The 69,936-nt window shown below is 47.9% G+C and overlaps 2 protein-coding genes and 4 long non-coding RNA genes across 7 annotated transcripts in view; 4 read left to right on the plus strand and 2 right to left on the minus strand.

Moving 5' to 3' along the window:
* Window positions 1-1,420: 1,420 nt before the first annotated feature.
* Window positions 1,421-33,033, plus strand: LOC135966228 (uncharacterized). Its single transcript, XR_010579390.2, has 3 exons — window positions 1,421-1,538; window positions 1,787-1,867; window positions 32,915-33,033. It is a non-coding gene; the product is annotated as an uncharacterized lncRNA (long non-coding RNA).
* Window positions 33,034-37,189: 4,156 nt separating this feature from the next.
* On the minus strand, window positions 37,190-41,414 carry LOC141408055 (uncharacterized). The gene is made up of 2 exons (XR_012420215.1): window positions 41,248-41,414; window positions 37,190-38,854 (listed from the first exon to the last, which is right to left on the minus strand). It is a non-coding gene; the product is annotated as an uncharacterized lncRNA (long non-coding RNA).
* Window positions 41,415-41,613: 199 nt separating this feature from the next.
* LOC102128802 (tubulin alpha-1C chain) lies at window positions 41,614-49,596 on the plus strand. Its single transcript, XM_005570758.4, has 4 exons — window positions 41,614-41,712; window positions 46,092-46,314; window positions 46,445-46,593; window positions 48,515-49,596. Exons 1-4 carry the CDS (start codon window positions 41,710-41,712, stop codon window positions 49,487-49,489), a joined length of 1,350 nt encoding a protein of 449 aa, XP_005570815.1. The 5' UTR covers window positions 41,614-41,709; the 3' UTR covers window positions 49,490-49,596.
* A 12,809-nt stretch (window positions 49,597-62,405) lies between these two features.
* LOC135966231 (uncharacterized) lies at window positions 62,406-67,117 on the minus strand. The gene is made up of 2 exons (XR_010579393.2): window positions 66,815-67,117; window positions 62,406-62,888 (listed from the first exon to the last, which is right to left on the minus strand). It is a non-coding gene; the product is annotated as an uncharacterized lncRNA (long non-coding RNA).
* On the plus strand, window positions 65,828-67,830 carry LOC141408056 (uncharacterized). Its single transcript, XR_012420216.1, has 3 exons — window positions 65,828-65,968; window positions 67,407-67,501; window positions 67,676-67,830. It is a non-coding gene; the product is annotated as an uncharacterized lncRNA (long non-coding RNA).
* A 1,261-nt stretch (window positions 67,831-69,091) lies between these two features.
* Window positions 69,092-69,936, plus strand: part of PRPH (peripherin) — a 3,547-nt gene continuing 2,702 nt past the window's right edge. For both annotated transcript variants that reach the window (XM_045366499.2, XM_045366500.2), the window contains exon 1: window positions 69,092-69,690. In XM_045366499.2, coding sequence (XP_045222434.1) covers window positions 69,146-69,690 — 545 coding nt within the window. In that variant the 5' untranslated portion in view covers window positions 69,092-69,145. The remainder of the gene's footprint in view (window positions 69,691-69,936) is intronic.

Genomic DNA, 69,936 nt, shown 5'->3' on the forward strand with positions numbered 1-69,936 from the left:
GCCACTCCTGTGTAAGAGCAGGGCCCAGGCGTCCAGCCTGTTGAGGTCCATCCTGTGCTTCTATGACAGTTGTGTGGCATTTGGTGACTCAGGTTCTAGTACAAGGCCACTGAGTTCTCAGTAAACTCAGTAAATTCAGGGAAGCATTTCTAAACATATGGTCCTTTGGCTGGGCATGGGGGCTCACACCTGTAATCCCCACTTTGGGAGGCTGAGGTGAGCAGATCACCTTAGGTTAGGAGTTCAAGACCAGCCTGGTCAACATGATGAAACCCTGTCTCTACTAAAAATACAAAAATTAGCCAGGTATGGTGGTGGGCACTTGAAGTCCCAGCTACCCAGGAGGTTGAGGCAGGAGAATCGCTTGAACCTAGGAGGTGGAGGTTGCAGTGAGCTGAGATGGAGCCACTGCACTCCAGCCTGGGCAACAGAGTGAGACTCTACCTCAAAAAAATAAGAAAAATAAAAATAAAAATACAGTCCTTGGATGAGGAAAATTCTTTCCTCAGAGAAAGAGAGTCCTTTCCTGGCCAATATAGTTAATTATCAAGCATAGGATAAATTAGAGAAAGGCAGGTTTGTGACAAAACTGATCAGAAGCCGTTTGCATAGTGCTAGGTGTTAAACATCTATTAGCTAATTTCATGACACTGTCATGTGACTTCTCACTTTTCATCTGTGTTTTCTAATCTTCCAAGAAAAGTAATCAGACTAGATGATCTCTAAGATCACTTCCCATTCTATCATTTCATTGTCTGGTTCTTACCTAATACCAATATAATGTGTGTTTGAGATGGTGAAGGTTCAGGAGTTCTTGGCGACATTTCACAGACAGGAAACAGGGCAGTGGGGCACGGGGTTTGCTTCAGATCCGTGGATCCTTGCTGAGCTCTGCTTCATTAAGTGATCAATATTTCCTGGCTCCTGGGTGGAACTGCAGTTACATTTCCCCTTGGAAAAGCTGGTCTGTTTTTCCCAATAGGCCTGCAGAAAAAAACCAAGGCTGGCCGGGTGCGGTGGCTCATGCCTGTAATCCTAGCACTTTGGAAGGCCAAGGCAGGCGGATGACCTGAGGTCAGGAGTTCGAGACCAGTTGTCAACATGGTGAAACCCCGTCTCTACTAAAAATACAAAAAATTAGCTGGGCGTGGTGGCACACGCCTGTAATCCCAGCTACTCAGGGGGCTCAGGCAGGAGAATCGCTTGAACCCGGGATGTGGAGGTTGCAATGAGCCGAGATCTTGCCATGGTGCTCCAGCCTGGGCAACAGAGCAAGACTCTGTCTCAAAAAGAAAAAAACCAGGGTCAGAGTATTGTTATGAAAAATACAACAGCACCACTTATTCTACTCCCACCGCCTACCTAGGCTTTGAAGCTCATAGTATTGAGAGTAAGAAAACTCAGAGGTGCTAAGACTGCCAGTCTTAGGCTGGAGGAGAAGAGGAATAGATGTGAAGCTGCTAAGGAGCAATTTCAGTGATCTGTGGACTAGGATGGAGGAGGGGGCAGGGACCTGATCCCAAGGGCACAATGACAAGGTCAGCCTCATCTCTTCTCTCTGTTCTTGGCAACAGCCAGTCTAGCCAGAAAGAGCAATCTGTCAAATCTAATTAGAGTAGAAGAAAGTGAACAATGGGCGCCCAGCTCTAAAATGACAGCCTGTTCAATGGGGTGGAGGAGCTCGGGAGGGATGAGTGCTTTGTGTGCTTGGAATTAGATCCTTCAAATGGATCCTTTCTGAACTCCAACTGCACATCTCTAACTGGATTCTTATTTACTTCACCAGGACTCTTCAGCTCCCTAACACACGCCTTTTAACACATGCACATTCAGCCAAAGCAGAGGAGAACCTGGCTGTGATTCAAAGGTAAGGCTGGAATAGTAATGTAATGTAAATAGTTTCACCATGCATGGCTTGGACATGGTACTGTGTGCATGCAACTGATATTTATGAATTTTTTCCTATTTCTTGTTTCATGTTTAATTATATTGGTGGCATTAGTGTTTATCTTATTATTTCTGCAATTCTTTTCATTATAAGGCTTATTATTGGAATCTTGAAATTTCAGAGCAGCCTGAAGTTTTATTAGGACCACAGATAAGCATATTTTAAGATGCAATACACATTAATTATATTTTTATCTTATACTTTAAATGGCCTCTCTGATTTGGATATTTTAGTTTTTGAATCAAAAGTGGGTTGCACAGGGAAGAGGCATATTTTATAAATGGAATCAAATGAGCATATCCCTTAAAATAAATGCATGAATACAGGCTATTGAAGCTTAAAAACCATGCATCTGCAGAATCTGAAGTCTCAAATTACAGAGGCCTATCTATTATCAGCAAATATTATACTAAAGACTAACGGTTTACTAATTTTACTCTACTTCAGTGTGGGATACTCAGACATCTTAAAGGTGTGAGGAAAAACAATTCTGTGAAGTGGGATGCAGAGAATGGGAAGAGAGTAGGCGCTAACACAATCTGCAGTTTACAAGTCTCTGTCCCCCAGGTTTGGATGGTCTTTCCTATGCATTATCTCATTTAATCCTCAGGGCACCCTGTGAAGTGTGTTACTATCCTCTCCACTCTGCAGATGAGGAAACTAAGGCCCTGAGAAACTAGTCCAAGGTTACAGAGAAAGGCAGTCGGGCCTTGAACCCAGGTGGTCTGCTTCCAAGTCTATTGAACTTCTCAGGAATCTATTTCTGGTAGACACAGGAGACATTAAATTTTAAAAAATCATTAAAGTATTAATAATGTCAACACGAGGACACTCCTCTAATCTATTGGCCTTCCCTGGACATGAAGGAGGCGGTGGATTTCAGCTTGGTGTATTTGTATCACTTTCCCCACTTTACTGCATGTTGCGAACCTTTATCTTTTTTTTTTTTTTTTTTTTTTTTGACACAGAGTCTTGCCCTGTTGCCCAGACTGGAGTGCAGTGGCATAATCTCAGCTCACTGCAACCTCTGCCTCACGGGTTCAAGCAATTCTCTGCCTCAGCCTCCCAAGTAGCTGGGATTACAGCTGTGCACCACCATGCCCGGCTAATTTTTGTATTTTTAGTAGAGACAGGGTTTCACCATCTTGGCCAGGCTGATCTTGAACTCTGACCTCAGGTCATCCGCCCTCCTCAGGCTCCCAAACTGCTGGGATTACAGGTGTGAGCCACTGGACCCGGTATATTTTCTAACATCATCATTTGTTTCTTTTCTGTCCTTTTTTTCTTTACATACCCATTATATGAATAAATTATCTTGTAAAAAGACAAAGGAAAAGTCTGCCAGTACTGCTCGCTTCACCCCAAACCCAGTCTTCTCCCCAGAGAAACACCTGTTAACAATTTGGGGTGTAACCAACTATTTCCTACCTGTTTGCATAGAGGTGTGTGTGTGTGTGCACATTACATTGTTTTGTGTGACTTTTTAGAATAAATTGTGCCATGTTGTGTTTTCTATTCTTAACTTGCTTTTTTTATTTCTTTCTTTATTTTATTTTTTGAGATGGAGTCTTGCTCTCTCGCCTAGACTGCAATGGCACAGTATAGGCTCACTGCAACCTCTGCTGCCTGGGTTCAAGCGATTCTCCTGCCTCAGCCTCCCTAGTAGCGGGGACTATAGGCACGTGCCACCATACCCTGCTAACTTTTGTATTTTTAGTAGAGACAGGGTTTCACCATGTTGGCCAGGCTGGTCTCAAACTCCTGACCTCGTGATCTGCCTGCCTTGGCCTCCCAAAGTGTTGGGATTAAAGGCGTGAGCCACCATGCCTGGCCTTTTATTTTATTTTATTTTATTTTTATTTATTTTATTTTTTAGAACAGTCTATGCCTTGTGGAAATCTTTACCTGGCAGTATGCTAAAATCTAATTCATTCTATTTAACTCTTACATAGCATTTCACGAATCATGACTTGTACTGCTTTCTCTCTACCTCGTCTGTGCTTTTGAAATGGTTTAGTGGCATACAAGTCGACATTTAACCCTATTTGTACTTATGGGGCAGGTAGAGACAGGTGCAAGCTTTCTGGCTGGCTGGAGTGTTACTAACAACATAGGAGAAGAAGGAAAGGTGAGACATGCCCACACCAGCACTGTGAGCCTAAGTGAGAGGCCTGGGGCAGGTACAGTGTTATCAGTAGATTCGTTCCCTCTCTGCCTCTGAATATTTGAGCGTTTACCTTTTTCTTGAACCCAGCTGTTCTGCAGACATTTATTCCTTATACATGAGATAACAATAACATACTCCACAGGGTGCCATGGGGATTAAACTAGAAAATGTGCAGGAGAAGACATCAAGCCCAGGCATATTGCAACATGTTCCATTATGAATTGTGCCTGTGCTGACCCTTTTCCCTCTCCCTCTCAAATCATGTATTGCTTTTTAAATTTTATTTGAGCTCATTTGCTCTGAAGGACTATCCCTCTCACTTCAGATATTAGGTTGCAAGGCTCAAAGCAGGGTGGTTAATAAATGGAGCTATGGAAGTCATCTTGAGATGTTCTGGTGCAGGACTGTGCCTGAAAGCATTGGAAACTGAGTGAGAGCTGGACTCAAGTCCTGATGTGGATACTTAACTACCGGTGTGACTTGGGTAATGTTTTGTCAACTGGAAAATAAGGGTAATCCTAATAGTAATACTTAAGTCTATGGGGTGTGGTCAGGTGTAAATGAGATAATGTATGAAAAGAACTTAGTATAGTTTCTAGTATAGAGGAAGGTCAGCTTCTGTCATTATTATTTAGAAAAGTTGCACCATCCCCACTTTCATTTTCTGGCTATAAAGTATCACTGTCTAGTTTCCTCAGAAGTGACAATAAAAACAGGCTTAATCTCAGAGCACAGCTGTTTGTTGTTCCATTAGTCCATAATTATTTTTTAATTGTTATTTTTTATAGGCAGGGTCTCACTCTGTTGCCCAGCCTGGAGTGCAGTGGTGCAATTATAGCTCACTGCAGCCTCAAACTCCTGGGCGCAAGTGATCCTCCTGTCTCACCCTCCCAAGGAGCTGGGACTAACTACAGGCATGCACCACCACTCCCAGCTAATTTTTAATAATTTTTTGTAGACGTAGGATCTTGTGTTGCCCAAACTGGTCTCCAACTCCTGAGCTCAAGCAATCCTTCTGCCTCAGCCTCCCAAAGTGCTGGGATTACAGGTGTGAGCCAGCACTAATTTCTTTTTTAAGTAAGTATTCCCTGAGTGACCACTGCATGTGTAATACCTTGCTGGGCACTGTAAGAAATATAAAGGAAGTGCGAAACAGGGCTCTTGCCCTCAAAGTGCTTACAAATTTTAAATGTAATCCCCTTAACACTGGAGAGAACACAGTGTAGTACTGTGAACATACGTGCCATGGCTATTTTTCTTTAAATTTCTGCTACATTAAATATAGATAGATAGATATAGATATAGATATAGATATAGACATATAGATGGAGTCTTGCTATGTTGACTAGGCTGGTCTTGAACTCCTGGCCTCAATTGATCCTCCCATCTCAGCCTCCTGAAGGGCTACGATTACAGGCGTGCACCACTGCGCCTGGCCTTCTGTTACTTTCAGAGGCATCTATAATTCTTGGACACCTGCTCATATGTTCTGTGTCTAGCTTCAGAATTATTGTAGAAGCTTGCCTGAAGGTCACCTATAGAACCTGAGCCATTAGATCATCTGTCCCTAAACGCTAATGCTAGGCTGGTTTCCTGGCTGGGGGTGGCTCTCACTTCCTCCTGAGAGCCTAAGAGAAAGAGGACAAGAACTGATTGGGAGGAGCTGCCCTCTGGGCTACCCAACGCTTGCTTCCACAGTAACGTGCAGACAGTCCCTTGTTCTGGACACAACAGGAGCGGATATTTAGAAGGCAGATTAAATCCAAAGAGTAGAAACTCTCTGAAAGGGCCTGAGGAAGCTGTGAAGGGAATGAAACAACCTTATTTTTGTGGATAAATTCCCAGGAAATGAACCTATAGTATTTACAAAATGTCCACCTAGTCCTTCTCAGCACAGTAAGCTTTCTCTGACCCACAGAACCCATTTTCTGTTTGGACGTGAACTCACTGCAGCCTGCCCAACATGAAATTCCAACTGGACATAAAAGGCCACTTCAGCTGTCAAGCCACGTGTGGATTTCGGTTTAAGAATCAGCCCAGGCAGCAGATGCTCCGAGTGCTTGGGGAGTGGCACGCCTATTCCTGATGCAGAAGTCGGGCACCCTTTGTCTTGATCCCCCACTTAAATCAGGGATAGGCAATTCTGAATTTTTTAAAAGGAGCTATGTTAAATCCTTCTTATGAGAAAAAAATATCGCTTATAATGTGCAAAGTTGAGGTTTCTCAGAGAGCTCTCCCTTTTACTGCTGAACGGGCTTCTTAGCAGGCAAAGATATCTGCTCAGTAAATTATACCCCTGTGAAGAAGCGATTCCTAAGTGTAATGTGTATGACTTGCCGTTTTTGGGTTAAGTACAATTTCAAACACTCTGTCTCCACCACCTTTTTTTCTGGAGGTGTTCTTTTTATTTTATTTTATTCTTTCAAAGTGGGGCACATTTCTGAAATTTTTGCTGCGAAACTCAGAATACGAACTTAATCTAAAAATAGTTTGACCCTGCATTTCAGAGAGTTCAGGGCTTCAAAACTATGCTGTCCAAACACGATTGGTGATTAATTTATTTTGACCCCCTACAAGAAGTGAAAGCAGCTGGTTTACGAGACTTGAGAGACAGCCCATTTTCCAAGGGAGAACAAAGAGAAAGTGGCCACCCCTCCCCCCGGGAGCGCGCTTTGCTTTGTCTGAGCGGACTCCCTCCAGGGACTGCCGCAAGGGAGGCTCAAAGCTGTGTCCTTGCGATTAATTTGGTACACTTGGTTCAGCAGCCCGGGGAATGTGCCTGCACAGTATCAATGTTATCAGCTGCCCTGTTCATGTCGCCTCTCCCTGAAGGACACTTTCATGACACAGTAACACTTAGGAGGACGTTCCCCTCCTTTACTTCTGTTTCTCTGCTGATAAACAAATGTCAGGCATCTTCCTGGATCCGGTCCCTGATTCACTAAGTTACTGTACATCCATTGCCCTTTTCTGTCCTCCAAACACTGAGCTCTCAGTGCTCTTCTGGCTGGATCCAGATTGTGAAGGTTACAGCCCCACTGGTCCCTTTCAGGACCTGGGGGCCCAACCTTCCATCTCCAGGGCCTCAAGGAGCCTTCCATTCCTGATGGATTCCCAATTACCGTGTTTCTGGTGCTGCCAGACAAAAGAGAAGGCCCTGTTTTGACCCAGAGCCCCATAGCTGTGGCCTGATGGGAGATGGGAATTTTGATGTCTGACAACAGGAACCTGATCAACAGGGTGACTCCTAGACCGAGTGAACCGTGGTCCGTCCACGAGCCTTCATCACTAGAGGAAAAACGGAGATGAATGATTATGACGCTTGAAGCAGTGAACCTCTGCAAATGGGAGGGTCCGGAAGGTTATTCCGGAGTCACTGGGCAAGGTGAAAGGCAGGGCTGCGTAAGAGAAAGGGTCTGCTCAGTGCAGGGCAGCATAAACTCTGCAACATAAAAAGAGGGAAGCTGCGCTCTGACATCATCTTGCGGGTTGCAGTTCCCGGTAACAGGGCTGGCTCCAGAGCAGAAGCGCAACCCGTCATCTTCTTGCGGGCCGCAGCCATAGGTGGAGAAAGGTGGTACCACAAGGCTTTCCCAGTGGATGACGGTGACGCGCAATAAGCAGACGATTGCAGAGGCTCCTGTCAAATGGGTGCAGAGAAAAGGGAAGTAGGGAGAGGAGGAGGGACTTAGAAATGGCACTGCAACGATCCTGGAATAAAAACGAGGGGCCACAGTCAGAAATGACAAACGCCTCCACCTTGAAATACAACCCCTAGCCCATTTATCCAATTCGCCTCTGATAACTGCTTTTAATATGTTGTAAATCCCATTAAAGCAGGATAGAATAAATGAAAGCAGTCTCCTACCAGGTTCTAATTTTCATTCTCCTTTAGGATTGTCTTAAATAACAAGGACACCCTAAAAATCAAGTCCACCCTGTTTAGCTGTGGCAAGCGTTAAAAACCGTTAAGCTCGTTGAAACACTGCTCTCCAAAACAAAGCAGGCCTCCAGGTATCTCTGCAGAGCAGAAAGGAGGCTGTGGTTGTGTCCATGACTTTGCTTCCTTGGTTAGGGCGGTGACGTGCAGCGCCAGGTCCTGGGCCTGGGCTCCCACCCGCGTGGCACCGCAGCCCTGGCGAGCCCCGAGGGCTCTGTCCCCGGTGACCAGCAGGCGGCGTTGTCTTTCGGCCGTGGCCGACGCCCAGCCCGCCACGAAGGCCACTTCCGCCGCGGCCCAGCGAGCGCGTCCCCGCCACGCCCTGCTGTTTAGAAGCGACGTTTCTTCACACGGCTCTTCCCGCGAAAGTTTCTGAACTCTTGTGCTCTTGTGACAATTAATGCTGTTTGAAAACCTCCCTCTTGGGTGGACATCCAAAAAAAAAATTTTTTTTGGAGACGGAGTTTTGCTTTTGTTGTCCAGGCTGGAGTGCAGTGGCGCGATCTCGGCTCACTGCAACCTCCGCCTCCCAGGTTCAAGCGATTCTCCTGCCTTGGGATTACAAGCGCCCGCCACCACGCCCAGCTAATTTTTGTATTTTTAGGAGAAACGGGGTTTCACCATTTTGGCCAGGCTGGTCTCGAATTCCTGTCCTCGTAATCCGCCCGCCTCGGCGTCCCGAAGTGCTGGGATTACAGGGATGAGCCACCGCGCCCGGCCAAAAAAAAAAAAAAAAAAAAAAAAAAAAAATTAATTTGGGATTGCGTAATCAAAAAGTTTTTTAGACATCTGAAATGCATTTCAACTTATTCGAATAAAAAGGGCCCCTGACAAGACAAAAAGGCAGTATAGGTTGAAAATTAGGATGCTGGGGGAAAAAAAAGAATCCCCTTCCTGTTTATTCCAGATTTTTCTACAGGCTTGGAGGACAGCTCGCGAAAATTCAGCTGGGGCGCCATCTGCTGGACGTGCCGCGCCGCTGCAAGACCCTTTCCGGGAAGGTCTCAGGGTTGCAGGTGACGGCCCCATTTTTTGTCCAGGAGAGACTCTTCGGCCCCAAGGTAGCATTCATATGCTACCTTGGCTGGACCAAGCTGGGCGCAGTGGCTCACGCCTGTAATCCCAGCACTTTGGGAGGCCGAGGCAGGTGGATCACCGGAGGTCAGGAGTTTGAGACCAGCCTGACCAACATGGTGAAACCCCGTCTCTAATAAAAATACAAAAATTAGCTGGGCGTGGTGGTGTGCGCCTGTAATCCCAGCTACTCAGGAGGCTGAGGCAAGAGAATTGCTTGAACCTGGGAGGCGAAAGTTGCACTCCAGCCTGAGTGACAGAGTGAGACTCTGTCTCGAAGAAGAAGAAGAAGAAGGAGAAGGAGAAGGAGAAGGAGAAGGAGAAGGAGAAGGAGAAGGAGAAGGAGAAGGAGAAGGAGAAGGAGAAGGAGAAGGAGAAGAAGAAGAAACCAGCCTGACTCTGCAAGAAAGTGGCCTGTGTTGAGGAGCCCTGGGGCTTCAGTGAGTCGTTATTTGCTACATTGGTGGTCTCTGAGGAAAACCTGAGGCTCAACTCATTTCATTTCCTCCACCAGCCCAGGGGCACAGGACTACAAACTAAAACTATGCTTTCCATCAGTGCACACAGCGGGTTTCAGGGACAGAAATCACAGTGTACTTATTCTGAATGCTTCTGATTTTGCTGAATGGGAGGAGTTTCCAAGGTGAAGAGGGTGACAGAAATGAAATTAATCTGGGAGTAGGGAGATGTTAAAATGTGGCCTTGCCATGGTTTGATATAAGATCACGAAGCCCTGCCAACATTTTCCAAACTCCTCAGTCAGTTCTGATTCAGTTGAAGACTTTTCTATTTAGAAGACTTTGGGTCCTTTCCACATGAGGGTCTAAACCCATTAGCAAACACATTTATACACATACTTCAGCATGAGCCTGCATTCCCCAGTACTGCACTTTGTTAAAGCCCATAATCAGAAAACATCTGGAAAACTGGTAGAAAGCAGAATTTTAGAGCAGATTGCAGTTGGCCCACCCGCCTGGAAAAATATAGTATGAGGGATAGAAAGCATTTGTAATGGAAACGTTATCAAGCATAGTTCTGACCCGGCAAAGCTTAATAGTTACTTTCCAACAAAACTGAATGTTGTATTCAGAGATGAATTATGATGGTTTTCCTGAAAGAGATGAAGTAGCTTTATCAGCAGTGTAGCCTACTGGAGCCTCACTGATTATGTAGTCCTTGAGGTCCATGTCCTGTGACTGCCCCGTAAGTCATGTGTCATTTAATGACTGATACTTTCTGAGAAATGCATCCTTAGGCAATTTCATCACTGTGCAAACATCATAGAGTGCACATACACAAACCTAAATGGTAGTGTCTTCTACACTCCTAGGCTATATAACATAGCCTATTACTCCTAGGCTTCAAAACTATATAGCATGTGACTGTACTGAATACTGTAGGCAATTGTAACACCATGATAAGTATTCGTGTATCTAAACATAGCTGAACAGAAAAGGTACAGTATTTGATACAGTACAGATTATGATATTATAATCTTATGGAACCACCATCATTAATGAGGTCCATGATTGACTGAAACATCATTATGCAAAGCATGACTGTATAGTCAATATTTTATGAGGACATCCTTTGGTACTTCAATAACTAAGCCCTCGTGAATGAGACCCGCTGATTCTACCATGATGCTGATCATAGAGAAAATGTTAACTTTCTATATGGGTGCTTGAAGAAGATAGACAACTAACAAAACGAGATGAAAAATAAGACAAAAATCCGGGCCAGGCGTTGTGGCTCACACCAGTAATCCCAGCACTTTGGGAGGCCGAGGCGGGTGGATTACTTGAGGCCAGGAGTTTAATATCAGCCTAACCAACACGGAGAAACTCCATCTCTACTGAAAATACAAAATTAGCCGGGAGTGGGGGCGAGTGCCTGTTATCCCAGCTACTCGGGAGGCTGAGGCGGAAGAATTGCTTGAACCTGGGAGCGGAGGTTGTGGTGAGTCGAGATCGCGCCATTGCCCTCCAGCCTGGGGAACAAGCAAAACTCCATCGAAAGAAGGGGAGGGGAGGGGAGGGGAGGGGAGGGGAGGGGAGGGGGGAGGGGAGGGGGGAGGGGGAGGGGGGAGGGGGAGGGGAGGGATGGGTGGGAGATGAGGGGGAGGGGAACGGGAAGGGGAAGGGGAAGGGATCCAACCTGGGCTGGGTGTGGTGGCTCACACCTGGAAAGAAAGAGGAGAGAAAGAGAGAGGCAGAGAGAGAGAGCGAGAGAGAGAGAGACAGAGAGAGAGACAGAGAGAGAGATAGAGAGAGGAGGGAGAGAGAGAGAGAGAGAGAAAGAGAAAGAAAAGAAGAAAGAAAAATAAGATAAAAATCCAGGCCGGGCGCGGTGGCTCAAGCCTGTAATCCCAGCACTTTGGGAGGCTGAGACGGGCGGATCACGAGGTCAGGAGATCGAGACCATCCTGGCTAACACGGTGAAACCCCGTCTCTACTAAAAAATACAAAAAACTAGCCGGGCAAGGTGGCGGGCGCCTGTAGTCCCAGCTACTCGGGAGGCTGAGGCAGGAGAATGGCGTAAACCCGGGAGGTGGGGCTTGCGGTGAGCTGAGATCCGGTCACTGTACTCCAGCCTGGGCGACACAGCGAGACTCCGTCTCAAAAAAAAAAAAAAAAAAATCCAACCTGGGCTGGATGTGGTGGCTCACACCTATAATCCCAGCATTTTGGGAGGCTGAAGCATGTGGATTACTTGAGGTCAGGAGTTTGAGACCAGCCTGGCCAACTTTGTGAAAACTGGTCTCTACTAAAAATCCAAAAATTAGCTGGGCATGGTGGTGGGCACCTGTAATCCCAGCTACTCAGGAGGCTGAGGCGGGAGAATAGCTTGAGCCTGGGAGGCAGAGGTTGCAGTAAGCCGAGATTATGCCACTGCACTCCAGCCTGGGTGACAGAGCGAGATTCCTTCTCAAAAAAGAAAAAAAAAAAAATTCACTCTGGCAATTCATGAGTGGATTGTATCAGAAAACTAGTAAGATGAAGTTATTGGGTACCGAATTGTGACTAGTATAGGAAATACTGATGGCTAGTGTAACATCTATTATATCCCACAATTCTGCTAATGTGAGAATATATAAGAAAAAACTAATTTAGTTTCTCCTGTACTGTCACTCAACAATCAACACAGAATGCTTCTGTGACCTCTGGTCACCAAAATGTGTGTGGGAATTTTTCCCCACCAACAATCAATCAATCAGTTCTTTTCTGCAATGGATAGTAGCTGGGTGTTCTCTAATTCAATTCTCACACTACCTGGAGAGCCTCCGATCCCAGTCCCACAAGACTGAGCCCCACTTAGGATGCTGATTGCAACCCCCAGGTGGTTTTTACCGGCTATAAATGAGGGTTCCCACAACCTCCTCTTTGGGATCAATTAGTTTGCTAGAATGGCTCACACAACTCAAGGAAGCACTTATTTATGTTTACCGGTTTATTACAAAGGATATTCATTTTTAATTTTTTTTCTTATTTTTATATTTTAAAAAATTTGTTTACAGACAAGGTCTCACTGTGTTACCCAGGCTGGTATTGAACTCCTGGGCTCAAGCATGAGCCACCACACCTGGCTACAAAGGCTATTTTCAAGGATGCAAATAAACAAGCAGATAGAGGCATAGGGCAAGGTACGGAGGAAGGGGCACCAAGCGTCCATGCCGTCCCTGGGCACACCACTCTCCAGGAACCTCTACATGTTCAGCCATCCAGAAGCTCTCTGAACCCTGCCCTTTTGTTTTTTTACTGAGGCTTCATTACATAGGAATGATTGATTAAACCGTTGTCCATTTGATGATCAGCTTAACCTTCAGCCCCTCTCCCCTCCCTGGAAGTTTCAGCCCTCTGGGAGTGTGGCTGGTTCCCCTGCCAGATCCCCATCCTGTAGCCATCCTGATTTTCACCTCATTAACGTAAACTCAGGTGTCTCGAAGAGTTTGGTAAAAATAACAAAAGATTGTCTGTCTTCCACCTTTATTACTCAAGCTTTTCCTGAACTGCTTCAAGACTCAGGACAAAAGGCCTTTAATAAAAGATATTGCTCTAGTCACTTAGGAAATGACAAGGCTTACAGAAGCTGAAAGCCAGGAATAGTGGAGGAAAACCAAAATATATACATCATAATGTCACATAATGTATTAATATTTGTAGAGTCAGCCACATGCGGTGGCTCATGCCTGTAATCCCAGCACTTTGGGAGGCCGAAGTGGGCGGATCACCTGAGGTCAGGAGTTTGAGACCAGCCTGGCCAACATGGTGAAACCCCATCTCTACTAAAAATACAAAAATTAGCCAGGTGTGGTGGCACATGCCTGTAATCCCAGCTACTCAGGAGGCTGAGGCAGGAGAATCACTTGAACCCGGGAGGCGAGGTTGCAGTGAACTGAGATTGCACCACTGCACTCCATCCTGGGCGACAGAGTGAGACTGTGTCTCAAAAAGAAAAAAAAAGAAATAAATCACCTCAAGCTGGATGCAGCTGCGTACTCCTGTAGTCCCAGCTACTCGGGAGGCTGAGTCAGGAGGATTGGGCGAGCCCAGGAGCTGGGAGTCCAGCCCTGGCAACATAGAGAGACGGTATGTCTAAATAAATAAATAAATAGTTTGATAACAAATCAGCACTGAATATTGGCATTAAGTAGAGACTCGAGCGTCTCTCAGCAAAGGTTTTTTCAGGGCCTCTGGCTTGAGACAGGACCAGGATGGGAAGTGGAGCAGTGGGATCTTCCACTTGTGTGGCACAAGGCAGTTCCTTGAAGCTGTTTTCTCTTGTTGTTCTGCTTATTTCAGTTACTTGTTTGCTAGGAGGGTGCCTCCACCCTCAGAGCACAGCCACACACACACACACACACACACACTACCTGCCTTTTTCCTCACAGACATCCCAAGAGCATTCTCTGAGCACTATTTTTGGTGAAGCCAATATAAAAAGGCTGCCCACTCCCCTGGCAGTTGAGCTCAGGATTCAAATATTTATGTTTGGCAAAAAGCAAGGGGAAAATTTTTCTGGAGATGACCTCTCCCTTGACTTTCAGCTTGTTCTATAATTGGGCTTTTGAGAATATGTGACCATTCTTTGAAAAAAAAAAAAAAAAAAAAAGCAAGAAACATTAAATTCAGTAGTTTCTATCTGGACCCTAGAGTTAAGTGTGTTCCTCACGTTGAAATCCTGATTCCACAGAGGAACTGCCTTAAAAATATCAATTTGGCTGGGTGCAGTGGCTCACACCTGTAATCCCAGCACTTTGGGAGGCTGAGGCAGGTGGATCACAAGGTCAAGAAATCGAGACCATCCTGGCTAACACAGTGAGACCCCATCTCTACTAAATATACAAAAAAAATTAGCCGGGCGTGGTGGCGGGCGCCTGTAGTTCCAGCTACTAGGGAGTCTGAGGCAGGAGAATGGCGTGAACCCGGGAGACGGAGCTTGCAGTGAGCCGAGATCGCGCCACTGCACTCCAGCCTAGGCGACAAAGCGAGACTCCGTCTCAAAAAATAAAATAAAATAAAATAAAAAATATATATCAATTCAATTGATTTTTGTTCTTTCAGTATAGATCAGTCCTCTTCTCTCCTCTCTCCACAAAATGTCAGGCTCATCAGAGGGTCGTGGCTTTCTGGCCACTTCCTGGACCCCCACAGGGTGCCGCTGCTGTGAGTTGGCAGCACCCATTGTGGCTCTTTTTTTTTTTTTTGAGACGGAGTCTTGCTCTGTAGCCCGGGCTGGAGTGCAGTGGCCGGATCTCAGCTCACTGCAAGCTCCGCCTCCCGGGTTTGCGCCATTCTCCTGCCTCAGCCTCCTGAGTAGCTGGGACTACAGGCACCCGCCACCTCGCCCGGCTAGTTTTTTGTATTTTTAGTAGAGACGGGGTTTCACCGTGTTAGCCAGGATGGTCTCGATCTCCTGACCTCGTGATCCGCCCGTCTCGGCCTCCCAAAGTGCTGGGATTACAGGCTTGAGCCACCGCGCCCGGCCATTGTGGCTCTTTTATCTACTTATTTATTTTTGAGACAGGGTCTCTCTCTGTCACCCATGCTTGAGTGCAGTGGTGCGAACACTGCTCACTGCAACTTCCACCTCCCGGGATCAAGTGATCCTTCTACCTCAGCCTTCTCAGTAGCTGGGACTACAGGTGTGCACCACCACACTGGACTAATTTTTTAAATTATTTTTTTGTAGAGATGGACTCTCACCATGTTGTCCAGGCTGGTCTTAAACTCCTGGGTTCAAGCGGTCCTCCCACCTCAGCCTCACAAAGTGTTGAGATTACAGGCATTAGCCACTGCACGCAGCCCATCATAGCTCTTTTTTTCTTTTTGAGATGGAGTCTCACTCTGTCACCCAGGCTGGAGGGCAGTGGTGAGATCTCAGCTTACTGCAACCTCTGCCTCCCAGGTTCAAGCGATTCTCCCACCTCAGCCTCCCAAGTAGCTAGGACTATAGGCATGCACCACCACCCCAGCAAATTTTTGTGTTTTTAGTAGAGACAGGGCTTCATCATGTTGGCCAGGCTGTCTTGAACTCCTGACCTCGGGTGAACTGCCCGCCTCGGCCTCCCAAAGTGCTAGGATTACAGGCGTGAGCCACCGTGCCTGGCCCCATCATAGCTCTTATAATACCATATATAATATGATTTATCTGTGTCTTCCATACCAGACACTTAAATTTTATGAGAATGGGGCCAAGATTATTATGTTCATTTTGCACCCCCAGTGGCTAACTAGTGCCTCAGACCAGGCAAATGTTAGGTAGGATTCAACACTGAGATGGGAGGGAAAGGTGTGTCCATTGGAGGAACTGGCAAGACCACATACAAAGGTATAGACCTGGAAGAGTGACAAGGAGCATGAATGTGGTTTGCTTCAGCCTGAAGGGACTGACAGGAGGTAAGATGGGGTGATTATGATGTGAGTGTGAGTTTAAGGCAGTGGTCATCAGAACTTGAAATAGTTACAATTGATGCAATTTCTGGTGTACGATAAATGCTTTACCCCTTCCTTCCTCCCCTTCCTCTTCCCCTTCCTTCCTTCCTTCATCTCGCTCTGCGCCCAGGCTGGAAGTACAATGACGCAATCTCAGCTCACTGCAACCTCTGCCTCCCGGATTCAAGCAATTCTCCTGCCTCAGCCTCCTGAGTAGCTGGGACTACAGGTGCACGGCGAGGCGCCCGGCTGATTTTTTGTATTTTAGTAGAGATGTGGTTTTACCGTGTTACCCAGGCTGGTCGCGAACTCCTGAGCTCAGGCAATCTGCCCACCTCAGCCTCCCAAAGTGCTAGGATTACAGGTGTGAGCCACCGTGCCCAGCCTTTACTCATATTTTCATCAAAACTTAGAGCCTTCTTTCTTTCTTTTTTTTTCTTTTCTTTTTTTTTTTTTTTTTTGAGACAGAGTTTCACTCTTGTTGCCCAGTTGCTGGAGTGTAGTGGTGTGATCTCAGCTCACTGCGACCTCCACCTCCCAGATTCAAGCGATTCTTCCACCTCAGCCTCCCGAGTAGCTGGGATTACAGGCGCCTGCCACCACACCTGGCTAATTTTTTGTATTTTTGGCAGAGATGGGGTTTCACCATGTTGGCCAGGCTGGCTTTGAACTCCTGGCCTCAAGCAATCCACCTGTCTCGGCCTCCCAAAGTGCTGGGATTACAGGTATGAGCCACCGCACCTGGCCAAAAGTTTACAGCCTTCTTAGACAAGGTGGCATGTGGGAAAAAATGTGGTTTGGAGCCACAGATCTAGTGCATTCCATTTGTAGAGAATATCACTTAACTAGCAAAACCAGTCCCCATGGCCAAACCAACCAGTCAAATGGAGTTATTTTATTTTTTTGTTTTGTGTTGTGTGTTTTTGTGTTGTTTTATTTTGTTTTGAGATGGGGTCTTGCTCTGTCACTCAGGCTGGAGTGCAGTGGCACAATCCTAGCTCACTGCAGCCTCAACTCCCCAGGTTCAAGCAATCCTTCCACCTCAGCCTCCCGAGTAGCTGGGACTGAAGGTGCACACCATCACACCCAGCTAATTTCCAGCTAATTTTTGTTGTTGTTGTTATTTATATAGACAGGGTCTCCCTGTGTTGCCCAGGCTGGTCTCAAACTCCTAGACTCAAGCGATCCACCTGCCTCAGCCTCCCAAAGTGCTGGGAATACACGTATGAGCTACTGCGCCTGGCTTATCTGTGACTTCTAATTGTTTTGTTATTGTTGTTTTGAGACTGGGTCTTACTCCTGTTGCCCAGGCTGGAGTGCAATGGTGTGATCTCGGCTCATTGCAACCTCTGCCTTCCAGGTTCAAGCTGATCCTCCCACCTTAGTGGCCTGAGTAGCTGGGACTAAAGGTGCATGCACCACCATGCCCAGCTAATTTTTGTATTTTTAATAGAGACAGGGTTTTTGCCATGTTGCTCAGGCTGGTCTCGAACTCCTAGCTCAAGTGATCTGCCTGCCTCAGCCTCTGGAAGTGCTGGGATTACAGGTGTGAGCCACCATGCCCGGTTGTGACTTCCAGTTCTAAGAAGCTTGCCATGAATTTGTTAAGATGAAATAGGGTGAGGGCCGGGTGTGGTGGCTCATGCCTGTAATCCCAGCACTTTGGGAGGTCGAGGTGGGCAGATCACCTGAGGTCGGGAGTTCAAGACCAGCCTGGCCAACATGGTGAAACCCCATCTCTACTAAAAATACAAAAAATAGCTGGTGGCACGGGCCTGTAGACCCAGCTACTCGCCAAACTGAGGCGGGAGAATTGCTTGAACCTGGGAGACAGAGGTTGTAGTGAGCCGAGATCATGCCACTACCCTACAGTCTGGCAGCCTGGGTGATAGAGTGTGACTCCAACTCCAAAAAAAAGAAATCAGGTGCTACCCTGTGGGTGTTTCTTACTTGGCTCTCAGGAGATCCTCCGTCAGTCATGATGCTTCTCCAGTTATCCCTTTGCTTGGGAACATAGCACATAGCATAGTTCAGGATGATTGAGGGATAGCTTTTGTTTTTGATTTTTATTATTTTATATATTTATTTATTTTGAGACAGAGTCTTGCTCTATTGCCCAGGCTGGAGTGCAGTGGTGCAATCATGGTTCACTACAGCCTCAATCTTTTTGCTGTGAAGGCTAAGAGGACTTGGGAAGGGGAGGCTGGAAAAGAAAAATCAGCTCATTGCAAACCATTCTCAGGCAGATCCCTTTAAGGAAAGGGTACATTTGGTGGTTTAGAACCTGGAAATTGAGACCTGTAATACTATCTCGTTAAAAGAAAAGCTTTAGGCCAGGCGTGGTGGCTCATGCCTATAATCCCAGTGTTTGGGAGACCAAGATGGGAGGATCTCTTGTGTCAGGATGTCAAGACCAGTCTGGGCAACACAGCGAGATCCTGTATCTACAAATAATTTAAAAATTAGCTGAGTGTGGTGGCATGCACCTGTAGTTTTAGCTACTTGAGTGGCTGAGGTGGGATCACTTGAGCCCAGGAAGTCGAGGCTGCAGTGAGCTATGATCATGCTACTGCACTCCAGCCTGGGTGACAGGAGCGAGACCCTGTCTCAAAAAAAAGGGGGTGGGGGACACAATTGCTGGCTGAGGTGATAGCAAGGAACAGTATCAGCATGAAGAGAATGGACGGTGGTTCCATGCCTGCTCTCAAAGAGCGGGTGGTCTCACTGACACAGGACACACAAGTAACAATAGTGAAAGATGAATAGTGCATGAATAGTGCATAGAGGAAGGACACTGAGGAAGAACTGTAGAACAGAGAAAGGGCAATTTTTAAAACGCTGTTCTAGGCCAGGACAGTGACTCATGCCTATAATCCCAGCACTTTGGGAGGCCGAGGTGGGCAGATCATCTGAGGTCAGGAGTTTGAGACCAGTCTGGCCAACATGGTGAAACACCGTCTCTACTAAAAATACAAAAATGTGCGGCCAGGTGCTAGTGGCTCATGCCTGTAATCCCAGCACTTTGGGAGGCCAAGGTGGGCGGGTCAGGAGGTCAGGAGATCGAGACCATCCTGGCCAACATGGTGAAACACCGTCTCTATTAAAAATACAAAAAATTAGCCAGGCGTGGTGGTGCGCACCTGCAGTCCCAGCTACTCAGGAGGTGAGGCAGGAGAATCGCTTGAACCCGGGAGGCAGAGGTTGCAGTGAGCCAAGATCGCGCCACTGCACTCCAGCCTGAGCGAGAGTGAGAATCTTAAAAAAAAAAAAAAAAAAAAAAAAAAAAATTAGCCAGATTGCGCCACTGCACTCCAGCCTTGGTGACAGAATGACACACTGTCTCAAAAAAAAAAAAAAAAAAAAAAATCTGTTTTAAAACATGTATTCTCTGCAGAAACAGCTGAATTTTCAGCAAGGCCCTAAATGGGGCTCTAAATGACCTCACCACTCACCACAGTATTTTCATTTTCAAATTTCACACATCGTTTGGTCATGTTTCTCCTTCTTCATCTTTTACCACAAAATGAATGTTTCCGTTCTGATTTGGGAGACTGTGTCTTCTTCGAAGAAACATCTACAAATGGGAAAACTTGTGATTAAGAATTTACATCTAGGCCGGGCGCGGTGGCTCAAGCCTGTAATCCCAGCACTTTGGGAGGCCGAGACGGGCGGATCACTAGGTCGGGAGATCGAGACCATCCTGGCTAACACGGTGAAACCCCGTCTCTACTAAAAAATACAAAAAACTAGCCGGGCGAGGTGGCGGGCGCCTGTAGTCCCAGCTACTCAGGAGGCTGAGACAGGAGAATGGCCCGAACCCGGGAGGCGGAGCTTGCAGTGAGCTGAGATCCGGCCACTGCACTCCAGCCTGGGCGACAGAGCGAGACTCCGTCTCAAAAAAAAAAAAAAAAAAAAAAAAAAGAAATTCTATTATGACCAAATTTTCCCAGAGAGGTTTTTTTCTTTTTTTTTCGAGATGGAGTTTCGTTCTTGTTGCCTAGGCTGGAGTCCAATGGCGTAATCCCAGAGAGGGGATTCTTTAAAGTTCACAAAGAACATCATCATAAGGCATAATAATACCTTATACTTGTGTCTAATGGATATAATATCAAAGAGTTTTCACGATCTTATCCCTGCATTCCCACCAGTCATGTCTCCACTGTGTGTAAGGATGGAAAACGAGGTTGAGGGCCATCCCAGACTCACAGTCTGAACAGGAGCTCAGACCTCCTGACAAATACTATGTTGGGAAAGGACTCTGAAGCATCCTCCCAGACGCTTGCTCAGACCACACCTTCCTTATAATAACTTTATAATAACACCATAGCTATTATTTTAGCTATTTAACAGAAAAAAACAAGACTTGGAGAAGATAAATATACTTGTCAAGTACACAATGACTAAGTGGCAGAGCTATAATTCAACCCAGGCCTGTCTTACTCAGAGCCTGTTTTAGTGCCTGAGAAGTAACTGATAATTTTTGATAAGACAGTTTCAGTACAGTGGTCAAGACAGAACACAAATTACAAGGGGTTTATTCACTTATTCATCACATGTTTATTGAGGAGGGTGAAACGTCCAGCTATGGCAATGTGAAGACATGGGCAAATTCTTTCCCTAAAAAAAAATTACAAAGGTGGAAAAAATTGACAAAAATGACCATTTCCGGCACTCTGAAAATTGACCAGAGGCATGTAATAATCTGAGAAACAGCCAGGCGTGGTGGCTGACACCTGTAATCCCAGCACTTTGGGAGGCCAAGGTGGGAGGATCACTTGAGGCCAGGAGTCTGAGTCCAGCCTGGGCAACATAGTGAGACTCCCATCTTTACAAAAAATAAAAATTAAAATATTGGCCAGGCAGTGATGGCACATACCTGTAGTCACAGCTACTCAGGAGGCTAAGGTAGAAGGATTATTTGAGGCTAGGAATTTGAAGTTGAATTGAGCTCTGATCACTGCACCCCAACCTGGATGAAAAAAATCTGAGAAGCATTTATGTTTGAGTAACTGTTGAACTTTTGTAATAACAGTGGGAATCTGTGGCATCTTGCCTGGGGACGCTGCCATTCTCAGCTGTCCCCTCAGCTCCATCAGCAAGGGGATTTTGCCAGAGTGGGGACTGCTATAATAACCAGCTTTGCAGCTACACTCCAAGAGGGCCTACTTGGTGTGGAGCAGGGCAAGACCAAAGGTTCTACTAACCTGAGGTTACGGTTCTGGCTGGGGCAAGCATCTTCCTGGCTAAACTTCTACACATTTACAGCAGAAGACAGAGGGCCTAAGATTGCCACATACTTCTTTTTTTTTTCTTTCTGAGATGGAATCTCACTCTGGCACCCAGGCTGGAGTGCAGTGGCACAATCTCAGCTACCTGCAACCTCCGCCTCCCAAGTAGCTGGGACTACAGGCACGCACCCTCACGCCCACCTAATTTTTGTATTTTTTAGTAGAGAGGGGATTTCACCATGTTGGCCAGGCTGGTCTCAAATTCCTGATCTCAAATATCTGCCCACCTCAGCCTCCCAAAGTGATAGGATTACAAGCATGAGGCACTGCACCTGGCCTAATTGCCACATGCTTCTGCCTGACCCTGGGCAGCCTGCCTAGAGAAAATGTGATGGAAAAACCCAACAGCGAATAAAAGTAAAAGCCCAGACAGAATTGAAAATGGCCTGAACTTGGCCGGGCGCGGTGGCTCAGGCCTGTAATCCCAGCACTTTGGGAGGCCGAGGTGGGCGGATCATGAGGTCAGGAGATCGAGACCATCCTGGCTAACACGGTGAAACCCTGTCTCTACTAAATATACAAAAAATTAGCCAGGTGTAGTGGCGGGCGCCTGTAGTCCCAGCTACTCAGGAGGCTGAGGCAGGAGAATGGCGTGAACCCGGGAGGCGGAGCTTGCAGAGAGCCGAGATTGCGCCACTGCACTCCAGCCTGGGCGACAGAGTGAGACACCGTTTCAAAAAAAAAAAGAAAATGGCCTGAACTTTGAATTGGGTGCTTCCTAAAATATGCAGAAATGCATTATCAGAAGACGGAAGGCTAACTGGCTTATGGTGTTTCAGGACAATTTCTGCCCCATCATTGGTCAACCAGGAAAGGCTACTCAGACACAGGGGGCAACTCCTAGAAAGCCAGACTTAAAAAATAAAACAAGGCCGGGCACAGTGGCTCACAGTGGTCCAGCACTTTGGGAGGCTGAAGTGGGTGGATCACCTGAGGTCAGGAGCTCGAGACCAGCCTGACCAATATGGTGAAACCCCGTCTCTACTAAAAATACAAAAATTAGCTGGGCCTGGTGGCGGGCACCTGTAATCTAAGCTACTTGGGAGGCTGACACAGGAGAACTGCATGAACCCAGGAGACAGAGGTTACAGTGAACTGAGATCGTGCCACTGCACTCCAGCCTGGACGACAGAGTGAGACCCCATCTCAAAAAAAAAGAAAGTAAGAGAAAAAGAAACTGAGCAGAGAGATCAGCAGCTACACACCTCAGAGGGGGAGACAGAGCTCATAGATTTAACCCAGGCAAGTCTCTAAACAAAGACAAACCTGCTGGACTTGGTGGCTCACGCCTGTAATCCCAGCACTTTGGGAGGCTGAGGTGGGTGGATCACCTGAGGTCAGGAGCTCAAGATCAGCCTGACCAATATGGTGAAATCCCGTTTCTACTAAAAATACAAAAATTAGCTGAGCGTGGTGGCATGCACCTGTAGACCCAGCTACTCAGGAGGCTGATCGCTTCTCAGCCTTTTGGCTAAGGTCAAATGTACTCAAGAGGCTGACACAGGAGAGGTGCTTGAACATGGGAGGTGGAGGTTGCAGTGAGCAGAGATCAAGCCACTGCACTCCAGCCTGGGCAACAAAGCAAGACTCTGTCTCAAAACAAAACAAAACAAAAACAAAGACAAACCCACAAACAAAGCAAAAAACAGGCTTTAGAAAGTAAAATCGGCTAGGCACGGTGGCTCACGCCTGTAATCCCAGCACTCTGGGAGGCCAAGGCAGGCAGATCACGAGGTCAGGAGTTCAAGACCAGCCTGGCCAGCATGGTGATACCTCGTCTCTACTAAAATACAAAAAAATTAGCTGGGCATGGTGGTGTACACCTGTAATCCCAGCTACTCAGGAGGCTGAGGAAGGAGAATTGCTTGACCCCAGGAGGTGGAGGTTGCAGTGAGCCAAGATCCTGATACTGCACTCCAGCCTGGGTGACAGAACAAGACTCCGTCTCAAAAAAAAAAAAAAAAGAAAAAAAGAAAGAAAAGAAAGTAAAATCAGAGCTAGGTGCGGTGGCTTACGCCTGTAATCCCAGCAGTTTGGGAGGCTGAGGTAGGCAGGAGATCGAGACCATCCTGGCCAACACGGTGAAACTCCATCTCTACTAAAATACAAAAAATTGGCCAGGTGTGGTGGCACACACCTGTAGTCCCAGCTATCCAGGAGGCTGAGGCAGGAGAACTGCTTGAACCTGGGAGGCAGAGGTTGCAGTGAGCCAAGATAGAGCCACTACACTCCAGCCTGGTGACATAGCAAGACTCCGTCTCAAAATAAAAAAAAAAAAAGAAAGAAAAAGAAAGTGGCTCACGCCTATAATCCCAGAACTTTAGGAGACTGAGGCCAGCAGATCACCTGAGGTCACGAGTTCAAAACCAGCCTGGCCAAAGTGAAACCCGTCTCTATTAAAAATACAAAAATTAGCTGCGCGTGGTGGCAGGCGCCTGTAATCCCAGCTACTCAGGAGGCTGAGGCAGGAGAATCACTTGAACCCGGGAGGCAGAGGTTACAGTGAGCTGAGACCAGGTCATTGCACTTCAGCCTGGGCAACAACAGCGAAACTGTCTCAAAAAAAAAAAAAAAAAAAAAGTTAAAAATCAACAACAGAAAGAAATCTGGGAAATCCCTAAGTATTTGGAAATAAAACAGACTTCTAAATAGCCCACAGGTCAAAAACCATATCACAAGGGAAATCTTAAAATATTTTGAACTGAGTAAAAATGAAAATACAACATATCAGAATTTATGGGAAGCAGCTAGAAGTGCTCAGAGGAACACAGGTATATAAGAAGAAAAGAAAGGTCTCAAATCAAATTAAGCTTCTACCTTAAGAAAATATAAAGAAGGCTGGGCTCGGTAGCTTATACCTGTAATCCCAGCACTTTGGGAGGCCGTGGCAGGCCGATCACCTGAGGTCGGGAGTTTGAGACCAGCCTGACCAACATAGACAAACCCCGTCTCTAGTAAAAATACAAAATTAGCCGGGTGTGGTGGCGCGTGCCTGTAATCCCAGGTACTCGGGAGGTGGAGGCAGGAGAATCGCTTGAACCCGGGAGGCAGAGGTTGTGGTTGTTTCACGTGTCCATGTGAAGATATCACCAAACAGGCTCTGTGTGAGGAACGTGGCTGTTTATTTCACCTGGGTGCAGGCGGGCTGAGTCCGAAAAGAGAGTCAGCAAAGGGCGGTGGGATTATCATTAGTTCTTATAGGTTTTGGGATAGGCAGTGGATCTCACAAAGTACATTCTCAAGGGTGGGGAGAATTACAAAGAAACTTCTTAAGAGTGGGGGAGATTATAAAGAACATTGATCAGTTAAGGTGGGGCAGAAACAAATCACAATGGTGGAATGTCAGTTAAGCTATTTTCACTTCTGTGGATCTTCAGTTGCTTCAGGCCATCTGGATGTATTCGTGCAGGTCGCTGGGGATATGAAGGCTTAGCTTAGGCTCAGAGGCCTGACAGTGGTGAGCTGAGATCACGCCACTGCACCCCAGCCTGGTCAACAAGAGCGAAACTCTGTCTCTAAATAAATAAATAAAAGAGCAAACTAAACCCAAGGTGAGCAAAAAAGAGGAAATAAAGATTAGAGCAGAAATCAATGAAACAGAAAACAGCAATATAGAAAATCAAGGAACAAAAAGTTGTTTCTTTGAAAAAATAACAATGGCTGGGCGTGGTGGCTCATACCTACAATCCTAGCACTTTGGGAAGCGGAGGCAGGTGGATCACTTGAGCCCAGGAGTTGGAGACCAGCCTGGGGAACATGGTGAACACTGTCTCTACCAAAAAAAATACAAAAATTAGCTAGTCAAGGTGGCACATGCCTGTAGCCCCAGCTACTTGGGTGAGGATGCTCATGAGATAGGAGAATTGCTTGAGCCTGAGAGGTTGAGGCTGCAGTGAGCTGAGGTCTCGCCACTGCACTCTGGCAGGCAATAGAGCAAGACACTGTCTCCAAAAAAAAAAAAAAAGATTAACCAAGGGAAAAAATTTAAAAAAAACAAAGGCCGGGCATGGTGGCTCATGTCTATAATTCCAACACTTCGGGAGGCCGAGGTAGGTGGATCACTTGAGGTCAGGAGTTTGAGACCAGCCTGGCCCAACGTGGTGAAACCCCATCTCTACTACAAATACAAAAATTAGCTGGGTGTGGTGGTGGGCGCCTGTAATCCGTTACTCGGGAGGCTGAGGCGGGAGAATCACTTGAACCTAGGAAGTGGAAGGTTGCAGTGAGCCAAGATCGTGCCACTGCACTGCAACCTGGGCGACAGAGTGAAACTCCATCTCAAAAAATAATAGTAGTAAATTTTTTTTAAAAAAGAGAAGACACAAATTAGCAATATCTAGAATGAAAGAGAGGACATCAATCTCTGCCCTACAAAAGTTAAAAGTAGGCCGGGCGCGGTGGCTCACGCCTGTAATCCCAGCACTTTGGGAGGCCGAGGCGGGCGGATCACAAGGTCAGGAGATCGAGACCACGGTGAAACCCCGTCTCTACTAAAAATACAAAAAATTAGCCGGGCGCGGTTGTGGGCGCCTGTAGTCCCAGCTACTCGGGAGGCTGAGGCAGGAGAATGGCGTGAACCCGAGAGGCGGAGCTTGCAGTGAGCCGAGATCGCGCCACTGCACTCCAGCCTGGGCAGCAGAGCGAGACTCCGTCTCAAAAAAAAAAAAAAAAAGTTAAAAGTATAAAAGTATAAAAGTATATTATGGGGCCAGGCGTAGTGGCTCATGACTATAATCCCAACACTTTGGGAGGCTGAGGTGGGCAGACTGCTTGAGCCCAGGAGTTCCAGAACAGCCTGGGTAACAGTGAAACCCCATCTCTACCATACACACACAAAAAGTATAATATAAAAAACTTTATACCAGTAAATTAGGCAATTTAATGAAATGAAAAATCCCTAGAAAGGCACAAATTATCAAGACCAACTCAAGAAGAAATAGGATATCCAAACATACCTATATCAAGTGGTTAAAAAAAATGAATTTAAAAAACAATCTTCCAGCTAGGCATGGTGGCTAACACCTGTAATACCAGCACTTTGGGAGGCCAAGGCAGGTAGATCACTTGAGGTCAGGAGTTCAAGACCAGCCTGGGCATTATGGCGAAACCTCCATCTCTACCAAAATGTACAAAAATTACCCAGGTGAGGTGGCACACACCTGTAGTCCCAGCTACTTGGGAGGCTGAGGTAGGACAATTACTTGAACCAGGGAGGTGGAGGTTGCAGTGAGCTAAGATTGTACCACTGCACTCCAGCCTGAGGCAACAGAGTGAGACCCTGTCTCAAAAACAAATAAATAAGCAAAACAAAACAATCTAACAATCTTCCCACAAGAGCCCAGCCCAGATGGCTTCATTGGTAAATTCCATTAAATATTTAAAGAACCAATAATACAAATATTCAACAAATTATTTCAGAAAATAGAGGAGGAACACTTCCCAATTTATTCTATAAATTCAATATTATTCTGATACTAAAACCAGATAAAGATACTGTAAAGAAAAGCATATGTCAATATCCTTATAAATATTGATGCAAAAGTCCTCTGCAAACCAAATCCAGCAACATATAAAAGAGATTATAGGGCGGGCCTGGTGGCTCACCTTGTAATCCCAGCACTTTGGGAGGCCGAGATGGATGGATCACTTGAGGTGAGCAGTTCAAGACTAGCCTGGCCAACATTGTGAAACCCCTGTCTCTGCTAAAAATACAAAAATTAGCTGGGTGGTGGTAGGCACCTTTAATCACAGCCACTCTGGAGATTGGGGCAGGAGAATCACTTGAGCCCAAGAGGTGGAGGTTGTAGTGAGCTGAGATGGCACCACTGCACTTTAGCCTGGGCGACAGAGCAAGACTCGGTATTTAAAAAAAAAAAAAAAAAAAGGATTGTAAATCACGACCAAGCTGTATTTATTCCAAGGATGCATTGTTGGTTTAAATTCTAAAATCAATTAATGTAATATACAATAGTAATAAAGGACAAAAGCTACATGATCATCTCGATGCAGAAAAAAACATTTGACAAAAATCCAACCCATTCATGATAAAATCTCAACGAACTAGGAATAGAAGGGAATATCCTTAACCAGAAAAAGGGCTTCCAAGAAAAACCAACAGCAAACATTCTGAGTCTGTCAGCTGGTGAATGGGTAAATAAAATATGCTATATCCATACAATGCAATACTGTTCAGCAGTAAGAAGGAATGAAGTATGGATGCATGCTACCATATAGATTAAACTCCAGAATATGATGCTAGGTGGCAGAAACTAGATGCACAGGTTAGGATGTTTTTGCTCTGTAAGGCATTAACCAGTTTTGTACCTACCTGGAAATTTTATTCTAATAAAGTTTTAAGTGTCTTTCCTCCTGCTCTTCAAGTGCTCTTTTCACCAGCTTGACCATTTTACTGCTTCCTTTAGTTAATAAAACTTGGTGTTTATTCTATATTTGTATGACAGTCATAATCTTAACTTTTTCAAAATTATATTTTAACAAGGAAAACATAGCAGTAGGGGCTTGGGGACATTCTTTTCTGGCTGTTTCTATTTTCTCAGTGAATAAGGGTGAAAAGTCATGAACTGAGAGTGAGAATAAGGAGAAGGTTTGGGGGAAGTTGAGGGTAGTGAAGAAGATATTACAAAATGACTTTTAGAGCCTGGCCAACATGGTGAAACCCCATCTCTACTAAAAATACAAAAATTGACCGGGCACGGTGGCTCACGCCTGCAATCTCAGCACTTTGGGAGGCCGAGGGAGGTGGATCACTAGGTCAGGAAATCGAGACCATCCTTGCTAACACGATGAAACCCTCTCTCTACTAAAAAAATACAAAAAGTTAGCCAGGCGTGGTGGCAGGTGCCTGTAGTCCCAGCTACTTGGGAGGCTGAGGTAGGAGAATCACTTGAACCTGGGAGGCAGAGGTTGCAGTGAGCCAAGATCATTCCATTGCACTCCAGCCTGGGGCAACAAGAGTGAAACTCCATCTCAAAACAAAAACAAAAACAAAAATTAGTCAAGTGTGGTGGGCCTCTGTACTCCCAGCCACTTTGGGAGGCTAAGGCAGGAGAATTCCTTGAATCCGGGAGATGGAGGTTGCAGTGAGCCGAGATTGCAGCACCACTGCACTCCAGCCTGGGCAGCAGAGCCAGACCCTATCTTAAAAACAAAACAAACAAATGAACAAAAAAAGACTTTTAGGAGAGTGGGAAAATGAAAAATTAAGGGAAATTCCGGATGACTGCTGAGCAATATAAGCCCACTGGAGGTTAGTAGTCATGAATTTTAAATGGAACTGTCAGCATACCACAGCCATGCCTGCAGGCATGGAGTAGGCAGAGTAGATTTAATCAGGTTATTCGGTTTTGCTAAGTGAGCACAAACAAGAAAATAAAGCATGAGAGTTGGTAGGCATAAGCTACGGTGGAAGCTATGGAAGGAGACCTGAGGATGTAGCGGAACAGAGGACAGTGCACACGTGGGAGTGTAATGTCTTGTAAGTCCCAGTTAGGTAGAAGGGTTGTGGGTATTGGTTTCCTAGAGCTAAAAAGTGGGAGGTTGTGGTTGGATTGTGGGATGCTTAAAATTAAAATCATGAAAGGAAGGGGCATGGGGAAGGGCTATTCATTTTATTTTTGAAAGAGGGTTTCACTCTTGCCCAGGCTGGAGTGCAGTGGCACCAACACGGCTCACTTGAATTCTTGGGCTCAAGCGATCCTCCCACCTCAGCCTCCCCAGTAGATGGGACTACAGGTATGTACCACCACACCATGCTAATTTTAAATTTTTTTGTAGAGACAGGGTCTCACTATGTCGTCCAGGCTGGTCTTGAATTCCTGGACTCAAGCGATCTGCCTGCCTCTGCCTCCCAAAGCGGCCTGTAATTTTATTTGAACAGTAACTCAAACTGGTACTGAAACTAGAGTTCAGTCCCAATTTGTCTAAACAAAAGAAAGTGGGCCGGGCGCGGTGGCTCAAGCCTGTAATCCCAGCACTTTGGGAGGTCAAGGTGGGTGGATCATGAGGTCAGGAGATCGAGACCAATCCTGGCTAACACGGTGAAACCCCGTCTCTATTAAAATTACAAAAAAGGCCGGGCGCGGTGGCTCAAGCCTGTAATCCCAGCACTTTGGGAGGCCGAGACGGGCGGATCACGAGGTCGGGAGATCGAGACCATCCTGGCTAACATGGTGAAACCCCGTCTCTACTAAAAATACAAAAAAACTAGCCGGGCGAGGTGGCAGGCGCCTGTAGTCCCGGCTACTGGGGAGGCTGAGCCAGGAGAATGGCGGGAACCCGGGGGGCGGAGCTTGCAGTGAGCTGAGATCCGGCCACTGCACTCCAGCCTGGGCGGCAGAGCGAGACTCCGTCTCAAAAAAAAAAAAAAAAAAAAAAAAAAAAAAAAAAATTACAAAAAAAAAAAAAAGTCAAGAAAAAGGGTTAAATTATGAAGCAAGATCCCAGAGACTGTGAGCAGGAATACAGAACTGGGGCACAGGTGGATAGGACTAGTATTAATAAAATCAGGGACGGGGAGCCCTACAGAGATAGAAGGGAGGGTAAAAGCAGGAAGGGGAGCCGGGTGTGGTGACTCACGCCAGTAATCCCAGCACTTTGGGAGGCCAAGGCAGGCAGATCACCTGAGGTCGGGAGTTCGAAACCAGCCTGACCAACATGGAGAAACCCTGTCTCTACTAAAAATACCAAATTAGCCAGGCGTGGTGGCGCATGCCTGTAATCCCAGCTACTCGGGAAGCTGAAGCAGGAAAATTGCTTGAACCTGGGAGCCGGAGGTTGCGGTGAGCCAAGATCATGCCATTGCCCTCCAGCCTGGGCAACAAAAGCGAAACTCCGTCTCAAGAAAAAAAAAAAATTAGCCGAGTGTTGTGGTGCACGCCTGTAATCCCAGCTGCTCAGGAGACTGAGGCAGAGAATCACTTGAACTTGGGAAGTGGAAGCTGCATTGAACCGAGATCACGCCATTGCACTCTAGTCTGGGTGACAGAGTGAGCTCCATCTCAAAAAAAAAAAAAAAAAAAAAAAAAAGCGAATGAATTGCCAAATGAGGAGATAGATAGGGTGAGGTCTGGAAGGCTCCTGAGTGCAGCAGCTTCTGTCCTTTGAGTGTAGTATAGTGGAGCTGGGGTGCACCACCCTCCTGGCAAGGGGATATGTTCTTATTTACCACCTTGGAACTCTGGGAACCCGGTAATTTAGGGATTTTTATGGAGGCTTCATCACGTAGGCATGATCAATTTTTAACTCAATCGCTAGTCCTTCTCCCCTCCCTGGAGGATGGGGGATGTGGCTAAATTTTCTTTTTTTTTTTTTTTTTTTTTTTTTTTTTTTTGAGACGGAGTCTCGCTGTGTCACCCAGGCTGGAGTGCAGTGGCGCGATCTCGGCTCACTGCAAGCTCCGCCTCCCGGGTTCACGCCATTCTCCCGCCTCAGCCTCCGAGTAGCTGGGACTACAGGCGCCCGCCACAACGCCCAGCTAGTTTTTTGTATTTTTAGTAGATACGGGGTTTCATCATGTTAGCCAGGATGGTCTCGATCTCCTGACCTCGTGATCCACCTGCCTCGGCCTCCCAAAGTGCTGGGATTACAGGCTTGAGCCACCGCGCCCGGCTAAATTTTCAAGCTTCTAATCATGACGTCGTCTTTCTGGTGACCAGACCCTATCCTGAAGCTATCCAGCAAGCCACCGAGAGACCCTTGTTAGTACAAAAGATGTTTCCATCATCCAGGAAGTTCCAAGGGATTTAGGAGCTCTGTGTCAGGAACTTGGTGCAGAGGCAAAATACATATATTTCTTTTTCTTTTATTTTTTAAGTAGAAATGGGGTCCCTCTGTGTTGCCCAGGGTGGTCTCAAACTCCTGAGTTCAAGTGATCCTACCACTTCAGCCTCCCAAAGTGCTGGGATTACAGGCTTGAGCCACCGCACCTGGCCTCAGGCTGTTTTAGAGCAAGCCTTATCCTCACACCAAATGCAGGTGGAGAAACTCACCCAAAATACAACTAGGGACCTTGCCAAAGCTTACTCTATTTAATCACACTATAAGCCAGAATTCCTAGTAATTATAATGGCTCTGAGAGTTTACAGTGAATAGTCTCTTATTCAGTATTTTGTTATTCTAATCTTTACTTTCCTTACCCTGCAGTGCTTTTCCCTTTGTGTTTTATCTTGTCCTTGTCTTTAAAGGTCAAAATGATTCTGTTGCTTGCTAAGAAACCAACTACCACTTTCCCCAGCAGCTGAAGTTTGTTTTTTTTTTTTTTTTTTAATATATATATATTTCTTTGATAGAGATCTTGCTATGTTGCTCAGACTGGTCTCAAACCTCTGGACTGAAGTGATCCACCCACCTTGGTCTTCCAAAGTGCTGGAATTACAGGCATGAACCACTCTACCCGGCAGATTTATCTTTTTTCTTTTTTTTTTTGAGACAGTCTCACTCTATCACCCAGGCTGGAGTGCAGTGGTGCAATCTCAGCCTCCCAGGTTCAAGCGATTCTCGTGTCTCAGCCTCTGGAGTAGCTGGGATTACAGGCACCTGCCACCACGCCTGGCTGATTTTTATATTTTTATTAGAGACGGGGTTTCACCATGTTGGCCAGGCTGGTTTTGAACTCCTGACATCACGTGATCCGCCGGCCTCAGTCTCCCAAAGTGCTAGGATTACAGGCGTGAGCTACCACGCCCAGTCAATCTTCTTAGGCTTCCATAGCAATGTGCTTGGCGCTAGGGCGTGGTGGCTGACATCTGTATTCCCAGCATTTGGGAAGGCTGAGGCCAGTGGGTGTGGTGGCACGTGCCTGTAGTCCCAGCTACTTGGGAGGCCGAGGTGGGAGGATCACCTGAGCCTGGGACATTGAGGCTGAAGTGAGCTACAATGGTGCCACTGCACTCCAGCCTGGGTGACAGAGTGAGACCCTGTCTCAAAAACGAACAAATGAACAACACTAAAAGAAACTAGTGTGCTTGGGGTTAGGCCCTCCTGGCCTTCAGCAAAGGCCATGAAACCCCCCAATGCGGCCGGGCGCGGTGGCTCAAGCCTGTAATCCCAGCACTTTGGGAGGCCGAGACGGGCGGATCACGAGGTCAGGAGATCGAGACCATCCTGGCTAACACGGTGAAACCCCGTCTCTACTAAAAATACAAGAAAATTAGCCGGGCGAGGTGGCGGGCGCCTGTAGTCCCAGCTACTCGGGAGGCTGAGGCAGGAGAATGGCGTGAACCCGGGGAGGCGGAGCTTGCAGTGAGCCGAGATCGCGCCACTGCACTCCAGCCTGGGCAACAGCGTGAGACTCCGTCTCAAAAAAAAAAAAAAAAAAAAAAAAAAAAAGAAACCCCCCCAATGCAATTGAGCAAGCAAGCATCAAGGAAACAGGCTGTGTAGCTTGTCAGGTGATCTCTATTCCAGGATAATTTTTTTTTCCTCTGAAACAACTTTGATTTATTATCAGTCATTTCATGCAGAGTAAAGAGAAAGAACAGCGTGAATTTAAAATTTGTTTCTTTATTTTGAACAAAAATTATTTCTTTTTTTTATTTTCCACAGTGTGTGAACCCAGCTCTATCCCTTGGGTTCTGTACAAATAAATGGAGCAGCTGAGGGAACCGGATAAGAAGCTGATTTTATAGTTACAGGCTGTTCCATATCACCCATTTACAAGGTCAGTGGGGACTGCAACTGAGCAAAACAGAGAACTGTGTACTTTAAAATGAGGAAAACTTTATCTACCAGAAACACACAAAGACCTTTCAGGGGTTCTAAATGGCTTATATTCCTGACTACACTGGAACAAAATATGCTGGAGGGTAAGGAAAAAAGTGTATGGAGTAGAGGATCAAAACAGCAAAGTGTTGTAAAAACAGAGGCCTGCAAGTGCAGACCCTTATCTGTTAGAACCCTGTTCCAGCCTCCCTCCTTCACTGCATCTCCTGAGGGGTTTGGGGACCACTGCAGAGTTTGATGATTTGGGGAAATAAACATGTAATTAAAGTTGTAGATATAAAAGTGGTTCTATATTAATGTTTTTGGAGAGAAGAAGACAGTAATTTAGGCCAGGAGTGGTGGCTCACGCCTGTAATCCTAGCACTTTGGGAGGCCAAGGTGGGTGGATTACCTGAAGTCAGGAGTTCGAGACCAGCCTGGCCAATATGATGAAACCCTGTCTCTACTAAAAACACAAAAATTAGCTGGGCATGGTGGTGGGCGCCTATAATCCCAGCTACTCAGGAGTCTGAGACAAGAGAATCACTTGAACCCAGGGGGCAGAGGTTGCAGTGAGTCCAGATCAAGCCACTCCATCTCAAAAAAAAAAAAAAAAGACAGTGGTTTAGAAATGAAGGCCTTAAAGCCAACCTCCTGAGGGAAGGGTTGGGATTCCAGAGAAGACGGCTGGACTGAAGGCAGCATGGGCTTCTGTGTGACCTCAGGGCAGTTTCCAAAGCCAGGCAGTCTCCATTTCCTCTCCTGTAAAATGGAGGTAACAATAGTGTCTACCTCATAGGGTTATCATGAAGAATAAATAAGTTAAAGCATTTAAACTCCTCAGTCCGGGGATAAACACCTAGCATGCAGATACTGGTACTAGCAGTGGAGGGGCTGAGGAAAGGGGTTGGGAGGAGGCTTTTTTTTTTTTTTTTTTTTAATTTTATGGTTGCAGGCCAGGCGAGGTGGCTTAAGCTTGTAATTCCAGCACTTTGGGAGGCCAAGGCGGGAGGATTGCTCGAGGCCAGGAGTTCAAGACAGCCTGGACAACATAGCAAGACCCTCTCTCTACAAAAAATTAGCCAAGCATGGTGGCGCACACGGTAACCTCAGACATTTGGGAAGCTGAAGCGAGAGGATTGCTTGAGCCTGGGAAGTTGAGGCTGCAATCAGTCGTGATCACGCCAGTGCACCCCAGCCTGGGTGACAGAGGGACACCCTGTTTCAAAAAAAATGTTGTACAGCTGTACAATGTGTTTGTGTTTTAAGCTGTGTTGTTACAAGGGTCAAAAAGTTTAAAAAAAATAAAGTTTACAATTTTTTTTTTCTTGAGTGGAGTCTCACTCTATTGCCCAGGCTGGAGTGCAGTGGTGCAATCTTGGCTCACTGCAGCCTCCACCTCCCAGGTTCCAGCTTTTCTCCTGCCTCAGCCTCCTGAGTAGCTGAGATTACAGGCATGCACCACCACGTCCGGCTAATTTTTTGTCTGTTTAATAGAGACAGGGTCTCACCATGTTGGCCAGGCTGATTGTGAACTCCTGACCTCAAGTGATCCGCCCGCCTCAGCCTCCCAAAGTGCTAGGATTATAGGCATGAGCCACAGCACCTGGCCTTACAAATTTTTAAAGCTACAGTAAGCTAAAGTTAATTATTGAAGAAGGAAACATGTTTTCAAGTTTAATGCAGCCTAAGTGTCAGTGTTAAGTCTACAGTAGTATACAATAATGCCCTAGGTCAGCTGGGTGCAGTGGCTCCCACCTGTAATTCCAGCACTTTGGGAGGCCCGGGAGGGAGCATCACTTGAGCCCAGGAGTTTGTGAGCAGCCTGTTTTTATAAAAATTAGCTATTTATGTTTTGTTTTTTGTTTTCTTTTTGAGATACTCTCGCTCTGTTGCCCAGGCTGGAGTGAACTGGTGTGATGTGGCACACTGCAACCTCCACCTCCCTAGTTCAAGCGATTCTCCTGCTTCAGCCTCCCAAGTAGCTGGGATTACAGGTGTGCACCACCACGCCTGGCTAATTTTTGTGTTTTTAGTAGAGATGGGGTTTCACCATGTTGGTCAGGCTGGTCTTGAACTCCTGACCTCAGGTGATCAGCCCACCTTGGCCTCCTAAAGTGCTAGGATTACAGGCATGAGCTATCGTGCCTGGCTATAAATAAATAATTCAAAAATGAATTTTTCTTTTTTTTTTTTGAGACAGAGTTTTGCTCTTGTTGCCCAGTCTGGAGTGCAATGGCACACTCTTGGCTCACCACAACCTCCACCTCCCAGGTTCAAACAATTCTCCTGCCTCAGCCTCCCGAGTAGTTGGGATTACAGGCATGTGCCACCACGCCCGGCTAACTTTTTTGTATTTTTAGTAGAGACGGGGTTTCTCCGTTTTGGTCAAGCTGGTCTCGAACCCCTGACCTCAGGTGATCCGCCTGCCTTGGCCTCCCAAAGTGCTGGGATTACAGGTGTGAGCCACTGCGCCCAGCCAAAAATGAAACATTTTAAAAAATGTCCTAGGCCTTCACATTCACTTACCACTGACTCACTAAGCAACTTCCAGTCCTGCAAGTTCCATTCATGGTAAGTGCCCTATATAGGTGTGCCATCTTTTATCTTTTATACCATGTTTTTACTATAGGTTTTGAGACGGAGTCTCACTGTGTCGCCTCGGCTGGAATGCTGTGGTGCAATCTCAGCTCACTGCAACCTCTGCCTCCTGGGTTCAAGCGATTCTTGTGCCTCAGCCACTTGAGTAGCTGGGATTATAGGTACACACCACCACGCCTGGCTAATTTTTGTATTTTTAATAGAGTTGGGGTTTCACCATGTAGGCCAGGCTGGTCTCAAATGCCTGACCTCAAGTGATCTGCCTGCCTCAACCTCCCAAAGTGCTGGGATTACAGGTGTGAGCCACCATGCCCAACCTAGATACAAATACTTACCATCTAGTTACAGTTGCCTAAGTATTTAGTACAGTAACAGGCTGCACAAGTTTCTAGCTTTGGAGCAATAAGCTAAGTTTGCATATGTATACTCTGTGATGTTCCCACAATGAAGAAATTGCCTAGGATGCATTTCTTAGAACAGATCTTGGTTGTTACGTGACACATGGCCGTACATGAATAAAAAGAGACCGGTTTTACCTCTAAGTTTCCTAACTGTAATTTATGCACTGATATTCTCTAGTATTCAGATTTTATTGCCTTAATTATGTACAAAAAAAATTACTTAGTGTACTTGATAATGGCTGGCTGTGTGTCCTGGGAGCAGGAGGAGGCAGGTGGAGATACAGAAAAGTAAAAGGGAAAATATTATCCTGAGATTCACAGTCCCTAAACAAATTCCCCATTGTCTTGCTTGGTGGCAAGAAGTTAGTCACAGGGAAAGAAAACCTTCAGGGGTCTTCCACTTTGGGCTGCCGGAGTGCTTTTTCAGTACATGAATAAATTTATTAAATAAATGTTACTATAAATAGAAAAGTTTTTCAGACTCTATGATATAGTCCACTTATTAGAATAATACTGTAGACAATTGAAGAATGTGAGTAGTTCCTTTTAATTTCCTCCAAGAGAATTTTATCTGTGTATCCTAAGGGAATGGGGGAAGGGGGCAAGGGAATGGTGGTTAGTTCCAGGAAATATCGATTAGCAAGAGCTTGAGTAAGAAGTCGTGGGTGTAGGGATACAGGGTGGGAATACAGGGCAAAGGAACCGGTTCAGTTGTTTCAGTTAGTCACCGAGGAAGCGATGCCACAGCACTTTATTTTTAGGAAATATAAAGCAGATCAGAACAAGTCAAATCTCAGTGGAAAGAAAATGTGTAATTTCAGAGATGAAAGTCAATCTTCTATGGTAACCTCCCAGAACGGAGCTAGCATTTCACATACTAATCCATGCCAAAGGGGAAGTCATCCAAAACACAGCTCAGATCAGGGAGGAAGAGAACTTTTAAAGAATTTGTAGGAAAGTTGTAAAGACAGCAAACATTTGTGGGATAAAAGAGAAATAAGTAAAAGTTAAAGGATCCAAGGACTGTTTTTCCCATAAAAGAAAATAACATGTTACCTAGAAAATAGTGTCCTGCTATTCTGTACGTACAAGGTGTAAAAAAGGAGAAAAAACAAACTGCCTTGAAATACATAATTTTATTTATTTTGGGTGGAACAGGGTCTCAGTTTTCCCCCCAGGCTGGAGTGCAGTTGCAAGATCTTGGCTTACTGCAGCCTCAGCCTCCCAGGCTCAAGTGATCCTCCCACTAAAGCCTTCCAAATAGCTGGACGACAGGCACACACCACCATGTCCAGCTAATTTTTTTAAATTTTCGCAGAGACAGGGTTTCGCCATGTTGCCCCAGGCTGGTCTCGAACTCCTGGACTTAAGCAATCTGCCCACCCTGGTCCCCAAAGTGTTGAGATTACAGAAATGAGCCACCTCACCTGGCTGAAATGCATAAATCTTAAAAAATGCTTATTGTAGGCTGGGCGCAAGTGGCTCATGCCTGTAATCCCAGCTGTTTGGGAGGCCGAGGCAGGCAGATCACCTGAGGTCAGGAGTTTGAGACCAGCCTGGCCTACATGGTGAAACCCTATCTCTACTAAAAATACAAAAATTAGCTGGGCGTGGTGGCGGGTGCCTATAATCCCACCTCTGGAGGCTGAGGAAGGAGAATCACTTGAACCCGGGAGGTGAAGGTTGCAGTGAGCCAAGATAGCACCATTGCTCTCCAGCCTGGGCAACACAGCGAGACTCTGTCTCAAAAAAAAAAAAAAAAAAAAAAACCGCTTGTTTTAAAGAAGGTTGTTCAACTGCCGAGTCCTAGCTGCCCTTTGGGGTTGTTAAAAGTAGGGTAAATTCTTTTTTTTTTCTTGTTACATTAGTAACCTTGCCATAGGACTACAAATTCAATAAATGACTTTTCTAGGACTTCCCTTTCCCTGTTAACTAGAGCCAATAACAGGCTGAGGAAGAACCTAGAATAAAAGAGACAACTGTCATTGTAGGTATTTAATCTGACTCCTATCTCTTGTGGTTTGGGGTAAATTATTTCAAGTCTCAGGACTTTATTTTCCATAGTTCCATAATACATACCTCTGTAAAAACTCATTTATAAAAACTTTACCAAGGCACTACTGCAATAGAAAACATTTTGTTAGAAATTGCTACATAAGCACAAAATATTCCTACATCATTAATTGTAACATGTAATTTGTAACTGAATACAAATAAATACTTCAGCATTACTAGTATTCCAGCAAAGAAAACAAGAGTTAGGCTGAAAAAAAATAAGGTTCAGTTTTATCTGAATTCTTTTCTCTTTACTAATGTTTTGTGATGTTTTGTGAACATGCTATATGATAATTTAAAGCCCAAGTTCCCCAAAGCTGCAGTAGGTATGCAACGCTTATTTCCCTAAAGCATTGTAAGATTACAATGAAAGCCCCATCTCTAACTATTTATCTAATGTTCTGGTGATTCTTCAGTCAAGATGTTGACTGAGAAAGCATGTTTTCTCCTTTGCTCATATTTGTAGAGCTCACATGAACCCCACAAACTAGAGTCACACATCACAGAATGTTAGGGCTGGAAGGGCCTTACAGAGGATCCTGTCCAATCTCCTCATATTTCACATTCAAAACCTGGACCCTGAGGAGGGGAAATGTCCATCCGAAGTTTATTAGCCAGGCATGGTGGCTCACGCCTGTGATTCCAGCACTTTGAGAGGCCAAGGCAGGAGGATTGCTTGAGCCTAGGAGTTCAAAACCAGCCTGGGAAATATAGTAGGACTCCATCTCTACAAAAAAAAAAAAAAAAATTAGCCAGGCATGGTGGCACACATCTGTAGTACCAGGTACTTGGAAGGCTGAGGCAAGAGGATTGCTTGAGCCCAGGAAGTCGAGTCTGCACCACTGCACTCCACCCTGGGTGACCCTGTGAGACCCTGTCTCAAAAAAAAAAAAAAAAAAAAAGTTTTATAGCAAAAAAAAAAAAAAAAAAAAAGGCTGATCACTGAAGCAAGTCTTCTGTCACCCTATTAATAATTTAGCATAGTCTGGGCGAATTGGCTCACACTTGTAATCCCAGCACTTTGGGAGGCTGAGCCCAGTGGATCACCTGAGGTCAGGAGTTTGAGACCAGCCTGACCAACATGGTGAAATCACATCTCTACTAAAAATACAAAATTAGCTGGGCGTGGTGGCACATGCCTGTAATCCCAGCTACTTGGGTGGCTGAGACAGGAGAATTGCTTGAACCTGGGAGGTGGAGGTTGCAGTGAGCTGATAGCGTGCCATTGCACTCCAGCCTGAGCAACAGAGCGAGACTTCATCTCAAAATAATAATAATAATTTAGCATATTTTTGGTGAATTCTGGAAACTGTCAACTAAAAAGTAAGATCAGTTTCTGCCTCTCCTTACACTGTAATTTTTAGACTCAGAAAGATCTATTAATATAAAGGGTGAATGTTTAACTGTCTATCCAGGAAAGAGATTTTTCCCAAAAAAATTCCAGCAGAGGGCAGCAAATTTAAATATGGATCCCAATGCTTAAAATTTATTTGAAGAGAATCACTTTTTTTTTTTTTCCTGAGACAGAGTCTCTGTCACTCAGGCTGGAGTGCAGTGGCACAATCTCTGTTCACTGCAACCTCCACCTCCCAGGTTCAAGCAATTCTGCCTCAGCCTCCCAAGTAGCTGGGATTACAGGTGTGCACCACCATGCTTGACTAATTTTTGCATTTTTTTTTTTGGTAGAAATGGGATTTCACCATATTGGCCAGGCTGGTCTCAAACTCCTGACCTCAAGTGATCCGCCCAGCTCAGCCTCCCAAAGTGCTGGAATTACAGACTTGAGCCACTGCGCCAGGCCTGTTCGTTTTCTTCCTTATCCCACTCTAGAATATACTCTCCATGAGGCAGGGCCATCAGTTTTGCTCACACATATTCCCTAAGCACCTCGGATACTGTGCTAAATATATCTGGGGAATGAATGAAAAAGTTGAAAAGCTCTACTAAGACTAAAATCTCTACACATATGTTCCACAAGGGCCATTTTGTATGTGTGAGTTGAAGTATATATCTTGAACTCCTGACCTCAAGTGACCTGCCTGCCTCAGCTTCCCAAAGTGCTGGACTTAACAGGCGTGAGCCACCGTGCCCAGCCAGAAAATTCACTTTTGTTCTCTCAATATTTCCATAAACTCTGTGTCTCCCAGAGATGGTCAAGAAATTCATGAGCTAAGATAACGTGATAGAGTTGCAGAGAAACAAAAACAACAGAAATAAAGGGCGCTTCTCAGAAACCTTGGCAGAGATGGTCAGAGAGGCACATTTAGTATGAAGCAGTACAAGTTAGTGTTGAAGGATTTAATTCCTAGGAGCCCTACTTGCCTCATCTGCAAACGGGGTAATAATTCATAGGGCTTGTCATATGAATGAAATGTGATCATGTGATATGAAAAGCCAATTACTCGGCCGGGCGCGGTGGCTCACGCCTGTAATACCAGCACTTTGGAAGGCCGAGACGGGCAGATCACGAGGTCAAGAGATCGAGACCATCTGGCTAACACTGTGAAACCCTGTCTCTACTAAAAATACAAAACATTAGCCGGGTGTGGTGTCACGCGCCTGTAGTCTCAGCTACTCAGGAGGCTGAGGCAGGAGAATCGTTTGAACCCGGGAGGCAGAGGTTACAACGAGCTGAGATATCGCGCCACTGCACTCCAGCCTGGGTGACAGAACGAGACTCCGTCCCCCCCCCCAAAAAAAGCCAACTACTCTGCATAGTTGGCAATCAAAAACTGGAAGCTATTCATTATCCTAATGAACTGAAAAAACCGCTTTCGCAGCTATAGGGAGGAGACTTAAGTTAGGAGCCAAGGTTCATTTAAAGAGGAGGTAAGGAAAAGCAGCCAAAAAGGTGGGAATAGGGTTTAAGGCGCGTTCGTGGTGATTCAGACCTAAAGTGGGAAGCAAGCCCTCTCTCTGGACAGCCCTCAGCAGCGAGGGGAGCGGGCGCCCAAGGGCCCAGCCGGGGTGCCCGGCAGCCAGGACTCCGAGGCGGAACCCGCAGCCTGGCCCCGGCGTCGGCGCCTCCCCGGCTGCGTAGGGAGCGCAGCCGCGGGGACCGGAGGCGAGGCCGGGGCAGTGCAGGAAGGGCTTCACTCCAGGGCGCGGTCGCCCTCTTACCTGACGTTTCCCCTCGCTGGGGTTTTGCCCACCTGACGCCCCCGCACCCACTGGGGACGGGGCAGACGCTTGGCGTGCTCTCTCCTCCCAGTGGACGCTTCCGCCCCTGTCCCAGCCCATTCTCCAGCCCTAGGACCCTTCCTCTCTTTCCTCCCCTTCCTGTTTCTGGCTCCTTCCGACGAGTTTGGTTTGAACGTTTGAATCAGCCAATCAGCGCCGCGCGCCCCAACTCCGTGGGTGCGGCCTGGCGCAGGCCAGGGCTCCAAGGTGGGGCCGCGGCGGCCCGGGGCGGGGCCCGGGGCCCGCCCTCACGACACGTGGCTGGGAACCCAGTATATAAGGCCTCTCGGGGCGGGCCCCCCTTTCACTACTTCTCCCCCGGACTCCTTGGTAGTCTGTTAGTGGGAGATACTTGTCGCCCTTCGCCTCCTTCAACGCCGCAGACCCCTTCAAGTTCTAGTCATGGTGAGTGGGGTCCCTCGGGGCTGGGGAAGAGTGCGCGTCCCAGGGGACGGCGGGCCCGGGAACTACCGCCTGCACCTCGGGCCTCGCCCAGGACAGTTCCAGATGGCCCCGGTCCCCTCCGGTTAACCTGGCTTATGGTGGCCGGACTGGAAGGTCGAGTTCACTGGGCAGACACCAGTTCGGTCCCGAAGACCTGGCCCGGGTGCCGCCCTCAGTGGAAATGGAAAGCCCACTTGATCCTAGTGAGGGCTTTCCCCGCAGGGCCCGCGACTGTACTAGGGAGGAAGGTCAAGGAGCCTAGTCATTGGCCTCCAAGAACTTAAACTAAAAATCCCTCCCCACGTTTTCTCAAGCGACTTGTCCTTCCCACTGCCTTACGCACCGGGCTCCGGAGGCCCTCGTGCGCTCCCGCACCGACGGTGCAGCACTTCCTGGCGCCCGCTCTCCAGCACCCAGTGACTCGCTGCTGAGTCACCTGTGGCCCGGCCCTGGGGAGAGCTTCCAACTGCGCCAGTCCACCTGAGGATGGAGGCGGGCCCCTCCCTGGAAGGGAATAATTAACTTTCACGTTGCCTAAACCTGCATTTCTGGTGTTAATCTAGTGGTAGGTTTACAGCTGGAGCTTTCTACTTAAGCCGGGTTTAAAAACACGTCCACAAAAGGATATTTTCTTATAAAATCAGAGTTGGCCCGGTGCGGTGGCTCACGCCTGTAATCCCAGCACTTGTTCGAGACCAGCCTGGCCAACGTGGTGAAACCCCGTCTCTACTGTAAAAAAAAAAAAAAAAAAAAAAAAAAAAAAAAAAGCTGGGCATGGTGGCGCGCGCCTGTAAGCTACTCGGGAGGCTGAGGCAGGAAAATCGCTTGAACCCAGGAGGCGTAGGTTGCCCTGAGCCGAGATCGCGCCACTGCACTCTAGCCTGGGCGACAGAGCGAAACTCCGTCTCAAAAAAAACGGAAACCCCAGAGTAAACTAGTACCACGTGTTCTTAGTTCGGTTTTCAAGAAACGTGAAATTATACATAACTTGAGTGTTCTCTATAAAGCTTCCAGAAGTATTGAAAACAACTATCTTAGGCCGGGCGCGATGGCGTATGTTGGTAATCTCAGCACTTTGGGAGTCCGAGGCGGGAGGACCGCTTGAGCTCAGGAGGTCGAGACCAGACTGGGAAACACGGTGAAACTCCGTCTATACAAAAATTAGCTTGGCATCTTGATGCGCGCCCGTAGCTTCTCGGGAGGCAGGGGTGGGAGGATCTTTTGAGCCTGGGAGGTGGAAGCTGCAGTGAGCCTAGATCCCACCGCTGCACTCCAACGAGACCTTATCTCAAAAATACATATATGAATTTAAATGTAAAAATCTTATGTAAATACATGTATATGTCGCACTGTACAACTTATTGTTTCTTTTCAAGCAATACCAAAAAGATACTGGTAAAAGTGTGATTCACAAAGTAGTTGAGACCCTTTAAAAAGCAGGAGAGCGGCCGGGCGCGGTGGCTCACGCCTGTAATCCCAGCACTTTGGGAGGCCGAGGCGGGTGGATCACCTGAGGTCAGGAGTTCAAGACCAGCCTGGCCAACATGGTGAAACCCCCGTCTCAACGAAAAATACATAAAAATTCACTGGGCCTGGTGGCGAGCGCCTGTAATCCCAGCTGCTTCAGGAGGCTGAGGCAGGAAAATCACTTGAACCTGGGAGGCAGAGGTTGCAGTGAGCTGAGATGGTGCCACTGCACTCCAGCCTGGGTGACAAGAGTGAAACTCTGTTTTTAAAATAAAAAATTAAAAAAAAAAAAGAGCGGCAGCAGACTGATTTGGGCGAACACTGGTTAAATTTTCTTGTTTTTTAACGAGAGGAAAGAGCTGCTTATCCAGTGAACACTAGACCAGTTGACTCCACCTGTGCCTCACTTTCTCCCACGTGGCCAGGGGAGAGTGGAGGGTAAGGCAGTGGCCGAGGACATTGCCACTCATTGTTAAAATGAGTGGATCTTAGATATTTTATCTCCTTGGGCCTGGGGGCCATCGTGGTCAGGTATCTGGTTATCTCCAGCTTTTTGGGGCTTTGGCATTTCCAAAGTCCAGTTAAAGATAAACATGATGCTGGGCGTGGTGGCTTACGCCTATAATCCCAGCACTTTGGGAGGCCGAGGTGGGCGGATCACCTGAAGTCAGGAGTTCAACACCAACCTGGCCAACATGGTGAAACCTCATCTCTACTAAAAATAAAAAAATTAGCCGGGGATGGTGGTGGGCACCTGTAATCCCAGCTGCTTGGGAGGCTGAGGCAGGAGAATCACTTGAACCTGGAAGGCGGAGTTTGCAGTGAGCCAAGATCATGCCACTGTACTCCAGCCTGGGCAACAGAGCGAGATATTTTCTCGAAAGAAAAAGGTAAACATGATGCAATGGTAAATAATCATGGGCTCATTAGAACAAACTACTCCTGTTCTCCCACAGACCTGGAGCTGGGCAAGTAGACACAGGTGGTGCTGAGCTTGCTGATGTGGTCAGGAGACCTTGATTATTTCATGGGGAGTGTAGGCGGGAAGGAGGTTAAAGGTTGTGAGTAATTACGGTTTTATTATCTCTTGGGTTATGAGACCAGGCCCTTTGAGAACTGATCGAGTGCTCTGCCAGTCTCCAAAGTGGCTAATCTGACTTATGATGAAATACTAAACACCTGTTTTGTGTTCCTGTTAAGTCTGTGTGTACAGATTCTATGTTTGTTGCCTTATTTTACTAAGCAGGTGTGGGTTTGGTAACTTCTAACCATATTTTGCTTTGGCCCCTCTGGCCCTTCTAAATTGGTCTACCTCAAAAAATATAGAGAGAGAGAAAGAGAGACACAGACTGACTGAGTCTTGGCTGTTTCCCAGGCTGAAGTGCAGTGGTGAGATCTCTGCAGTCGCCGCCTCCTGGGTTTGGGTTCAGGTGATTCTCATGCCTCAGCTTACCCCAAGTAGCTGGGACCTATAGGCGCACACCACCGTGCCTGGATAATTCTCGTATTTTTTCTTTTTTTTTTTTTTGGAGACGGAGTCTTGCTCTGTCGCCCAGGCTGGAGTGCAGTGGCTGGATCTCAGCTCACTGCAAGCTCTGCCTCCCGGGTTCACGCCATTCTCCTGCCTCAGCCTCCCGAGTGGCTGGGACTACAGGCGCCCGCCACCACGCCCGGCTAGTTTTTCGTATTTTAGTAGAGATGGGGTTTCACCGTGTTAGCCAGGATGGTCTCGATCTCCTGACCTGGTGATCCGCCCGTCTCGGCCTCCCAAAGTGCTGGGATTACAGGCTTGAGCCACCGCGCCCGGCTAATTCCCGTATTTTTAGTAGAGACGGGGTTTCAGCATGTGGCCAGGCTGGTCTTGAACTCCTGACCTCAGGTGATCCGCCCACCTTGGCCTCCCAAAGTGCTGGGATTACTGGTGTAAGCCAGCACCTGGCCAGAAACAACTGATTTCTTAACCTATCAGTAAAGTCTTGGTAACATTTCTAGCCTTTATTATTATGGTCTTCCCTCTCCCGGAGATGTTTTGATGGTGAAGGAAAAATGTTCTTCCTAACAGATTCTTCTGCATGGTTAAAAAGCTGCCTCTGACCACAGTTTTTAAAATACAGCTAACTGCTGCTTATCCAGCATTTTCTTCATGAGTCATATGGCTGTAGTTTGCTGGTTTAAGCTGGTTTTAAAGGAGGGAGGCAGAAGCTTTTGTCTCCCAAAGAATAGGATTAAAGCAGGACCAGAATGAGCTCAGTAGTTACACAATCATTCAGAGAATGAATCAGAGCTGGAAAGGGGAATTTTGCCTTAGTTTAAGGAATCATATCTACTGTGGCTACAAAGCAACGGTCTGGTCTTGCCGAGTAGTTCATGAACATATCTTTGGTTTTCCAAGGCATTTTTGCTGAATTAGGTCTTCAAAAATTTTTACTTTTGAAAGTAGTCCCTGAGCAGGAGTGGCCTGCTGAAAAATGGTTATCTTTTTTTGTTTGAGATGGAATCTCTGTCACTCAGGCTGGAGGGCAGTGGTGTGATCTCAGCTCATTGCAGCCTCCACCTCCTGGGTTCAAGTGATTCTCCTGCCTCAGTCTCCCAAGTAGCTGGGACTTACAGGTGTGTGCCACTATGCCCGGCTAATTTTTTTTTTGTATTTTTAGTAGAGACACAGTTTTGCCATGTTGGCCAGGCAGGTCTCGAACTCCTGACCTCAGGTGATCACCTGCCTCAGCCTCCCAAAGTACTGGGATTACAGGCGTGAGTCACTGCGCCCAGCCAGTTATCTGTCTTGAAGGTTAATCAGTCATTAGGTGTGAATCATTCCTAAATGTCCCATCTGATGTATCATATCCTGACATTTTCCTTTCTTCCTCCCACAGCGTGAGTGCATCTCCATCCATGTTGGCCAGGCTGGTGTCCAGATTGGCAATGCCTGCTGGGAGCTCTACTGCCTGGAACATGGCATCCAGCCTGATGGCCAGATGCCAAGTGACAAGACCATTGGGGGAGGAGATGATTCCTTCAACACCTTCTTCAGTGAGACGGGCGCTGGCAAGCATGTGCCCCGGGCCGTGTTTGTAGACCTAGAACCTACTGTCATTGGTGAGTTGACCTCAGTAACCGAAGTGAGATCCCAGGGTGCTGGGACAGGAGGTCTGTCCTGGGGGCTCCGCTAGTCACCCACTCACCCACTCTTTCCTTCTCCCCTGCTCCTCACCGTCATCTTCTCCAGATGAAGTTCGCACTGGCACCTACCGTCAGCTCTTCCACCCTGAGCAACTCATCACAGGCAAGGAAGATGCTGCCAATAACTATGCCCGAGGGCACTACACCATTGGCAAGGAGATCATTGACCTCGTGTTGGACCGAATTCGCAAGCTGGTAAATAAAGTGGGGCAAGAGTTTCTTTTGTGGTTCTGAGACCAAACTACAAAAATCATTCTTTGCAACTGAAATGAGACTATTGGCATTGCAACTAAAATGCGACTGCTCACTAAATTAATTGGATCTCTGAACCAGATGGTCTTGGGTTTATGGGATAACTATGGGGTAGGAGGAAGTGCTCATTAGCCTATTTTGATTCAAGCTGAGACACCCCTTTTGAGGTCATCTTAGTCACACTGAGTGAGTAGGTGGCTGACTTCTATATACAACTAATTGATTAAAGTCACTTAAAAAATCTGGACTGGTTCCTTCATGTCAATAAAGTTCAGAGAACAAGAAGCCAGTGTCACACTGACAAGAAACAGCCAACAGTGGAAACTTCCAGTACAGCTGAAAGTGGAGTCGGGAGCTTCCTTATGAAGTGTGCTGTTTGGATCACTTTAAGAGCCTGGCAATCAGATGACTCTTTGCTCCTTAGGCATGTGGGCAGCTTGTAAGTAATTAACCAGAGATCAAGCATGATGGCCTGGGCAGAGTAACTTGTCAAGAAAATCACATTGTATTAAGCCCAGCCATGACTGCTCCATTCTAAAAAAAAGAATGGCCTCATCATTCATGGCTTCATACTTTCCTCAAATGTTTACGTAGTCTTCCCAGAAAAACTGGACTGATGTTTCCTATGCTTAAAAACTAAGCTTTAGTTACAAGCACTGACTTGGAAATCAGGACCTGCCTTTAGGGACAAATAAACCTAGTAGCTAGTTAGGGTTCTGGAGTGAGGTTTATTGCCTGCCAAAATAATTGCATTTGTCCTTAGCATTACTGGGTTCACAGGAGGCTTAATGGGTGTAATTGGTAGGTGAGAGTCTGTCTTGTGCATTGATCTCATGTAGTTTATGGACCCACAGGCTATGAGGGAGCTGAGTAGAGATGTTCACAAATCTGAGGCCCATCACTTGGAGAAGCAAGAGTTTACAACAGAATACTTTATTTGGAAGGTCAAAATCATTCCTTCTTAAAGTAGCAATTTGCTAACCAAAATAGCCCAGTTAGGTGGAAGAAATCCCCAACAATCTGAGGTCTCATGGAATTGTGGTTGTGTCACTTTACCCGAAATGAATGGACTTCTTGGTACCTGGTATCATATATTGGGTGCTTACTGTGCCAAGCACTATGCTAAGTACTTATTTAATTCTCAACCTAAGGTAGATTACTATTCTCATTTAATCAGTGGAAAAACTGAGAAATGAATGTGGTCATACAGTAAGGAACTGGTACAGCCAGATCCTGACACAGCCTGACTCCAGTACCAGGGTGTTAGAACTTTGGCTATTCTGTTGTTCCACCTCAGAAAGCAGCTGCCAAATCTTTATAAGACATCCACTGTACTGGGCTGGTGATCCTGGGCCTGTCCCTTAGGAGCGCTCCAACTAAGAAACTGCCCTGTTCTGTGGCCACAGCAAGGGAACCAGAGGCTGCCCTCCCAGTTACCAAAACTTGAGTCGTGTATGCAAGCCTAGACCTTGTGATTCCTCTGCCTGAGGAAATAGTTCATCTTAAAATAGTCTTAGCAGAGGTTTTCTGCTCAAGGACTTGATTGTGAAAAGTTGCTCTGAATCACTTAGCACTTAGAAGCTTTTTTTTTGTTTTGTTTTGTTTTGTTTTGTTTTGTTGTGAGACAGAGTCTACTCTGTCATCCAGGCTGGAGTGTAGTGGCATGATCATCAGTCTTGAATGCATGGGCTCAAATGGTCCTCCCACCTTGGACTCCCAAAGTGTTGATTACAGGCGTGAGCCACTGCACCTGGCTCAGAAGAGTTTTAAAATTGGAATTGGTGTAGCCATAGATTTATAGAAGTCCTCTGCAGGTTTCACCAAATGTCTTGCAACACTAAAATGAAACGTTTTTATTTTGCAGGCTGACCAGTGCACCGGTCTCCAGGGCTTCTTGGTTTTCCACAGCTTTGGTGGGGGAACTGGTTCTGGGTTCACCTCCCTGCTCATGGAACGTCTCTCAGTTGATTATGGCAAGAAATCCAAGCTGGAGTTCTCCATTTACCCAGCGCCCCAGGTTTCCACAGCTGTAGTTGAGCCCTACAACTCCATCCTCACCACCCACACCACCCTGGAGCACTCTGATTGTGCCTTCATGGTAGACAATGAGGCCATCTATGACATCTGTCGTAGAAACCTCGATATCGAGCGCCCAACCTACACTAACCTTAACCGCCTTATTAGCCAGATTGTGTCCTCCATCACTGCTTCCCTGAGATTTGATGGAGCCCTGAATGTTGACCTGACAGAATTCCAGACCAACCTGGTGCCCTATCCCCGCATCCACTTTCCTCTGGCCACATACGCCCCTGTCATCTCTGCTGAGAAAGCCTACCATGAACAGCTTACTGTAGCAGAGATCACCAATGCTTGCTTTGAGCCAGCCAACCAGATGGTGAAATGTGACCCTCGCCATGGTAAATACATGGCTTGCTGCCTGTTGTACCGTGGTGATGTGGTTCCCAAAGATGTCAATGCTGCCATTGCCACCATCAAGACCAAGCGTACCATCCAGTTTGTGGATTGGTGCCCCACTGGCTTCAAGGTTGGCATCAACTACCAGCCTCCCACTGTGGTGCCTGGTGGAGACCTGGCCAAGGTTCAGAGAGCTGTGTGCATGCTGAGCAACACTACAGCTGTTGCCGAGGCCTGGGCTCGCCTGGACCACAAGTTTGACCTGATGTATGCCAAGCGTGCCTTTGTTCACTGGTATGTGGGTGAGGGGATGGAGGAAGGCGAGTTTTCAGAGGCCCGTGAAGACATGGCTGCCCTTGAGAAGGATTATGAGGAGGTTGGAGCAGATAGTGCTGATGGAGAGGATGAGGGTGAAGAGTATTAACCTGTGTGCTGTACTTTTACACTCCATTGTCTTGGAACTGTCTTATTTTTGTTCTGTAAATGTCTATTGCCCTAAATTGTTAATAAAAGTGATGTTTCCATTTTAAATGTCTAGCTGACTTAAATACTTGATCCAGTTAAAGTTGGATGTATGAGGCTGGTAGATGAACCACCTGACTTGAGGGTCTTGCTCTGTTGCCCAGGCTGGAGTACAGTGGCATGATCATAGCTCATTGCAGCCTTAAGCTCCTGGGCTCATGTGATTCTCCTGCCTCAGCCTCCTGAGTAGCTGGGGACTACAGGTGCATACCACCATGCCCAGCTATTTTTATTTCTTGTAGAGATGGGTTCTTGCTATGCTGCCCAGGGTAGTCTTGAACCGGCTTCAAGTGATCCTCCTGCCTCAACCTCTCAAAGTTTTGATTATAGGCATGAGCCACTGCCCAGCTTGTTGGTTTATCTGTTTTTAATTTGGGCCTGAAGTGAGTGGTTATAGAATCATTTTGTAAGCAAGGAAACAAGTTCAGATTGAGCCAGTGCTTCTGTAACAAAAATGGATGTGAATCAACAGTAGATACTAAAATGCAGGTTTGGGGTCAACCTGGTGGCTCATGTACTTCGGGAGGCCAAGTTGAGTGATCACGTGAGCCCCCGGAGTTCGAGACCAGCCTGGGCAACATGATGAAACCCCATCTCTACCAAAAAAAAATTTGTGTGGGGTTAGGGTTAGGGTATAGGGCACGTGCCTATAGTCCTAGCTACTTGGGAGGCTGAGGTGGGAGGACCACCTGAGCCCAAGGAGGTTGAGGCTGCAGTGAGCAGTGATTGTACAACTGCATTCCAGCCTGGGTAACAGGGAGACCCCTGACTTGCATTTAAAAACAAAATGCAGGTTCTAAATCTATAGGCCTGAGGTGAGGCTTCAGACATGTCTTAATTGTTTTTTCTTAGAGATAGTCTCTGTTGCCCAGACTGCAGTGCAATGGCATCATCATAGCTCACTGCACCCCCTTGACTTGGGCTAAGCCATCCTCCCACCTCAGCCTCCCAAGTAGCTGGGACTAAAGGTGTGTGGCACCATGCCTGGCTGATTCTTGTAATTTTTTTTTTTTTTTTTTTTGGTGGAGATGGGGTTTGCCATATTGCTTAGGCTGGCCTTGAATTCCTGGGCTCAAGCAGTCCTGCCTCCCAAAGTGCTGGGATTACAGAAGTGGGCCACCACACCTGGCCCCTAGATACTTTTTTTTAATAACCTCCCAAATGATGCTGTTGGTCTGATGTGACCACATGTACAGTAGCAAAGGGTTAGATAACAGTAAACGTTGGAGCCAAAATTCAGGTGCCCAGCCACACTGCCAGAACTATTGCTGTCAGTCTTTTTTTTTTTTTTTTTTTTTTTTTTTGAGACGGAGTCTCGCTCTGTCGCCCAGGCTGGAGTGCAGTGGCCAGATCTCAGCTCACTGCAAGCTCCGCCTCCCGGGTTCACGCCATTCTCCTGCCTCAGCCTCCCGAGTAGTTGGGACTACAGGTGCCCGCCACCGCGCCCGGCTAGTTTTCTGTATTTTTTAGTAGAGACGGGGTTTCACCGTGTTAGCCAGGATGGTCTCGATCTCCTGACCTCGTGATCCGCCCGTCTCGGCCTCCCAAAGTGCTGGGATTACAGGCTTGAGCCACTGCGCCCGGCCTGCTGTCAGTCTTTAATAAAGTATTGGTCGCATGAGAAGGGCTTGGAATCCTGATTTATTCCATACTTAGCTGAAACCTACAATGGCAAAGATGGTTTGCACTGAAGGGGTTATTGCTTAGAGAAAGTGAAGCTGTCAGACAAAATACCAGTCACTGGTTTTTCATGCTTGACCCAAATTGTATGTCATGGAGATTATTTAAAGTAGGAGTAATATGCATGTGTACGAAAGATTGGAGAGGGGTGAGTTCTCTGATTTGGACTTTTTTCCAAGCACCTGTTGGAGGACCGTGGTTCTTGAGAGCAGACGGGTGAAGGGGCATGAGTGTTACACGTAGCTGGAGAGCTTGGTGCCTGGTACTCAGTTGAACTCTGAGCAATGGGAAAGGACAATGACTAAAAGGTCAGGCTTCATGCAGAAGGGAGGAATCGGTTTTGGTGCCTGGGTGCTTGCGTGAGTGGGAATGCCTAATGAGTGGCAGCAGATGGGCCCTGGGGGCACAGTTGCAGACAACTCACCTCTCCTCCGTGACTTTATTCTGATGGTACCCAGTTACCATCCCTTTCCCAAAGGTGTTTTATATCCCTTACCCATTGCTCACTTTAGCCCCTTTACTGTGAGAATTGCATCTGAAAGATGTGTATGTTTAAGGCCAGTGCTGGGATTCACAGCTGCAATCCCAGCACTTTGGGAGGCCAGGGTGAGAGGATTGCTTAAACCCAGGAGGACCAGCACCTGGGCAAGAGTGGCGACCTTGTCTCTATTTCAAGCATTTTTTTGGCTGGGTACGGTGGCTCACGCCTGTAATCCCAGCACTTTGGGAGACTGAAGCGGGTGGATCACTTGAGCTCAGGAGTTGAAGACCAGCCTGGGCAATATGGCGAAACCCTGTCTCTACTAAAAATACAAAAAATTAGCTGGGTGTGGTGGTGCACATCTGTGGTTCCAGCTGCTTGAGAGGCTGAGGTGGGAGGATTGCTTGAGCCCGGGAGGTGGAGGTAGCAGTGAGTTGAGATCGTGCCACTGCACTCCAGCCTAAGGGACAACAATTTATTTTTTTCCCTTAAAAAAATTTTGAAGTCTCAAAAAAATTTTTAAATGTATATATTGTATTTGAATACATAGCACAGCATGCTTTTGCAGCCTGAGATGCCTCAACTATGTGCTCAGGATGATTTTATAGAGCATTTGTCAAGAGCAACTATGGTTTTATGTCCTTCGGGGCAAGGTAAGACCCCAGCACAAATTCAGCCACTGCTACTTCTCAGATACACCAGGTTCTTCCTGCAGCCTGGGCAGGGGAATGGGGTGGGATACCTGGAAAGAAGGTGAACCTTGAAGACTCCGGCCAGCCTGCCAGAGGGGATTTCGAGACCTTCCCAGCCCAGGAGATCTGCTGACTGCCATAGTGCAAGCACTGGAGGAAATGGGACACCCACGTATGAAAAGGAGCAGATAAATCACAAAGCTTAGGCGAGTGTGACACCCCATGATACTAGCATTTCCCAAGCAGGGTGCCATGAGAATGGGATTCAGGGTGCGTATATAGGATCCTTTTGGCTTTTAGAATGACATGGTGGAACCTGGAAAGCCTGACTCACCCATCCTCCCTGGGGCCAGTCACCCCGGCCAGGAGCAGTCCCCTCCATTTGCCTCTGTACACCTTACAGATGAATTATTTTCTACACGTGCCAAGATGTGAAAAAGGTTGGAAAGCTTTAAGCAGCCGCAGAGGTCTGGGGTGAAAGAAGGTGAAAGAAGAGTTTAGCTGAGAAGAAATATTCCAGTAGAATAGAGCCTGGGGAATTGGAAGAGCAAAGTGCCAGTGGCTGGGTAGGGGGGCATTTGTCCTTGTAAAGATGATTTCCCCCTCCTGTGTTGGAGGGAAAGTGAATAGAAGTTAGCCTGCAGCAAGAACAAATATACCCCAAGGTCTAGGTCACTGCTTTGTGGCTGACAATCATCTGATCTGCCCTTGAGCACAAATGGAAAGTCTGGACCCAGAGCTGCAGCTGATGCTGATGCTGAGGCCACTGAGGCTTGATGGGAATAAATGGACACAGCCTAAGAGGATGTGGGCTCCTGAGGCTGGCGGCGGCCCCCAGTTCTGGCTGTCTGGACAGAGGGCTTAGACTGCTCTCACCTGACCTGGCCAGAGAAGCAACCTGCTTCCCCCACACAGAGGCCGCTGACCACTAAGAGGTGAGTGTGTCTGGGCAGAGGTGCTTTGGGCTGGGATGAGGAGGGGGATAGACTTTGAGGGGCTGAGGGCCTGCCTGTCCACCAGTCACTGTGTTTGGGAAGCAGCTGGCAAGTGACTCTTCTCCAGCAGGAATCTGTCGGGCCAGAGGATGGCCAAGTGGGTTACGCAATTACAAATCTGTCTTCAGGCCTCTGACTGCTGGAAGGTGGTGTGACAGTCCTGGGTGAGGCTGAAGGAGGTCAGGGGAGGCGTTGTCAGGGTGGGAGGAAAAGGTGCCTTCACAGTTTCCACAACACCCTGGGAGGTGATGTTATTATGCCCACTTCCATAGCTCAGAGAGATTGAATATCTAACCTAAGGCTACAGAATGAGTGGCAGAACTGAAATTTGACCACAGAGCTCTGGCTCCAAAGCCTAGGCTCACTCCACTCTGTTGCCCAGCCATTGAGGAGCCCCGGGGGAAATCAGCTCTGCCCCTGGCAGCCTTTCCAGTCCTGGGGGGATGGTGCCACCTCCCAGGCCCCTTTGCGCATGAGACCAACAGGGGCCAGCCCTCACATGAGCACTGGATGGAGCTGTAGTCGCAGAGAGATCTCATCATGCCAATGATTGTCAGAAAACCTCCCAGGAGCCCCGTTCCTGGGCCCAGGTGGTAGCTCGCTGACCTTAAATGGCAAAGCCAGCTGGTCCCCACTGTCCAGGCTGTAGCTTCTCTAGTGAGGGGGCATTTTTGTCCAGGCCTCCCTCTGAACTCTATTCTTAGGTCACGGGGAGATACAGTGTCCTTGCAGGATGGCTGCTGCCACCTGCCTGGTCTCCTGCCAACAGGGACACTAGCTGAGGCATAGGCAGGACAGGGCACACCTGGAGCCTCGCTCCTCTACGCCCTGGGGCCAGAGTGGTCAGTGCCCGTCAGCTGAGGCCGCAAGGTGAAGCTGGCAGAGATGACCCAGGCAGATGGCCCCTAGGGCCCAATGCCAGGGTGACTGTCTAGGAGACACAAGGCAGCAGAAGCTGAAGAGAAAATAGACCCTTGGGTGTGGGGGCTGTGGAGCAGGAGCAGGCCCTGGCCCCGTGAAATATGTCCCCTTTGCTGACATCTCATTAGCCTGTCACTGCCCCTTTCAAGCCAAGAATCTAGTGCCCCTGAATTTGTCAATGTCAGCCCCGAGCAGGTTTTGGGAAAACAGTTCTTTCCTTCTCTACACTCCCTCCGAGTCTGCAGCAGGAGAGCAATAGTCAGAATCAATGAACCTTCCAGAGCTAGAGACATGTCTGCTTTAGTCATAATACAAAAAATGCTTTTAAACACTAGTTTCACCACTGGATTGTTTTTCTCTCTCTATTTTTATTTTATTTATTTATTTATTTATTTATTTATTTATTTATTTATTTTTGAAACAGTCTCACTCTGTCGCCAGGCAGGAGTGCAGTGGCACGATCTCAGCTCACTGCAACCTCCGCCTCCTGGGTTCAAGTGATTCTCCTGCCTCAGGCTCCCAAGTAGCTGGGACTACAGGCATGTGCCACCACGCCCAGCTGATTTTTGTAGTTTTGGTAGAGACAGGGTTTCATTATGTTGGCCGGGATGGTCTCCTTCTCCTGACCTCCTGATCCACCCTCCTTGGCCTCCTAATGTGTTGGGATTACAGGTGTGAGCCACCACGCCTGGCCTCTTCCTCTTTTAAAATTGGAACAGACTATAAAGGTTTTACAGAATATAAAGGTTTCCTAATTACACAAATATCTTGTCTACAGAAATTAGTTTAACTCATGGAGGAGGACAGGTATGAATGAAACCTCACTCTGTCTCCCTTCAACCTCTCTGCACACTGCTCTATTTTTATCAAATATCTCCTTTGGCTTCCAAGAGATGTCTAGTCCAAGAGTAAACTAATACTGAAATGCCCTTGGCAAAGGTAATTCAATTATACTATTCTGGCAATCGTCTCCAGTTTTTTGTTTGTTTTTCTTTTCTTTTTTTTTTTTCAATACAGAGTCTTGCTCTGTCACCCAGGCTGGAGTGCAGTGGCGCCATCTCAGCTCACTGCAACCTCTGCCTCTTGGGTTCAAGCGATTCTCCTTCCTCAGCCTCCCGAGTAGCTGGGGTTACAGGTACCCACCACCACTCCTGGCTAATTTTCGTATTCTTGGTAGAGACAGGGTTTCACCATGTTGGCCAGGCTGGTCTCGAACTCTTGACCTTGTGATCCGCCCGCCTCGGCCTCCCAAAGTGCTGGGATTACAGGCATGAGCCACCATGCCCGGCTGTTTTTCTTTTTTTTAAATTGAGCCTGATACTTGCTAAGTTTATTTTTTTAGAAACTGAGTCTTGCTACATTGCCCAGGCTGGCCTTGACCTCCTGGTCTCAAGCACTCCTCCCACTTCAGCCTCCTGTGTAGCTGTGACAACAGCACACCGCACCGGGCTTCATTTTCAACTTTTAAGTTTTATTCGTCCATTATTTTTGGAACACCTATTTGGTGCAAGTCACTGTGCTTGGTACTATAGGAAATATAGTTAGCTTTTTGCTTCTCAGATTGTAGAGACAGACCACACATGCATAATCCCAATTCGAGACAGTATATGCCACACGTCACAGAAGAGGCTGTCATAGGCAGTAGCCATTGTTGCATAGCTACTTCAAAGCCATTCCCAGCTTGTTCCACTTGCCAACACAACCCAGCTCTGTCCCGGTGTGGGACACCATGTGCATCGGAGGGGCTGGGCTTCACCACCAGGGTGAACCTTCCCCTAAGCCAATCAAGGTAATTCCAGTTGTTTTGCCAGGGTCTGGTTAAGGAACCAGCATGTGATGTAATTATGGAAATGAGAGGTGAGGTAATGTCTGCCAGTTGGGGGTTGGAAGGAAGATGTTCTTGCAAACATTTCCTTGCTCTTAAAAAAGAACTCAGGGAAAGGATTTTCCTTTTGCAGCCCTGGGCATTACTGTGTGAGTACATTGTGCTTGTGCTTGTGCCTGGTGCTTGAGTTTGCTGCAGCTGTCTTGTGACCAGAAGGGGACAAACACGAGGACAAAAGCTACTGCTCAGAGCAAGGCAACACAGAAAGCTGAAAAGAGCATGGGTCCCGATAGAGTGCTAAGCCCCTGAATTAACCAACCTTGACACCAAACCTTGCTCTGCTGCTGAAGTTTTTACAAGACTTTAAGTCCCTTTATTGTTTAGGACATTTTGATTTGGGTCTTCTATTGTTTCCTGCCAAAAGCATTCTAACTAACATTAAAGCCTTATGTAATTATTAATATAATTTTTTTTCCCCTTATTTTATGCTGGGCGCGGTGGCTCATGTCTGTGATCCCAGCACTTTTGGAGGCTGAGATGGGTAGACCACTTGAGGTCAGGAGTTCAAGGCCAGCCTGGGCAACATAGCAAAACCCTGTCTCTACAAAAATAAATAAATAAATAAATAATAAAATAAAATAAAATAGAAGAAGCCGGGCATAGTAGTGTGCGCTTGTGGTCCCAGCTACTCCAGAGGCTGAGGTGAAAGGGCTTGAACTGAGTCCAGGAGGCAGTGAGCTGTGACCATGCCATTGCACTCCAGTCTGGGCGACGGAGCAAGACCCTGTCTCCAAAAAAAAAAAAAAAAAAAATTTTTTTCTGTATTTTCTTCTTCCTCCTCCCCTCCTCCTCCTCCTCCTCCTCTTTCTCCTCCTCTTCCTCCTTCTTTTGCAGTAGAAACAGGGTTTTGGCAGGGCATGGTGGCTCACGCTTATAATCCCAGCAATTTGGGAGGCCGAGGTGGGCAGATCACTTGAGGTCAGGAGTTTGAGACCAGCCTGGCCAATATGGTGAAACCCCATCTCTACCAGGTGTGGTGACATGAGCCTGTAATCCCAGCTACTCAGGAGGCTGAGGCAGGAGAATCACTTGAACCCAGGAGATGGAGGTTGCAGTGAGTCGAGTCGCACCACTGCACTCCAGTCTGGGCGACAGAGCAAGACTCTGTCTCAAAAAAAAAGAAAAAAAATAAACGGGGTTTCATCATGTTGCCCAGGCCAGTCTCAAACTCCTGAATTCAAGAAATTCACCTTCCTCAGACTCCCAAAGTGCTGGGATTACAGGTATGAGCCACTGTGCCTGGCCAGAAATTTGTAGTAAAATAATTAATAATAAAAATATGAAGGCCCTGCTTTCATTCAGGCCAAAAAGTATTGAGGCTCTTTTGAATTTGCAGAACCCCTTTGCCAGTGCAAACCTTGCCTTGGGCGAGTGAAGATCCTGTCCCCTCTTTCTTTCCTCATATGTTGCCTTCTTCCACCTGTAGTTCCTGGTCCACCAAATGGATCTGCTTTTTCCTTCCAGTCTTCCCAGGTGCCTTTGCCAAACTCAAACCATAAATACAAAGAACACAGACACCAGGCATGGTGGCTTCTGCTGTAAAACCAACACTTTGTGAGGCTGAGGAGGAAGGATTGCTTGAGGCTAGGAATTTGAGACCAGCCTGGCAACATAGTGAGACCCTGTCTCTACACAAAATGTAAAATTACCCAGGTGCTGTGTCACGCACCTATAGTCCCAGCTACTCGGGATGATGAGGTAGGAGGATTGACTGATCCTGGGAGATCAAGGCTGCAGTGAGCTGTGTTCATGCCACTGTGCTCCAGCCTGGGTGAGAGGGCAAGACCCTGTCCCAAGGAAAAAAAAAAAGGATAGAACATCTGCAAGTTCAAACAGTGTGCCATCTCCTTTTTTTTTTTTTTTTTTTTTTTGAGACCGAGTTTCGCTCTTGTTGCCCAGGCTAGAGTGCAATGGCGCGATCTCAGCTCACCGCAACCTCCGCATCCCAGGTTCAAGTGATTCTCCTGCCTCAGCCTCCCAAGTAGCTGGGATTACAGGCGCCTACCACCCTGCCTGGTTAATTTTGTATTTTTAGTAGAGACGGGGTTTCTCCATGTTGGTGAGGCTGGTCTCAAACTCCCAACCTCAGGCGATCCACCCGCCTCAGCCTCCCAAAGTGCTGGGATTACAGGCGTGAGCCACCATGCCTGGCCTCATCTTCTTCCTTTTTACATACAGCTATGAGTGAAGCCTGTGGCCTGATGTGAGGGGGTAGAGAAGAGCAAGGAGGCTCCACCCTGAAGGAATGCCCCCCTCCTAGGTAGCCATCAGAATGAGCCTGACCCCAGGGCAATGCAACAGCTTCCAGAGCCTCCCATGCTATTTCAGACCAAGGATCTTGTAGACACGGAGCGGTGCAGGGTGACGTGGATGAGACCCAGACCCGACTCTGAGGGCTCTGGGATGTGAATGGGGTTAGCTGACTGGTTACTCCCCGTGTGGAGGCTCTGGGGCCTGTGAGAAGAAAAAGCCCAAGTTTCCATTTCTGGCCCATTGGTTTCCTCTATTCTTCCTCCTCCCCTCTTTCCACTACCTGTCACCTCCATTTACCTTCTCCTCTCCCCTCCTCTCTTCCCCCTTCATTTCCCACTTCCCTCTCTCTCCCATTCAACTCTCCCTTTTCCTGTCTCTATCTCCTCTGCCACTGCCCTCCCCTCCAGCCAGGGGCCAGCACAGATAGCCGAGTACTACAGAAAGAATCCAACTAGAGAGTGAGAGAATGTTCTTCTTTTGTTGTTTTTGTTTTCTGAGATAGGGGCTCCCCTGGTCACCCAGGCCGGCGTGCAGTGGCACAATCATAGCTCACTGCAGCCTCAACCTCCTGGGCTCAACCAATTCTCCCACCTCAGCCTCCCAAGTAGCTGGGACTACAGGTGTGCACCACCATGCCCAGCTAATTTTTAAATTTTTTGTAGAGACAGGGTCTCCCTATGTTGCCCAAGCTTGTCCTGAGCTCCTGGGCTCAAGCAATTCTCCTGCCTTGACCTCCCAAAATGTTGGGTTTACAGGCATGAGTCGCTGTGCCTGGCCAAGAGAATTTCTGACAGACATTGCCCATCAGGTCACTCTGGGTGTGAGAGCCACTGACTCCAGAAGCTCAGTCCTGGTGGCAGCTGTCAAACCAACACCTACATAGCCTGCAAGCAGAGGGCAGGCGGGGCAGTTTGTAGGGCTTCAGACCCTGTGAATTTGTCTGTTCAGCTGTCACCCAACCTCTCCCTGCAAGAGGCAGGATGAGACGGATGGCAGAGTGTCGTGACTGAAGAAGAACCTCTGACAACTGGCCTGATGGGCACAGGACCCTGCCCTGTCTCATGTCAGGCACACGCATGTGCTCCAGTCACTGCCTGGGAAAAGGCATAACCATGTACCAGGGTAAGATCTCTCCCCGGCTCACAGAATTGCAAGTACTGCTCCCCCTCAGCATCTTCAGCAGGAAATAGGGGGTTGGGGATGAGGGGCTGTGCCTGGTGATCCCAGTTTTCCTCCTTCTCTAATCTTCCAGGGTTCCAGGCTGAGGAGCTCAGAGGTTGTGTGGAGGAGAGAGGGGGATAACCGATGGGCCCACATCAGGGCTGCACCTCCTCTTGAACAGTCCCAGTACTCAGAGTTGGCAGGGGTGAGGAGGATCGCTGCCCTCCTTGGACACCCCGACTGTGGTCTACTCTAAAAATCCTCCCTTTACCTGGGGAGGAGATTGCAGGCACGCTCCACCTCCAGCATGGTCCTGAAGTGGGTTGTCCCCACTTCCCCCTGCCCTTTCCTTCCTGGGTAAAGGGATGACTGCTCATTCCCACCCAGAGGATCTTGGGGGCATCCCCCTGAGAAGGAAGAGCTTAGGACTCCTTCCCCACTCCACAAAGAGCAGTTAAAAAATAAAAACATAAATTCAAAACGCAAACAAAGGCTACTCTGGGCACACTGCCTATGGGGTAGCCTATATTCATAGGGGGCTGTTTAAAAAGTAAAACAACAATAACAACAAAAAACAAAAAGAACTACTGGGGGCAGTGGTCTGAGACCCACCCCTGTCTTTAATAAATGCCTATTTTATTTTATTTTTAATGGAGTTTCACTCATTGTTGCCCAGGCTGGACTGCAGTGACATAATCTCAGCTCACTGCAACCTCCGCCTCCTGGGTTCAAGCGAGTCTCCTGTCTTAGCCTCTCAAGTAGCTGGGACTACAGGTGTCCACCACCACGCCCAGCTAATTTTTGCATTTTTAGTAGAGACGAGGTTTCCCCATGTTGGCCAGGCTGGTCTCGAATTCTTGACCTCAGGTGATCCGCCCACCTTGGCCTCCCAAAGTGCTGGGATTACAGGCGTGAGCCACTGTGCCCAGCTGATATTTGCCATATTTCAGCTGGGCCTAGTGGTTAATACTTGTAATTCTAGCGCTTTGGGAGGCTGAGGCAGGAGGACTGTTTGAGCCCAGGAGTTTGAGACCAGCCTGGGCAACATAGTGAGACCCAGTATCTATTTTAAATAAATAAATAAATAGAAAAAATAACACCTTGATTTTGGACTTCTGGACTTCAGAACTGTGAGAGAATACATTTTTTGTTGTTCTAAGCCACCAAGTTTGTGGTAATTTGTTATGAAAGCTCCAAAAAACACCAACAAAAAATGATATAAACTTTTTATTATTATTTTGACATTAACTTCTTTTTTTCTTGTATTTTTAGTAGAGACAGGGTTTCCCCATGTTGACCAGGCTGTTCTCCAACTCCCGACCTCAGGTGATGCGCCCGCCTAGGCCTCCTAAAGTGCTGGGATTATAGGTGTGAGACACCGTGCCTGGCTTTGACATTAAGTTTTTAAAGAGTCTAGGACTCTTGAAAAGTCTTATAGAATGTCCCAACTCTGAAATTGTCTTCAGATTGACCTTTTAAAATCCTAAATCAGGGTGGGGCAAGGTGGCTCATGCCTGTCATTCCAGCACTTTGGGAGGCAGAGGCAGACAGATCACGAGGTCAGGAGATCGAGACCATTCTGACCAACATGGTGAAACCCCATCTCTACTAAAAATACAAAACATTAGCCGGGTGTGGTGGTGGGTGCCTGTAGTCCCAGCTACTCGGGAGGCTGAGGCAGGAGAATCACTTGAACCTGGGAGGTAGAGGTTGCAGTGAGCCAAGATCGCACCACTGCACTCCAACCTGGCGACGCAGCGAGATTCCGTCTCAAAAACAAAACAAAACAAAAATCATAAATCAGATTAAGTTATTCCCTGTTTCAAACCCTCCAATGGCTTTTCATTGCTTTTTTTTTTTTTTGAGACGGAGTCTCGCTCTGTCGCCCAGACTGGAGTACAGTGGCCGGATCTCAGCTCACTGCAAGCTCCGCCTCCCAGGTTCACGCCATTCTCCTGCCTCAGCCTCCCGAGTAGCTGGGACTACAGGTGCCCGCCACCTCGCCCGGCAAGTGTTTTGTATTTTTAGTAGAGACGGGGTTTCACCGTGTTAGCCAGGATGGTCTCGATCTCCTGACCTCGTGATCCGCCCGTCTTGGCCTCCCAAAGTGCTGGGATTACAGGCTTGAGCCACCGCGCCCGGCTTTTCATTGCATTTAAAATAAACTCATTACTCTGATTTTAAAAGCTTCATGATATTTGACTTCTTGCCATGCCTCTAACCTCACCTTTCCCACTCTCCTACCTCATCTGCCTTGCGCCAGCCTCACTGACCTTTCTGCAATTCCTCAAACATGCCAACCTCATCCCAGCCTTACCCTTCTGCTCAGGTGATGACTGAATACAATTCATGATTTTCAAATCCTAGATTGCTTGGAAATAGATATGAAGAATGTTATTGGGGCAATTGAGGGAATTTCAGTATAGGCTGTGTATTAGATAATAGTTATATTAGTGTTAAATGTCTTCTTTGTTAGTTACAATTTTTTTTACACAAATAAAGGCAAATCAATGTTAAATGTCTTTAGTGGGCTAATCCTACTGTGGTTATGTAGGAAAATGTCCTTGTTCTTAGGAGTCACATGCTAAAGTGTTCAGAGATTAAATATGATGTCTAACACTTCCGGAGGAATTGTGGCAAAACATTGACAACTGGTAAATCCAAGGGAAGGATATATTGGTGTTCATAGCAGCATTCTTTCAACTTTATCCTGGGTTTGATTTTTTTCAAAATAAAAGAGTAAAAGGTAGACGATTTAAAGAAAAATACTTTAATCCAGGAATACTTAAAAATCACTAGGGCATTTGTCAATGCCCTTCTAAGATTCAGAAGATCTGGGTGGGACCCAGGAGTCTGCCTTTTCATGGCCCGGGCAACCCTCAGGCAGCTGCACAGGCCACACTTTGAGCAGGTTCACTGAGCCCTCTGCCCTTGGAGTGTGGCTCGCTGGCACAGCCCATTATTTCCCATTCTCCAGCTGAGGAGTGGCTGACTGAAAGATCAGGCAGGTGGATGGAGACGCGATTTTACAGTGAGGGTGGAACTGGAGATTGTGGACATCGTAGAGAATGGTGAAGAGCTGAGGAAAGATTTTGTCTTCCTGCCCTGTCTTTTGGCTTCTGGAGGAATAGAAGAGGCTCCTAGAACTCAGGGAAAGAATGGAATGAGGGCTCCAAACTCCTAATACCAGTGCTTCTCTGACTCCATTTTACACCCCCTTGGATAAATATCATCTGTAAGCAAACAAACAAAAAAAGAAGTCACAATAAATTTTGAAGTATTCCCCAAATTCCAGTGTTCCAGGAGTCTTGAGTCTTGAATTCAACATAGATGCAGACTGAACACATCAGCACGTCATTCTGACTTCTGACCAGAAGGTGGCAGCAACATACCTTGCTTCATTTTAGGGGCTTCCAACCAAGAGATTTTTCCGGTGACTCACACACATTTGATTGACCTAGGTCCCTCCCCAGACACCACGGACAAAAAGATGAGTAAGATCTGATCGCTGCCCTCAAAGATCATATTGTCAGGGAGCAGAAAGTCAGAGTCAGACATATAAACAGATTATTAGTTAATAGCTGTGTGACCTTAGGAAAGTTGCTTAATCTCGCTGTGCCTCAGTTTCTTCAACTATGAAGTGGGAATAGTAACAGTACCTATGTCATAGGGTTACTGTGAGGATTAGGAGTGATTAAAAAATGTGTTAGACCTAGCAAAGGGTGGTCATTACTATGTGATACAGTGAGAGAAGGGATGAGCTGGCAGAGATGCCCACGGTGCTCCCTAACTGGGAGCAGTGGAGCCCCAAGTGGAGACAATGGGAAAGAGTTCCATTCTTTGCAGCCAAACTGGGCTGGGAGAGTCTACCTTCAAAAGTGTGGTGCTGGATCCCTTCTGGCTGAGGCTCACCTTGGGTCCTGTGGGCACAGAGCGCAGAACACCAGCAGGGTCACTCAGGGCCTGATCAACCAGGATGCGCCCTTCCAGAGAGGAAACCACCACTAGCTCACGGTACAACCTCAGACATGCAACTTGGTCCCTCTGAGCCCCAGTTCTTACTTAAGTGATGGGGAAATAGGACCGCAGGAACCAAGGAACAGTGCTGAGTTCCACATCTGGGACATCGCAAGAGCAACTATATATTCAGGCAATTCAGGGGCAACAAGGACTTGGAGCTAGGGACTTAAAAATAAAGCTCGGGGGCCAGGTATGGTGGGTCACGCTTGTAATCCCAGCACTTTGGGAGGCTGAGGTGGGTGGATTACCTGAGCTCAGTAGTTTGAGATCAGCCTGGGCAACATGGTGAAACCCCATCTCTACCAAAAATACAACAAAAATTCGCCATCGTGGTGGTGCGCTCCTGTAATCCCAGCTACTCACGGACTGAGGCAGGAGGATCATTTGAACCTGGGGGGTGGAAGTTGTAGTGAGCTGAGATTGTGCTACTGCATTCCAACCTGGGTGACAGAGTGAGACCCTTCTCAAAAAATAAAAATAAAATAGGCTGGGCGCTGTGGTTCACACCTGTAATCCCAGCACTTTGGGAGGCCAAGGTGGGCAGATCATGAGGCCAAGGAGATCAAGACCATCCTGGCCAACATGGTGAAACTCTGTCTCTACTAAAAATACAAAAATTAGTTGGGCATGGTGGCACGCCCAGGATGTAGTCCCAGCTACTTGGGAGGCTGAGGCAGGAGAATCACTTGAACCCAGGAGGCGGAGGTTGCAGTGAGGCGAGATCGTGCACTGTACTCCAGCCTGGTGACAAAGTGAGACTCCGTCTCAAAAAATAATAGTAATAATAATAATAAAATAAATAAATAAAAACAAAATAAAGCTGGGAAGACAAAGGAATCCTGGAGAGGACCCTAGACTTCACCCAGGATGTGGAGTGGAGGTTTAGGTTTTTAAATTTTATTTTGGTTATTTATTTATTTATTTTGAGACAGGGTCTCAGTCACTGGGGCTGGAGTACAGTGGTTCGGTCACGGTTTACAGCATACTTGACCTCCTGGGCTCAGGTAATCCTCCCACCTCAGCCTTTCAAGTAGCTGGGACTACAGGTGCATGGCACCATGCCTGGCTAATTTTTTTGTGTTATGTAGAGATGGGGTTTCTCCATGTTGCCCAGGACTGGTCTTGAACTTCTAGGATCAAGCGATCTGCCCACCTTGGCCCCCAAAGTGCTGGGATTACAGGTGTGAGCCACCTCGCCTGGCCTGGCATGGAGGTTTGTGTCAATCCTAGACGTGGAGAGGCAAGGAAACCCCAGCTGACAGATGCAAGTATTAGGGATGTGCTGAAGCAGGGGTAAGGCTGGGAGGAACTTAGCATGTCTTTTTATTTTTTATTTTTTGAGACAGAGTGACTCTGTCGCCCAGGCTGGAGTGAAGTGGCATGATCTTGTCTCACTGCAACCTCTGCCTCCCAGGTTCAATAGATTCTCCTACCTCAGCCTCCCAAGTAGCTGGGATTATGGGTGTGTGCTACCATGCCTGGCTAATTTTTTGTATTTTTAGTAGAGGCGGGGTTTCACCATGTTGACCAGGCTGATCTCGAACTCCTGACCTCAGGTGATCTGCCTGCCTTGGCCTCCCAAAGTACTGGGATTACAGGCGTGAGTCACCGCACTCCGCCGGCATGTCTTTGTTCTATGACTGTTCTTTGGCCAGCCATGGATCTCTTTACTCTCCCAATCTCCCACCCTCTCTTGCCTACATGCCCTCCTAATCCAGCTCGGAGTCCGTGGCCTGACATTTAATAGCACTCTTGGCCGGGCATGGTGGCTCACACCTGTAATCCCAGCACTTTGGGAGGCCGAGGCAGGCGGACCATTTGAGGTCAGGAGTTCAAGACCAGCTTGACTTACATAGTGCAACGCCATCTCTACTAAAGTACAAAAATTAGCCAGGCATGGTGGCGGGCACCTGTAATCCCAACTACTAGGGAGACTGAGGCAGGAGAATCGCTTGAACCCAGGAGGCGGAGGTTGCAGTGGGCTGAGATCAAGCCACTGCACTCCAGCCTGGGTGACAGAGCAAGACTATCTCTCAAAATAATAATAATAATAATAATAAAATAAAAAAATAGAACTCTTGCCAGTAACCTAAACTTCATTACTCACCTTCCCTGCAAACCCCTGAACACATGCAATCGTTGTTTCTCTTCCAGTCTTCATCAGAGCAGCCAAGGGAGGCAGGAGGAGAAGGGGCGATGAGAATACTGGCAAATACTTCTACAGCACGTACTAGGTGCCAAGCACTAAGTGCTTTACAGAGGGTAACTTGCTTAATCCTCCCAACACCATGAGGTAAGTATTGTTATTATCATTCCCATTTGTGGATAAAGAAAATGGGGTGGCCCAGCGTGGTGGCTCACGCCTGTAATCCCAGCACTTTGGGAGGCCAAGATGGGCAGATCACAAGGTCAGGAGATCGAGACCATCCTGGCTAACACGGTGAAATGCCGCCTCTACTAAAAATACAAAAAAATCAGCTGGGTGTGGTGGTGGGCGCCTGTAGTCCCAGCTACTCGGGAGGCTGAGGCAGGAGAATGGCATGAAGCTGGGAGGCGGAGCTTGCAGTGAGCCGAGATTGCACCACTGCACTCCAGCCTGGGCGACAGAGCGAGACTCCATCTCGGAAAAAAAAAATGGGGTGAACAAAGGTTAAGTCACTCAGAAAACCCAAAGCACATAGCTAATTAAGGTGTGCAGCCATGATTGAACCTGCGCCGTTTGCCCAGAGTCCCCGTCCACCAGGGGAGGGTGAGGCCAGGGACGACTTGGCTTCTTCTGCCTTGTGTCCTGCACTGCTCTCAGCTACCAGGGGCACAGTCCAGAAGAAGGCCAGACCCTCACTGCTCTTGGGGCTGACGTTATCACTCTGGAGGTTAATAATAATAATAGTAATAATAAAACCAGTTTCCATTTTCAGGCTTTAAGATGTGTGTCCTAAGCACTTCACATGTATTTATTTATTCCTTTAGTCCTCCCAACAACACTATGAGGTAGAAGCTACAGTTATCTCCCTTTTCTTGAGGGACATGAAGGGACATAGCGATGAGCCTAAATTCTACAACACAGAGTTGTGGATCAGATGGGAAGTGTGGCGGCTGGATGCCAGAGCCCAGCTCTTAAGCCAGACTCTTTGCCTACCTTTGCTCTCCGCCTGGTGTCTCTGGCCTGCTCCTTCTGCTTGAGGGGAGGAGCCTCTTCTGCCTTGCAGTTCCTCACCCAGGCCTGATCCACAGCTCCAGAGCCCTGCTGTGGCAGCCCTCTGTCCCTTCTCCGAGGCATGTAGGTGGCCAGCAGAGCGCTTAAGCAGGGTGAGGACAGGACCTCCATCTGGAACGCCCCAGACCCAGCCGCAGCCCCAGCAGCCTCTACTCTCAGTAGGCTTGGGTTCCCCACAAGCGCCCTGTAGACAGGGCCTGAGCTGGTCCTCCCCAGGCCTTGCCCGCCTCTCCGGGTGCAGCGCTGGCTCCCTGCTCCTGGAGGGTGGGGCCAAATCTGGGATAGATGGGGCTCCAGGCCAATGGCAGCTGGGGCTCAGTGCCCAGGACTGTGGCAGGAAGCACCAAGGCTTCCCTAGCCCCCTCCTCACACCCACCAAGCCTTCTGGCCCTATCCCAGGTGGGACCCTACCCCTACCCATTCCCAGGAATTGGGGGAGGACAAGCTGTCATTTATCCATCCTGTCCCATCTCTCCCTTCCTCCCGCTTCCCACTCCCCTGGCAACCAAACCAGACCCATCAAGGAGAAGGAACTGGCAGCTGTGCAGGGAGAGACTAATGGCCCAGAAGGAAGGAGGGGCCTGGAGAGGAGACGAAGGCGGTAGGGACGTGAGTAGGGCGTTGGCCCTGGCCCATCTCAGAGGACACACAGAGGGGGGAGGGGGACACTGCCCTGCAATACTGACGAGCTGGCCAGCCAGGGAGCCGCCCTCCTCACCCCCAGCCAGATATCCAGGCAGGAGCCTCAAATCTGCTTCCCCAGATGCACTCTCTTGTCCTCAGGTCCCATCTGAGGCAGACCTGTCTCACAAGAGAGTGCTGGAGTCCCCGGCAGCAGCAGCATCCCCAGCCCTATGGTTCCTGGCAAACCCAGCAGACCTCAGCAACCCGGCTCCTGCAGATGATCCGAACTGCCTCTGTCCACTCCTGGGCAGGTTGTGCTTGCATTCTGGAAGCTGTTTGACATACAAAGGCCAGATATCAGCCTTCCTGCTAACTCTGGGGTAGGGGAGGTGTGGTGGGGTGTGTGATTGTGTGTGTATTTGTGTGTATGTAATGTGTGTGCATATATACAAGGCTGTGTGTATGCATCCGTTTGCGTGCGCAGGTTTGTGGACCTGTTTTGGGGCCTTCTCTCTTTCAGACTGCTGGGGATGGGCACCTTCTCTTTCCCCATCTCTTCCCCATCCAGCCCCACCCATCCCTGGTACCTGCAACTCATCAATACTGGAAACCAGCTCCTGCCAGTCCATCCATCTCTCAGCCTTGGCAGCACCCTCAGCCCCCTCCCCTTCCTACCTCAGGAATCACTCTGGTTCCCGTAAAGCCCATGACTGAGCAGCAATTGGTGTGGGGTTGGGGGGAGGGAGAATCCAGTAAACCCAGACAGAATACAAAAGGCCCACTCAGCCCAGCCCGTGGCATGGGGCAGACCCTCCTGCATGGGATCCAGAGCTGGGTCCAGCCACCCTCAGCCCCCTATGATGTACCCACCTCACTGGGGCTTCTTGGGGGGTATGTCTAGGTTTGGGGGCTGTGTCTTTAAGGCTGAAACATCAGCAGACAACCTCTGCTGGGCAGTGTTCAGGGGAGGGGGAGGGGAAGCAGGGCTGGTCAGCCCATTAGCAGCAGAGCTGGCGCCAGGCACCAGCCCTTCACAGGGCCCTGGGGATTAGGGAGAGTAGCTCTTCCCCAGCCCGATCTGCCTCTGCGCCCCTGTCTCCTATTCCTCTCTGGCTGTGGTGAAGGAGGGGTAGCTGACAGCAGGTGAAAGTAGAGCCTGGCCTTCAGGGGGCAAGTCAAGGCACCAGCTACGGGGCTTAAGCCAGGTCACCTCTCCCTCCAGCTGGCCTCCTCCCTACTCCTGTGCCAGAAGCCTGCCCTTTAACTTCAGGTCCTTCTACCTCGCAATTTTCAGGGACCCTAGTTTAAATCAGGCCTTCCTACCCTAGGTTCTAGCTTTGGGTGCTTGTTGGGAGGTAGTGACCCCCACTCCAGCCGCAACAGGGGGCAATCAAGTGGGCAGAGGCCTGCAACCAGGGAAGGGAGGGGAAGGCGCTCCTGCTGTTCCGCAGGGGTGGGGCATCCCCCTCCCCACACAACCCCCCTCCAGCGGGCCATCAGGCCAGTAGGAGGAGCTGCCCGTGCCCCCCCTGAGACCGCAGGGCTATAAAGCCGCCTCGCAGCGGTCTGCGGCTCCTTCCCAGCCCCTGGCCTAGCTCTGCCAACGGTGACTGCCCATCCTCGGCCGCAATGAGCCACCACCCATCGGGCCTTCGGGCCGGCTTCAGCTCCACCTCATACCGCCGCACCTTCGGGCCACCGCCCTCACTATCCCCCGGGGCCTTCTCCTACTCGTCCAGCTCCCGCTTCTCCAGCAGCCGCCTGCTGGGCTCTGCTTCCCCGAGCTCCTCGGTGCGCCTGGGCAGCTTCCGTAGCCCCCGGGCGGGAGCGGGCGCCCTCCTGCGCCTGCCCTCGGAGCGCCTCGACTTCTCCATGGCCGAGGCCCTCAACCAGGAGTTCCTGGCCACGCGCAGCAACGAAAAGCAGGAGCTGCAGGAGCTCAACGACCGCTTCGCCAACTTCATCGAAAAGGTGCGCTTTCTGGAGCAGCAGAACGCGGCCCTGCGCGGGGAGCTGAGCCAAGCCCGGGGCCAGGAGCCGGCGCGTGCGGACCAGCTGTGCCAGCAGGAGTTGCGCGAGCTGCGACGAGAGCTGGAGCTGTTGGGCCGCGAGCGTGACCGGGTGCAGGTGGAGCGCGACGGGCTGGCGGAGGACCTGGCGGCGCTCAAGCAGAGGTCAGGGGGCAGGGCTGGACCGCGGCCGTCGAGGCGAGGTCGAAGCGGCCGTCGAGGCGGCTGCTCTTCCCTCCCCTCGCTTCCCCTCTCCATCAGCAGCCCAAGGGTGTGGCTCCCCTTACCAACCCAGGTGTGTGCAGGCAGCATCCTTGCCCACGGACTCCAAGTCCCCCTCGCCTCCCACTTTGCTCTGAGTGTCTGGGGAGGTGGGAGAAGTGGGTATCTGTGCCTCTCCTGAGTTAATGA

The sequence above is a fragment of the Macaca fascicularis genome, chromosome 11, assembly GCF_037993035.2.
Source record: "Macaca fascicularis isolate 582-1 chromosome 11, T2T-MFA8v1.1".
NCBI lineage: Eukaryota > Metazoa > Chordata > Mammalia > Primates > Cercopithecidae > Macaca > Macaca fascicularis.

Coding starts and splice junctions, on each gene's coding strand:
- LOC102128802 (XM_005570758.4), top strand. Junction 46,315..46,444: donor CCTAGAACCTACTGTCATTG/GTGAGTTGACCT, acceptor CATCTTCTCCAG/ATGAAGTTCGCACTGGCACC. Junction 46,594..48,514: donor TGGACCGAATTCGCAAGCTG/GTAAATAAAGTG, acceptor TTTATTTTGCAG/GCTGACCAGTGCACCGGTCT.